Source organism: Hylobates moloch, unplaced genomic scaffold (genome assembly GCF_009828535.3).
Source record: "Hylobates moloch isolate HMO894 unplaced genomic scaffold, HMol_V3 SCAFFOLD_12, whole genome shotgun sequence".
Classification (NCBI taxonomy): Eukaryota; Metazoa; Chordata; class Mammalia; order Primates; family Hylobatidae; genus Hylobates; species Hylobates moloch.
In genome coordinates this window covers 5,278,100-5,350,188 of record NW_026652287.1, presented here as the reverse complement: position 1 = coordinate 5,350,188, position 72,089 = coordinate 5,278,100, and the positions used below count along the sequence as shown (strand labels likewise).

The 72,089-nt window shown below is 41.6% G+C and overlaps 1 protein-coding gene and 1 long non-coding RNA gene across 2 annotated transcripts; one reads left to right on the top strand and one right to left on the bottom strand.

Annotated features, from left to right (window-relative positions):
- Positions 1-20,735: 20,735 nt before the first annotated feature.
- On the bottom strand, positions 20,736-23,559 carry LOC116479365 (nascent polypeptide-associated complex subunit alpha, muscle-specific form-like). Its single transcript, XM_032171480.1, has 4 exons — positions 23,508-23,559; positions 23,147-23,250; positions 22,166-23,042; positions 20,736-21,646 (listed from the first exon to the last, which is right to left on the bottom strand). Exons 1-3 carry the CDS (start codon positions 23,557-23,559, stop codon positions 22,239-22,241), a joined length of 960 nt encoding a protein of 319 aa, XP_032027371.1. The 3' UTR covers positions 20,736-21,646; positions 22,166-22,238.
- An 11,894-nt stretch (positions 23,560-35,453) lies between these two features.
- Positions 35,454-63,054, top strand: LOC116477700 (uncharacterized). The gene is made up of 3 exons (XR_004250601.2): positions 35,454-35,895; positions 52,011-52,154; positions 62,552-63,054. It is a non-coding gene; the product is annotated as an uncharacterized LOC116477700 (long non-coding RNA).
- Positions 63,055-72,089: the final 9,035 nt, after the last annotated feature.

Genomic DNA, 72,089 nt, shown 5'->3' with positions numbered 1-72,089 from the left:
AGCACCAAACACAATATTCAGGTGGCTTTGGGACAAGGGTTTGTTTCTCACTGTGTGCTGTGTACTCAGTGTGGGGGAGCTGGGTGCTCTGTTCCTCTCTTCTTTATTCCTAGAATGATCACTATTGGGGAGAGTTCTGGAAAGCTCTGCACTGTTAAGCAAAAGCTCATCCATGAGAGGGACTCATCACCTTTCTGCTGAGAGCTCCGCCAACCACAAGGAGGCTGAAGTATTCACACCAAGGAGTTAATTGGGAACCCACTCCTCAAGGGTCTTCCATTGCCGCAGGTATCTAGTGTTTTAAAGAATTTAGTATATTGTAAAAAAAAAAAGTCTATCCTGGGAGAACCATATACAAAAGTAGTCTGTGAACCTTTTAGAAAACTCAGAGAAGAGTAAAGATAAAATTAGGACCCCCCCCACCCCCAAACACACACACACTTCCTTTCTTTGGTAAGAATTTTGATCCTCTAGGCAGAAACTTAGTGTTGCCAATTTCTCTTACTCCCTTTAGGAAGGACCACTGTGTCTTCTCCATCTGGGCAGAAAGTCAAATGATGTATTGTAGCCACTGAGTGCAAGCTTGTATGCCCACAAATGTTACCCTAAGTGGCAGGCTTGATTTTCATCAGCATTTTGTTTTGACTTCAATTTAGTTCCTTCAGCTGTCAACATTGTGTTTGCCATTTTCATTTTGTGATTCTCAACATTCTACGTTCTTCTTCTTCTCTCCCCTTAGCCCTGCCTTTCTCATCTTTCCACTAACCCCATTTATCTCCACCCTATTGTTCCCACTCCTAAAATGTGCAAAACTTTCTCCAAATTCCCTTCCAACATCCCCACCCGCAATGAGAAGTCTCTCTAGAATTCCCTTGAATCATCAATTTATTTTCTGGTGTGTTCTATTAAACCCAAGCTGTTCATTTTTTCTTTTTATACACAGGGCATCTTTCACTTTATTCAATATGTTTAACTCTTGGAAAGATAAAGTATATTTTAAGTTTCAATGAATGCAGTTCAGTGTAGACGTTTAAAAATAAAACTTCCAGGTCCTTTATTAGTTTCCCAGACTGATAAAGAATCATTGCATAGTCTAACATTTCACTTGTTATCCTAGAGATATTCTGCAGTTTCTTTCATGACTGATGTAAGCATTAACAAAGATATCACATCCTCTAGTACAAGAGAAATACAGGAAAAGAAATAGAACATCCTCAAATACAAGCAAGTAAACTGGAAGTTCAGTAAGATCACCCCGAATGGGCTGCTTTCTGTCTCCCTGCAACGCCCTACCAGCATGTTTTCTTAAGCGAGAGACAAACTTCTGCATGGCAGGAATGCCTTATCCCCTGAGCATTTTTACTTATCATGCCTTTGTCTTTCCTGTTGCCTACATGGGAAGGTTGAAACAGCTGAGTTACTGAGATTACTGAACTGTTCACTTCTTTGGAGTTTTTTTTCTGATTTCCCTCAAGATGTAATTGAGGGTACATGCTGCTGGCTCGAATACTCTATGGGCTGTGCTGGGTCCTTCAGATAGGATACTCATCTGGATCTAAGGGAAGCTGTTAATTTTGATAACCTGGTCAAGGAGGGTGTTCTCCAATTTCTCTTCTTATTACCACTATTCCGCTACCAATTAATAAGAAATATGAGAGCAGACACCTTATGACCAGGCAAATATCATACCCTTTATTAAAATTCTCCCTGGATTTCACATACATTGATCATTGTTGCCTGATATGATGCTACTCTGATGGTTGCAAAATGCTTACTTATCTAACTTGAGCACTTTCTGCACTTTTATCAGAAGGCCTTTGGCATTCTGCTGGAAGAAAGTGCCCCCTTCTCTCTCTCTCTCTCTCTCTCTATCTGTCTGTCTATCTATTATCTATCTTATCTTTCAAATCTATCTTCTGTCTTATCTATCAATCTAATCATCTATCTTATCTATCCATCCATTCATCCATCTATTCTTTTTATTTAATTTATATTTTATTTTACTTTAAGTTCTGGGACACATGTGCAGAACGTGCAGGTGTGTTACACAGGTATACATGTGCCATGGTGGTTTATGGCACCCATCAACCTGTCATCTAGGTTTTAAGCCCCGCGTGCATTAGGTATTTGTCCTAATGCTTTCCCTCCCATAGCCCCCAGCTCCTGACAGGCCCCAGTGTGTGATGTTCCCCTCCCTGTGTCCATGCGTTCTCATTGTTCAGCTCCCACTTATGAGTGAGAACATGTGGTGTTTGGTTTCCTGTTCCTGTGTTAGTTTGCTGAGAATGGTGGCTTCTGGCTTGTTCTGTTCTGTTCTGTTCTATTCTATTCTATTCTATTCTATTCTATTCTATTCTATTCTATGGTCTAATCTAATCTATCTATATCATTCTATCGTCATCTGTCTTATCTGTCTTCTATTTTATCTATCAATCTAATCATCTATTGTATCTATCTGTTCATCCATTCATCATTCCATTATATTCTATTCTCTATCTTCTACCTATCTAATCTATCATCGTCTATCTTATCTATCTTCTGTCAATCTTATATATCAATCTAATCATCTGTCTTATCTATTATCTATCATCTATCTATCTTTATCTTATTTATCTATCCTATCTAGACTGATTAAGTTCTTTGTCCTATATTTGGCCAGTAAGAGTCCCTTCAAGCTTGTTCCTGTTTTCTTGAGACATCCATCTGCCACTTTTTCCAGTACTTTTTTTTTATTATTGTACTTTAAGTTCTAGGGTACATGTGCACAACGTGCAGGTTTGTTACATATGTATACATGTGCCGTGTTGCTGTGCTGCACCCATTAACTCGTCATTTACACTCATCTGACAAAGGGCTAATATCCAGAATCTACAAAGAACACTCTCTTATGTTCAGGTACAGCATGTTATTCTGAGCTTATCTTATACCTACCCTGGCCCAGCCCTGTAATAAGCAACTTCTCTGAGGAAGTGTAATTCTTCTCAGAGGAGAATTATATTTGAGACCAAATGCAGAGTGTAAAGTGTAAGTATCGATACTGACATTGCTTTGCTTTTTAGGCCTTTTTGTGGACAGAGTGAGGAAATATATGTATCAATATACCTATTTATATCTATAGAGACATACATACAAATGAACATTCACACATATTTTACATACATACTTACACATGTGCTTATATACATGCAGATACATGTATATTTGGAAATTACAAGTTTATAGCAATATCCAAATTATAGTGTATTACCACAGGGTTCTTTCCCATGTTCATATCAGTGTGTTCTTCCTTCCATAGTGAAAATCCTGACTCCCAATGATAACAACAACATTCACTCCTCTGTTCAATTCTGTAACACTCCAAAATGTTCTTCAGAAGATTAGAACAAAAACAGCAACGTGAAACAAACCTATTAACCCTATTAAAGATTGTGAGTGGATAGTGAAACACGGTGTTCGTAAGTTATACTGATTAGTTTTGTTTTGGTTGATTCCCTTCAGTGTTGTTATAGCATTCGTATAAAATACATAGTCTGCTAATTTTATATTCAGTTTTATAATGTTTTTATCCCCCTCCCATCTTTATTAATTTTTTGTGCTTCCAAAAGTCAAAATTTATTCAAGAAAGTAAAAAACTGTCTCACTCTCTCTCATATTCCACCTGCCCACTCCAGCCTCACCTTTTCCAAGTAACCAATTTCATTTTGGTTGACTTATTTTCCTGTGCATATTTTTTTTTCTAGTAAAGATAAGCAGACACATGTATTGTTTTTTGTTTTCTATTCCTTCTTTACACAAAAGGTAGATGTTTTTACTTAACAGTATTTTCTGAAAATCATTGTTTATAAAAATCCTCCTCCTTGTTTACACTGGCAGTCCTATTGTGTGGCATGGAGAGGTTACACATCCACTTTCATATGCTTGATTTCATGGGCACCAGCCTCCAAGGTGGCCCCCCATGCTCACAGCCTCTTGGGTAGTCCTTTCCTGCCTTGTGCCAGAGGTGGTCTATGTGACCAATAGTAAAAGGCAGAAGTGATGACAGGGTGTCACTTCCAAAATGAGGTTGTATGAACCACATCTTCCATCCACTCTTTCTTGCCCACTCTCTGTCTTAGATCACTCACTCTGGAGATAGCCGACTGCCATGTTCAAGAACGTAGTGAGAACAGCACAACATAAGAAACACATTCAGGTAGTTTGGGACATGGGTTACTCATTACTTTTTTGGTTTTTTATGGCACGAAATCCTGCAATCATTTTATAATGGAGAGAGGCTGTCAATTTCAATGAGGACCATGAGGAATGAACCACGTGAAGATTTACAAGGTAAGCAGGTGCACCCATGAGGATGTTTGGCCTTCAAGTAATGTAATACAAAATTTTAAACACATTCTAAGCAACAAGATAAGTTATTATTTTTCATAACAAGAAGTCTGGAATAACATTTCCGAGACACAAGTATGATATATATTAATGGAATAAAGATACTGAATGGGGTTAGAATAAAACATTGACATTAATTCTCTATACTTCATGCTTCCCAATTTTGCAGCTATATATATATTTTGGGGGGGGGGCATAATTGTAGACTCATAAAATGTTGTAAGAAATAATGTTGAGAGACCCCATGTACCATTAACCAAATTTAATCCTATGATATGATCTTGCATAATTATAGTAAAATACCACCACCATGAAGTGAAAATTGATACAATTCATCGACATTATTCACATTTTGCCAGTTTTACATATACTCATTTGTGTGTCTTTGTGTATTTAGTTCTATGAGATTTTTTAAGTGTACATTTGTGTATTCGCCACCATAGTTAAGAAAAATCTCATCACCACAGTCAAGTAAAATTTAATTGCCATAAAAGGATGCCACCCTTTTGCAGCCATGCCCACCTTCTCCAACATGGTCACATTTAACCCCTGACAACCACTTCAAAAATGTCATATAAAAAGCATAATGCAGTATGGAAGCTTTTGGATTGGTTTTTTACATGCAACATAATTACCTAGAGATTTATCTCACTTTTGGTGTACATCAATAATTATTTCCTTTTTATTATTGAATAGTATTCCATAATATAGAAGACATTTGGGTTGTTGTCAGTTTCTGAATCTTATGAATAAAGCTGCTATTGATTTTCATATATAGGTTTCTGTGTGCATGTAGGCATTTACTTCCCTGGAATAAATTACCAAAAATGCAGTTGCTGGGTCATATGGTACCTTGTGTTACTTTTAAAATTGCACAGGTAAAGTAATTTTTTAAAAAAGATTTCAAATGCACAGAATGTATTAAAATGAGATACTACTTCAATCATTGGAATGATTGCATTCAGCTACAGGTCCCAAGACTTATAGATGCAAATGAAAATAACTACTTCGCCTCTTATTTAAGGAAAAAAGAAGAAAAGAATCATAGTACAGAAAAGATATTATTTCTCCAAGCCAGCCAACACCACAAATAGAGGAAAATTTTTCCAACTGATGAAATGACAACTTCAATCAATTCTCCCATGGGGAAAAATGCTTTTTATGAACACTGTTCCTTCCAATTAAGCTCCTTTTCACAGTGAATGATTGTCTTCTATTTTATTGTCACCAAAGCACCAGAAAAAACAAATAGAATAAAGACAATCATTATTAACAGGTAATAGATGTTTTTCTTGCAGTTTTAGTGGTAAATTAAACTTTAATGGCATCTATTCACAATGAAAAATGTAACCACCTTAGTGATAAATATGCTTTAATTTCAAACGTTGAATTATAACTTGTTTTCATTTAAATGTAAAATAAATTCACTTTCCATCATAAGGAAGAATTATTACCCACAGTGGAAAAAATACCCAGAGAGGTAGTCATTACCCAGCTCCCTAAAGCCCCGTGTAATAGAGAATTATGTCAGCTCTTCCCAGGAAAAATCCCAGAACTGCCACTTAAGAGTCTTTCAGGGATTGATGTTTAATCACAGAAGAGACCAAATCAACACGCCATCCCATATTCCCCATCCTCATGAAGTTCTCTGGCTTCACTGGAGTTCACAGAGAAAGAGGCCATCCTACAATCCCTCCCTGTGCCAAACAAAATTAACACCAAAGAAAGCCTCATAACTGTTTTACTTATAGACGTGAAAATTACAACCAGCCCTCTTCTCCCCACAACAGTTGACAATGGTGATCTTCTCTTGAGCCACAAGAAACAGTCCTCCACTGCACACCTGGGTCTCCTGCTATGTGTAAGTAAAAGAGTAGCCAACAGCAGGCCACTTTCTACCTTCAAGAAGAAAAATAATAGCAGCACCCCCAGCTGCATCACCCAAGGCAGACACAGCTCCCCGAAACGCTGCTCAGAGACTCCGTGTTCTCAGTGTGACTCTCGCAGCAAGGGAGGTCCTTCAAAATCTGAGGTGCTGATCAGCAGGTAACATAATCACTAACTCATAATTATACTTGGAAATCCAGATGTAGCCTACGCTAAGAAGAAACCAGACAGCCACATCTACCACTTGGCCTATGCGCAGAGTTTAGCAAATGGCAAAGTTTTGAGCCAGAAATCAAGTTATAGGGCATCACAGTCCCGCCTGGGATCATCCTACCTTCTGACATCAACTGTAAGTTTGGGGAGTTTTCAAAACCATCCCCAGATTCAGTAATTTGCTTGAAGGATTAGAAGCTCACTGAAGCTCTTCGACTCACAGTTACCATTTATTAAAGGGAAAGAATACGAATCAAAATCAGGTAAAGAAGAAGTGTGTAGAATGAAGTCTGGAAGGGTTCCCAGAAAGCTTCCACTGTGCTTTCCTGTGCAGTCAGGACATGTTACCCTCTTGCCATCAAGTGTGACAATATTCACAAGTATGGCCAACTAAGTAAGGGCACCTGAGCCTCAGTATTCGGGGTTTTTACTGGGGCTTCATCATGATTGATTGAACTCAATCTCCATGTTGCCCAACAGCTTATGACCCAAAGCACCACCCTAAATCACATGGCTGGTCTTTCTGTCTCACTCAGCCTCAATACCAGGACTTTCAAGTGTGGCAACTCCACCCTAAGCAGTATGTCTAGTTGCTACCCTGAATGAAGACACTCCTATCAGGCATGACATAAATCACCTTCCTGAAGCTGAGGACCAAGGTCAGACCTCTTTCTGGGGAGATTAAATGGTTAAATTCCTTACCACACCACCTACTCATAGGAATCATCCAGTGTCTAAGAATTGCCAAATGGAGACCAGGAGCCAACACACAGCCCCTCAATCTCCTTCATTACATCCACACAGCATCTGCCAAAACGTAAATTATAGTCACACAGAGATATGCGTTTGTATTGGTCGGAACTCCACTCCCTTTACAAGACAGACTTTGATTTTATGCATGATTATGAAAAAGGTACCATGGAAAAACACCCCTCCTCTGGTTCGACTCAGACGGGGAAAAGTCCCTCATCAGACTCTTGGTCCTTACTCCTAAACAGAATTCCTGGTTTATCTTTTTGAGAAGATTGTTTACTGAAGGCTTACTCTCTTGTGGTCTGGGCCTTTGTCAAAGCTACTGCTTAATTTATTGTTGCCTTTGATGCAGGTAAAATTAGAAGCCAAAGAGATTTCTGGGGGAAAAAAAAAACAAAATACGGCATGTGATTCTCTTTGAAGATCTATATTCATTTACCTAATTGGGTGTTTTCAGTTTTAAAACATCAGTTTTGCCTTCATAAATGAGGAAGAAATTAAAACCAAAAGCAACGTTCTGCATTTGGGTTCAAGTCTCTTCCAAGTCTTTAGGGTCGATTTCTGCTGAGGGAAGAAACCATTAAGAAGAACAACGCTTATTTTAGATTTCAAAAATTGAGAACCCGCGGTATTCGTTTTCCTGTCCCTAGTTTATTTCACTCAGTATAATGTCCTCTAGGTTTACCCATGTCACAAATGACAGAATTGCCCTCTTTTTAAAGGCTGAATAGTATTACATTGTGCAAACATACCAGTTTCTTAAATATTCATCTGCTGATGGACATATAAGTTGATTCTATAATTTGGCTACCACTGAACTCCTAAAAGGAAAACGGAATGTAGCGAAAAGGCTGGCAGGGAGTGGGGGACAGACTAGGGAGACAGTCAAAGGGCATAAAGTTTCAGTTAGACAGAATCTGCAGAATTAAAGATAAGTATTTGAGCTGATGAATATGTTAATTAGCTCCATTCCATCATTCCATATTGTATACATATATTACAACATCCGGCCAGGTGCGGTGGCTCACGCCTGTAATCCCAGCACTTTGGGAGGCCAAGGCAGGTGGATCCCTTGAGGTCAGGAGTTCAAGACCAGCCTAGACAACATGGTGAAACCCCATCTCTACTAAAAAATACAAAATTTAGCTGGGCATGGTGTCACGTGCCTGTAATTCCAGCTACTGCGGAGGCTGAGGCAAGAGAATTGCTTGAACCTGGGAGACAGAGGTCACAGTGAGCCGAGATCATGACACTGCATTCCAGGCTGGGTGACAGAGCGAGACTCCACCTCAAATAAGTAAATAAACAAATAAATAATAACATCGCATTGTGTCCCATAAATACATACAATAACGATTTGTCAATATGCAGTAATTTTTTTAAAAAGAACAAAGTTTACAGGGCTGGGTTGCTTTTTATTTTTCACTTCATTTAATCTTGCTGAACCTGCAACAAAACCTCCATTTTCTGAATCTCTTCCACAGAGGAGATATCAGAATCTTTTATCTCAGTAAATTCATACAACTGATGCGAGATGGAAGAGCCGCCACCGACTCCAGCTTTCTGCCTTCCAATCTCTGGCGACATCTCCCTCTGAAACAGCCCTTTTCCCCTAGATCTGAGTCAGTTCTTTTTAGATCATATTGGGCTGCTTCTGACACTGCCCAGTGGCAGGTGGGGGTTTCGGGGGACTCAGACACCTCAAAGGACCAGCAGATACCCTCACAGAGAGAGACAGATACACAGGTGTAACACACAAGTACATTTCCACAGACGAAAGACTCGGCAGGTTTGCAGTTAGATAGAAACTCTGTTAAAATCTAAGCACTTTTATCTGTTGATTACATTTTTCAGCACTTATTTTTTCTGTGTGTCACAGTGGTACCAAGGTTCATTTCTTTCTTTCTTTTTTTTTTTTTTGGAGATGGAGTCTCGCTCTGTCGCCCAGGCTGGAGTGCAGTGGTATGATCTCGGCTCATTCCAACCTCTGCCTCCCGGGTTTAAGTGATTCTCGTGCTTCAGCCTCCTGAGTGGCTGTGATTATAGGCATGCACCACCACACCCAGCTAATTTTTGTATTTTTTAGTACAGACGAGGTTTTGCCACATTGGCCAGGGTGGTCTTGAACTCCTGACCTCAGGTGATTTGCCCGCCTAGGCCTCCCACAGTGCTGAGATTACAGGCATAAGCCACTGCACCCAGCCCTAAGTTTCATTTCCCATAAGTGTTTTAAATTGTTTCTTTCAACATGAAAACTTTTGTTTGCATAATAATCTTATAAAAGTATTATCCCGTGTTATGCAAAAATGTGCTTTCTCATTTACCTTAAAGCAATATCACTCTGTCTATTTTCTCTCCACTTTTGGGACAGATGTGCATGATAGCAATATATACTCAGTGAATACTTAGGAACCACACTGTGCCAGACACTGTTGTGCTCACTGTACATATATGAAATAGTATAATAGTGTAATCGTGTGTGCATATGTGAAATAGTGTAATCTACCCAACCCTACCAGCTAATGCAATGGGCTGATAATGGCTTTAAAGGAGCCATCTGCATATCCTAATCCCAGGACTCTGTGCATGTGCCCTTCTTTGGAAATTGGGTCTTTGCAGATGTAATTAAGTGAAGGATCTCGAGATGGCGCTGATCTGGGGATTACTTAGGTGGATGCTAAATTCAGTAAGTGTCCTTATCATAAGAGGAGAAGGCCCTGAGAAGGTGGAGACAGAGATTGGAGAGGTGCAGCCACAGAGAATTTTGACAGAAACCAGAAAAGGCAAGGAAGGACCTTTCCCTAGAGCCTCTGGCAGAAATGTGGCCCTGTGGACATTTTGAGTTTGGACTTCTGACCTCTAGACTTCTGAAAATAGATTTAGTTTGTCTTAAGCCACCAAGTGTGTGGTAATTTGTACGGCAGCCTCAGGAAACTAACACAGGCCCTAGGAGACATCACATGCCTGCTTACAAGAAAGGGACAGAGGGAGATTGACGTGTAGAAGAGGTGGAGGCCATGCAGCCTCTGAGGCAGATTGGAGTGATGTGGCCACAAGCCAAGGAATGCCCACACGCTGGCAGAGGGAAGAGTGAAGAGCGGATTCTCCCCCAGAGCTTTCGGAGGGAGCGTGGTCCTGGTTACACCCTAATTTCAGTGCAGTGAAGCTGAGGTTGAACTTCTGGACTCCAGAACTAGGAGAGAAAGAATTACTGTTGGGTTTGTGTGTGTGTGTGTGTGTGTGTTTTAAAAACTTTTATTTTAAGTTCAGGGGTTCATGGGCAGGTTCGTTATACAGGTAAACTTGTGTCACAGGCTTTGTTATACAGACTATTTCATCATCCAGGTATTAAGCCTAGTATCCATTAGCTATTTTTCCTGATCCCCTCTCCCCTCTCACCCTCCACCTTTCAATAGTCCCCAGTGTGTGTCATTCTGCTCTATGTGGGTCCATGTGTTCTCATCATTTAGCTCCCACTTATATGTGAAAACATGCAGTATTTGGTTTTCTGTTCCTGTGTTAGTTTGCTAAGTAGAATGGCCTTCAGCTCCACCCATGTCTCTGCAAAAGACATGATCTCATTCTTTTAATGGCTGCATAGTAGTCCATGGGGAACTACTCTTGTTTTAAGCCACCAAGTTTGGGGCAAGTTGTTTTGGCAGCCACAAAAGAATAGTACACATTTGTACAATATTTTTCCTGTTTCAAAGATGAGAAACTTTGAGGCACAAGGAGTTTAAGTAATTTGTTTAAGGGCACATAGCTAATAATTGGTGAGATAAAAACACACCTATCCTATAAATTAAAAAAGCCAGCTGGGCGCAGTGGCTCAAGCCTGTAATCCCAGCATTTTGGGAGGCCGAAGCGGGTGGATCACGAGGTCAGGAGATCCAGACCACCCTGGCCAACGTGGTGAAACGCTGCCTCTACTAAAAAAAAATACAAAAATTAGCTGGGCGTGCTGGCGCATGCCTGTAATTTCAGCTATTCGGGAGGCTGAGGCAGGAGAATGGCTTGAACCAGGGAGTCGGAGGTTGCAGTGAGCCGAGATCTTGCCACTGCACTCCAGCCTGGTGACAAAGCGAGACTCCATCTAAAAATAATAATAATAATAATAATAATAAATAAAAAATAAAGCCACTGCATACCTAGTGATACATGCCAACTAACACCCAATTCCATTGTCAGGGAGACAGTAGTACATGTCAACTTCAGGAGTCATGGCCATTCACAAAGCCTTGCCCCATATGACAGATCTTCTCATTTTTCAAGTGTAGCCTGAAATTTGTACTTTTATCTTTTATTTCAAATCTCCTGATTTTTTTTTTTTTTTTTGAGATGGGGTCTCTCGATCTCTCTCTGTCACTTAGGCTAGAGTGCAGTGGCGCAATCATAGCTCACTGCAGCCTCAACCTCCTTAGCTCAAGTGATCTTCCCACCTCAGCCTCTCCAGCAGCTGAGACTACACGTGCACACCACCACACACCTGGCTTTTTTTTTTTTTTTTTGTAGAGACAGGGTCTTGCTATGTTGTCCAGGCTGGTCTTGAATTCCTAACCACAAATGATCCTCCCATCCCAGCCTCCCAAAGCATTGGGGTTACAGACATGAACCACCACATCCACCTCTGATTTTGTAATGTTAGTCCAAATTTAAAACAAAACAAAACAACAGCAATAACAACACTGGGCAGGTCTATCAAAATAGGTTCATGAGTTACCAATTTGCCACCTGGATAAAAGAGGCTCCAGTCTGACTAATGCTAGTGTGTTGTCCTGCTCCAGCTGCCGTAACAAAGTTCCACAGACCAACTGGCTGATACAATGGAAAGTTTTTTTTTTCCGGTTTTTGAGGCTACAATTCCAAAATCGAGGTGTCAGTGGGATTGATTGCTCTACAGCTCGCAGATGCTGTCTTCTCCCTATGTCATTGCCTGACTGTCCCTCTGTCTGTGTGAGTCTGCACCCTACTCTCCTCTTCTTATAAGTAGACCAACCCTATACTAGTTTTACCTTAATTACCTGATTATAGGCCCTGTTTGCAAATACAGTCCCATGCCGAGGTACTTGGTGTTAGGATTTCAGCTTAGGAAATTTAGGAAGACACAATTTGGCCCATAACAGTGAATCAGCAAATATTTATGTGTTTAAACAGCTCGGGAGACCTGGCCTGCTCTCGAAAGCAAAGACTTTCTCTGCTTTGCCCTTTTTATTCTCTTTATTAACTGGAACATAACAATTTGCCGTAGTGAGTTACTCAAAGTACACCAAATCCATCACCACTGTTTTTATTTTTTGCAAATGATTAAATATCACTTTCTTTCCATTTATAGCATCATCTAAGTGACAGCCTATCCATCAGCCTATCTGCTGATGTTTAACTACAGCATTTTGCATTCATTATTCCCTACTTATATCATTCTTTTAAAAAGAGGAATAACTTAATTCTGCCTCTTGACAGCAGGGAAATTAAATGGTGAGCCATAAAGATGAGTGTTTCTCTGAAAAACAAAACATGAACTGCAGATCTATAAAACCAAGCCAGCAGTATGTCACCCTACACTAAGATACACAAGGACAAGCTGCTGGAAAGTCCTCCCATTTCAGAACATTGAAAAACCTTCTAACCTCGAGTGCAATTTGCCAAATGGTACAAGCACGTCGAGGAGCGATTTGACGACACAGAAAGTTAAAGATACAAATGCCCACAGATGCGGGGAGTCTACTGCCAGGCACACACTCTGAAGCTTTGGCCTCCCATTTCAACTGCAACTTACACAATTCAGTAGATTCGGCATGGCTCTCAGAACACACACACAACCACACACACACACACAGACACACACACAATCTTTGCATCCATGTGGGATGGACAACAATGCCCACTTACATTCTTGTCTTGGAGCTAGGCCCACACTCCCCAGAGTCCACAGACCTCTTGCCTTCCTGTGCATCCCATTGAATATCACATGAATTCCTTCATTGATGATATCGTTCTGGTTGAACAAATTGAGTAACACAGGATGAGTGTACTGAAGACCTTAGGAAGGCCCCTGTGCACCAGAGAGTTCAGGGACTCAGGGCTTAGTGGTCACAGGCCTGCAAGACGTCCTCTGTGACTTGAACAGCAACTTGCTGTATCCAGTACCACAAGGAAGGAAGCGCAGTGTCTGGTGGGCTTCTTCAGGTTTTACACCCAATACTGCAGCAGCCCGCATACCATGTGATGTGCACGGCTGCCAGCTTTAAGGGGTGCAGACAACAGGAAAGAACACCGCAGTTAGCACAGGGGTTGGTGCCATCAGCCCTAATGCTTGAGCCAAACCACCAGGTGGACTCTGTAGTGTTGGAGGTGCTCGTGGGGGAAGTTCCCACGGCAGAGTCACAACACAGGCCCCTGGGGTTCGGGAGCAAGTCCACCCCACCCAAGCAGCATCCTGTCCATTTTTAAAGAAGGAGCTTGTATTGGGCCCCGGTAGACAGAACCCTTGACCAGCAGAAACAAGTGGCCATGTGTCCAGAAGTGTTCATGGTGGTTGGCTTCTGTCAGAACTAGTGTTCAGCTCTGAAGGGCCCAGCCTCTGTCCTTTGTAAGGAGTAAAAGGTACTTCTGGATCCGAGCTTGAGCGGGTCGGAGGGCACTGATGGGTGATTGCGGCATGTGGACTCAGCGCTTGTGGAGCCGGCATGTTTGTGTCAGTGCCTCACCTGCAGCTTGTTCCCATGCATTGTTCCCCCAGGAAACACAGGGAGAGTCTCAAGGACTATAAGGGAAGATGCCACCAGAGCACGTTGGGTCCTTTGTGTCCAGGGACCTGGAGTTAAGAAATTTTGCCATCACAGTACCATCATTGACCCTGATTGGCAGAAAGAGGTGAGGCTGCTTTTACAGACAGGCATAGGGAGAAGTCTGTGTGGGACCCAGTGGTGCATCTGAGTTGCCTCTTACTTCTCCCTTGTCCCACTTTAGCTAGGAATGAAAATGTGCAGTAACTTTGACGCTTCCGGAAGGAAGGTTCAAGTCCTGCCACCAGGTGGGCTGCTGAGATCTGGGAAGAGCACTAAGGGTGAGGGGCAGTTAGCATACATGGTGGGGGGTGAGAGGATGGGAACTCATCTGACTCTGAGGCCAATTGCAGGAACGCGGGATGTGGTTGTCCCACTCCCCTCTGTAGGAGAGTCCTACGAGAGCCGCGGCGGAGCTGCTTCCTGGACGTGCATGGAGAGGTGGACCCATGTGGCACAGCCGGTGAGCCGTGAAGGCCTGGAAATGCCCTGCTCAGCTGTGCGGCCATGAGCACCTCCTTGATTGAAGGCCACCCCCTCATAGCTGCAGAGACCATGCTTCCTGGACCTGCCCTTAGATCATGACTGACAATGGCCCCAGTGCTAAGGCAGGCCCCTTTCTGCAAGCTACAGACTCCTTTTGCAGGGACTTTGGCCTGAGGATTCCCTGTCCTTTTTGCTGAGTTGCTTTCCGTCCAGTCCCCTGGCCTGCCTCCCCACCTTTCATAGGAGTCAGCCCTGCATCACATTCTGAAGAGTCTCTGCACTTTCTCAGGTCCCTTCCATTTATCCTTCATAGATGTTTCTCCCAGTAGATCTCTGGTAGTTCAAATCCCTTCTTGGCTGCCACTTCTAGGGAGAACTTAAATTAATACACCTTGTATAAAACATAAAAGACTCACTCTGACATCTAAGTAAAATTATAATGCTGCTATGGAGTTTATACTCAAATCATCATGAATTTGCCTGAACAATGCTCAGACAAATAATAATAGTATTTTCCAAGATTTAATAAGCATTTACTCTGTGCCACATACTCTTTAATGCACTTTGCATCATCATTTCCTTTCATGCTTACGTCTACCTTATGAAATAGTAATAGTAGTATTCCTGTCTTAGAACTGAAGTAAATGAGGCTTAAAGATTTTAGTTATCTCGTGGCTCATGTCTGTAATTCCGCCACTTTGGGAGGCCAAGGTGGGCGGATCACTTGAGGCCAGGAGTTCGAGACCAGCCTGGCCAACATGGTGAAACCACATCTCTACTAAAAATATAAAAATGAGCCAGGCATGGTGGTGGGTGCCTATAATGCCAGCTACTTGGGAGGCTGAGGCAGGAGAATCGCTTGAACTCAAGAGGCGGAGGTTGCAGTGAGCAGAGATCACGTCACTGCACTCCAGCCTGGACGACAGAGCAAGACTCTGTCTCAAAAAAAAAAAAAAAAAAAAGAGTTTAGGTATCTCTCCCCATGTTCTACAGCTAATAAAAACATAGAAGTAAGAGCAAATCCTTCTTGTGGTTGTTTTTTAACATTATTACAACAAAATGAAGCCTATTTTATCCCGAACTCAATTACTGCCTTTTGAACTTTTAGCAACAACTGTGAGTGTCGTATTTGGCTATGTCCTGGCTTTTCATTATTGTTATTTTTCTGCAATCACCCCCAGTTCTTTTTGAACCAAAGAGTCTGACCACTTCTGACCTCTTTAATGATTTTCCATATCATCTGACCCATGAAATCTCACACGCGACCCCATGTTACAGCTCTTGATGGTATTTTAAAACACAGAACAACCCTGGTGCTTATTTACAAGCTAAAATGGCCCATCTATCAAAAGGCTGTGGCCTTTCCCTCAGGTCAGTGCACAGATAAAATTTCTAATGTTTTCTTCCCTGAGTCTGAATTCTTGGCAGTTGGCAACAAAATCAAATATTTCTTATTATTTTTTATTTTTTCCCCCTGAGATTCACATTCTTGCAATGCCAGCTGTCTCACAAAGATAGAGAGCTCCAGGAGCGAGGCATTTGGGCAGAGTTTTCTGCATTTATCTGAGATAGCTCCTGATGGAAAGCAAGGTCTTTAGCTGACATGCAGCACCTAAGCACATCCTTGACTCATCGTGATTATTTGTGCAGCCTGGTTGGTGTACTTGCTTTGCTGTTTTCTTGACATTGTGCTCCTGAAATTGATCAGGTGTCTCTAAACTCCATCTTACTCTTCAAGAGCATCCTGGGAATTCAGCTAAAATACAGCTGCATACGATGCCGTAATTTCATCCCCACCAAAAAAAAAAAAAAAAAAAATCCATTACATGTTTACCTTATTTCATTTAAAAGGCAGCATCTCCCTCCACATATTCCATTAGAGGGGCTTCACATTTTACTGAAATGTCATGTTTCTAAACTTTGATTATATGATGACAGTGGCTATTTGTACATTGTCAACTTGATTAATATGGGATCGTCTTTCCTGGAACTCCCTTCCCTGTAATTCCCAGGTTGGAATTGGCCAGAAGAGAAATCCAGGCACGATGAGTGAAACAGAGAGGAAGGATCAGTCTACTGGTCTCTAAAGTTCATTATGGCTAGAAGATGTGACAGACACACAGAGAAGTGGCAGTGGGTTCCAGCCTGACCTCACCATGAAATGCATACTTAGGTCTCCACCCCATGGCCAGCCCCACTGACCAACAGCCCCAGACTCAGCACTGGCAGCTGAGCTGCACACCTGCAGAAGAAGTCACTGCAGAGAAGTGGCCGTTCTTCAGGTGTTTCCACCACCTCCCCTTCCTTGTCTCACTCCAGCAGCTGGGTGTGTGTGGCTTCCTGGATGCCCACCAGCCTCCAACACATCCACCTGGAAGTTCCTTTGTCCCAGTGCACAGCCCAATCGTTCCAGAGGCCTTGCTAGTGAACGTTCTTTGATCTTCCAATGACCTATTGCATTCCCTTACCTTTTTGCTTCACTCACCATTGTAAAAGACTATACCTGTAATAATTATTTTATTCTATAATATTCATAGCTGCTCTGCTGATTCAACTTAACTGATACAACGGTATTACCTTCCATCTAATAAGTTATGTACCTTCAATGCATTTTGTACAGGGAAGGTGGACAAAGAATACCAATGCATCCACTCATCAACCATATTCTTAATCCAGTTGCCTGTGCTTTATTGCTTTTGTTTTTGTTTTTTTTTTTTGAGATGGAGACTCACTTTGTCACCCAGACTAGAGTGCAGTGGCATAATCTCGGCTTGCTGCAACCTCTGCCTCCCAGGTTCCATCAATTCTTGTGCCTCAGCCTCCCAAGTAGCTGGGATTACAGGCTCCCGCCATCACGCCCGGCTAATTTTTGTATTTTTAGTACAGATGGGGGTTTCGTCATGTTGGCAAGGCTGGTCTCAAACTCCTGACCTCAGGTGATCTACCTACCTCAACCTCCCAAAGTGCTGGGATTACAGGCTTAAGACACCTTGCCTGGCCTATTGTTTTGAACTGTACTGGGAAGTGATCGTCATCACAAAGACCAAAGCACATCCTCCTGGGCCTCTTTAAGAATTATTCTAAAGTGAACCACTGTTTATTGAAAGTATATTGAAGGAGGGCCACCCCAGGAGGTATCATAGCTTTTAATCCATTTAAATCAGTGGCAAAGAGACAAAAAATAATCAAATATTTCTTCATAAAGAACAAAATCTTAATAATTGCGGAATTCAGTACCAGTCACTTCAATTTGCATGCAACTTTGGCTTAGAACCTCATCTTCAGATGAGGAAATGTGAGCCACTTTCTTTCTCTTCATTTTCAGAAGTAAATGCCAATCCATGACACCAGAGGCACTGTTTATTAATAGAGAACTCATGTTCCCACTGTGATTCAATTACAGGGGAGAGCTATTCAACATATAAATTACAAAAAAAGTCATTGCATCATTCCAAGTGCAAAAATGATACAATTTTGGCACACTTTGTTTGTATCTCATTTTTTAAAAAAATCAACCATCACTCAATATTAAGGAGGTGCAGGAAGCCATGGATCTAGCTGTGTAGGTTCTTTAGCGACCTGAGCCTGAGATGAGGGGTGGAGGGGATATTCATCTGTTCTTGCATTGCATAAAGAACTATCTGAGACTGGGTAATTTATAAATTAAAGAGGTTTAATTGGCTCATGGTTCTGCAGGTTGTAAAGGAAGCATGGCTGGGGAGGCCTCAGGAAACTTACAATCATGGCCGAAGGCGAAGGGGAACCAGGCACGTCCTGCATGTCTGGAGCAGGAGGAAGAGCGAGAGAAGGGGGAAGTGCTGCACACTTTTAAACAACCAGATCTCATGAGAACTCACTCATTATCGTGAGAACAGCAAGGAGGAAGTCTACCACCGTGATCCAATTACCACCCACCAGGTCCTTCCTCCAACATTGGAGATTATAATTCAACATGAGATTTGGGGGTGGAGGAACAGAGAGCCAAACCACATCAGGGGAAATGACTACTCACAGGTGTGTTAGTTTCCTCTTGCTGCTGTAACAAATAATTATAAACTTTGTGGCTTAAAACAATGCAAATTCATGATTGTAGAGTTCTGAATGTCAGAAGTGCAAAATGCAGCTCACCAGACTAAAATCAAGGTATTAGAAGAACTGTGCCCTTCTGGAGGCCACAGGGGACATTCCATTTTCTTACTTCTTCCAGCTTCTGGAGGCTGCCCCTACTTCCTGACCCATCTCTCCCTTCCATCTTTAAAGCCATCACTTGCATCTCTCTTACCTCTGCTTCTGTGCTGGCATCTTCACTGGCTCTGATCCTTCTGGCTCCTTCTTATAATGACATTTGTGATTACATTGGGTCCACTCAGATAATTCAGAATCATCTCCACAGCTCAAGATTCTTTACTTGATCACAATGACAAAGTCCCCTTTGCCATACTGGTTAACATGTTCACTGGTTCTAGTGATTAGAATGTGGACATCTTTAGGGTTCTTTATTATATCTAGTATAACATGCAAAAATCATCAGTGTCTTTCCTTCTTCTGTAACTAGCCATGTAGTTAAATATTCATAAATAATGTCATGTCTTAAATGCCTGTCTGTTCCTCCAGGAGAGACATCTAAAAGGCAGAATAATATTAAAAATTAAGAGCTGTGTCATACTTCACATGACAGGCATTGGAATTGCATTAATTCTTATTATAAATTCAAAATTCAATTTCTAATGAGCTCAAGAGCACTAAACTTTAGAAAGCTGAGTGTTTTCTCTTCTGTATGCTTGCAGACCAATGGCAAAGGTTTTGATATTTGGGAAATCTGATTATTTCTTTGCCTGGTGGTTCATTGATTGACTGGGTGAAAGAATTTTTACTTCTGTGATCTCTCAGGTTTTTTTTCCATTTTCCATAAATTTGCTATGCATCACCATTTTCTTATCTTCCTCGTTTCCACCATTAAAACCTTCCCATCACTGAAGCTTTGAATGAAAAATTACTTTCAAAAATAAACTTTTTTTCATCATTTCAGTAATATTTATTATGTGTCTGATATGTGCCATGAACATGCCCGATTCTGGGGGTGTAGCAGGAAGTAAGATAATGTCCTTGCCCTTCATTGCATAGGATGGTCAGGGGAGACCTCACTGTGACGGTCACATCTAAACTAAAGGGAAGATGATAAGAACAGCATTCCTGAAACGCAGAACAACAAGTGCAAAGGCCATGAGACAGAATTGAACTTGGCTTGTTTAAGGAATGGAAATGTAACCAGAGTCAATATAGAGCACTAGGTGGGAGGAGATATGGCCACCCTTCTCTTCTCTGGACTCTGACAGCTTCCAGTCTGTGCCCTCGTCTGAAATGTATCCCAGCTATGTGTGCAGGTCCCTGACCTCCTTTATTACATGTACCTCACCCAGTGCTTACTTATAATAATCACCCAGAAACTACTTATTCAAGTATGACTACTCCATTGAAATGAGAAGTATATTACTCCAATATTTAGTAATCAACTTACAGGAAATCCTAGATAATCTTCAGGAAGCCAAGGTAGATAAGTGAGTATAATGAAATCTGAGTCCTGAAGTGTATCAGTTTATATATTATAGACACACCAAATCCCTGGTGCATTATATTATAATAACAAATATTCTCTCCCCAAACTTCAGTGGGTTAAAGCAAATGAAAAAAAGTGTTTTCATTTTGTTTTTTCTCCTTTTACTGCCTTATGTTCATTGTTGGCATACAGAGGGCCTCTGCTCCACAACGTCACTCAGGGACATAGCATAGTGTGATGCAGCAGCCACTATCTTCAACATGTGAAAAAGAAAAAAAGACATCTATGCGTGTTTTATAATTACTCAATAGTGGTATAGAATGGGGAGGTGTGAGGAGGGAAGGCAGAAGGGAATGGTGCTTGTCCCACCCACTCCCTCACTCCTAATATCAGCCAGGCTGCTATAGCTTTGTTTATTCAGTCGACGAAATTCTAGTCCAGGGCCTTCATTTGCCTCTGCAGCTGAGAGCGCACTCTTCTCTGTTAAGAGGAATGACGGGGAAGTGGAATGACAGTTGGAATTTATGAGCTTTTAAAGAGGACAGAGAGCAAAAGTTGGAGGACACATTTTGGGTGAAAATTTTTATTTGTATTCCCTGATCAGAGGAGTGGAGGGTGAAGCAGTCTCTGGCTCATCAGCCAGAAATAATAAGACATGTTACCATTCTCAGTCAACTCAGAAATTAAACACAGTTAAAGTGCATTTATTCTCTGGTCACAATGGGGCTTCACAAAATAGAAGAAAACACCCCTGTCACTTTAGGAGGCTATAACCCAGTGAGAGTTTATTTTATGACTGTTTCTTAAAGCCAGGTTTACACTAGCCAAATGAAGAACTGGGCAATTATGAATAGAGTTCATTTCCAGAAACAAAATAATTCTATGAAGTTGCTGCAGTCCAGCCTATCAGAACCAACAATTCTGTTATTTTTTAGCTTGGCCAGTTTTCCCAGGGGTGTTTCCCCACTGTGGTAATTGAAGCTGGCTGAGAAAACCAGTGGGCTGCCCGCAGAGCCTGCATCTCCAGCCCCAGGGAGCTGGAAGAAGCTCTCTCTAGCTGCGGAGAGCTCTTCAAATTGACTTCCAACCCCCTTAGGCTCGGTTCATGTTTCTCTAGTGTCTCTAGGCTTGTGGGGGAGGGATGGGGGGTGGGAGTGAATGAAGGATTTATAATTTTTTTCTGGATCGTTCTCTATTGTTTATTTTTGTTTAATCTTTTTTGTGTGTGTTTTAATGCACTGGGGCTCAGGCCGTCCTCTGGAGTTCTCTGGTAAGGAGGAATGTTGGTGACAAATAAAGTCAGGCTTCCTTTCTGATGTTGGCCAGACACTGAGGGTGGGAGCAGGACCTGCTTGGGCCCTGTGGGCGGGATGGGAAGAGGTGGGGGGACTGCCAGGCACTGCTGGCTTGGAGAAGGGGTTGCAGCTGGACTCTGAGACTTTCCTTGTGAGGTTTCTGATTTCCCAAGAGTTGGCTTTTGATCTGCAGCAGTCTGGAAAGAGGATCAGAATCCTGCCCTCAGGAGTCCCAGACCCTCCCAGGGCCTATGAGACCCCTGCATCAGTAACCTGAACAGGTGCCACTGGAAGGACAGAAGAGAAGACAGCGCTTTAAAAATCAGTGGGAAAGGACGAGGGGGCGGGGCAGAGGAGTACAGGACCCCTCTGCCTGCTTCTGCACAGAAAGGACTACAAGGGCAGGGATAAGTCTGGGGCACCCAAGTTTGCTTTCCTGAGTCCCCCCAGACTTGCACACAAGTGCATTGAGGAAAGAAATCAGACAGCGCAGGAAAAGCATGGATTGAAACATAAAATGTTCCTCTATCCCTATGTCCCATTCCTTTTCCCTTTCCCGAGGTCATCACTGTTAAGTTTCTGGTGTGGCATATGTATCTCTCCCCGCTTTTTGTACATCTTGTTACCGCGCCCCCACCCCCACCCCATGTACAAATGTCACTATAGATCTTTCTATGCTAAGCCACATGGGCCCCTTAACCTCACACGTATCTCTCCCCACTTTTTTGCATCTGGGGACCACGCCCCCCACCCCAGCCCCATGTGCAAATAGATCTTTCTATACTAAGCCGCATGGGCCTCTTTACCTCAGGTGTTCCCAGCAATCAAGATCAGAGCAGGGTGTGCCCCATAGGCTGGGGGTTGGAGATTGCTGGCCCCTCATCGCCCCGCAGGGCCTCGGGAGGATGAAGGGGCCAACTCGGTCTCTGCTCCCTGGGGATCTGGCCGGAATTCCGGAATTCTTGCCGCCCAGCGCCAAGAAAGCGGGTGGCCACATCGAAGTTTCTCAACGGGAGGAGCGGATTCGTCTGGAGACGCCGCCTTCTCCCCGCGCCTCTTCTTCCAGCACCGCCACACGGGCCCTGGAAGGATCCCGCACCCTCCGCTCAGTCCCCGCTTAGTCTCTGCTCCGGGCTGGGGGCTTTCTCCACCTGCCCGGGCCGGGGCGCCAGAGGGGACGAGGGGGGACTGCAGGGAAAGGGGCGGGTTCGGGGGCACTGCGCGGGGCAGGAGGTGGTGGAGCCGGTGGTTGGCATCGCTGGAGGCAGAGGGGACCAGGAGCGGGAGAAACCGGGGCCGGAAAGGCGAGGCGGGGCTGGGGCTGGGGCTGGGGCGGCTGCGGGGCGGGGAGGGGGATGCCGAGGGGCCGGGCTGGGGCAAGGTCTGCAGGTGCGGCGGGCGGATCAGCTGCACCCGCTGCAGACGCGGTCGGTGAAACGTCGTCCCGGCCCCAGCGCGAGCAGCGGCTCCGGGTGGACCTCGCAGGGATGAGGAGCGGCCGGATCCTGCCGACTCCACTGCTCGGGGCCGCCCCAGGGTGTGGGCGGCCGGCAGGGACCGCGGGTGAGCGTTGGGCAGGTCTCGGGACTCTCTCCGGACGTGCAGTCCGGGGCCGCGCCGGGTGCTGGGCGCGCTACACAGCCAAGGTGAGGCAGCAGCGGCGTCTGCGGTGCTGGCGCTCGGCTTTTAGGAAGCTCCCCCACTCCGCCCCCCACCGCGGTCTCTGGGGGTCCAGGCGGAGGGAGCTGACCCTGGAGTCTGGAGATCTTGAGGGTGCGCAGGTGCACCTGGAGCGCAGGTGCAGGGCTCCTGGGCTCAGATGGGCGGGTCCTGCTGGGAGTCGTGGCGCCTTTGGGGCCAGCTGGGGGCTCCAGCCTCTCCAGGGTGTTGTCTGAGAGTGGATAAGAGGGTGTGGGTAAGAGAAAGGTTCTGAGGATCCACAGTGTCCCACTTCCTATCCCTATGTCAGCCAAACTGTGGTACTAGCCCGGTGTCTGGTTCATTTTGGCTCCAACCGTTGAGTACCCACCCTGCCTCAGCTCAGATCACCTGCGCGAATAGAAAATGGCAGCAACCTTTGCGTAGCATCCCTATAGCCATTCCCCACCAGACACAGGTGCCCGTCAGGGTCTCAGAGTGGGGAATCACATCCTCCTTTCCTGGAACCCTTTCCACCTGAGAGCTCTTCAAGCCGAGCCATCAACGCGAGGGACTGAACATTGCTGAGAGAAACGGAAAAGTTGCTTTTGCTTTCCTAGATGCCTCACGCACAGCCTCGAGTTCCCTGGAAACCCATGGCCTTTGAAGCTGATGGCTCCCAACTAGACCCAGATTTTCACACACATGCCCTCTATGGTTTAGAAAGAGTGTCCTATTTCTCCCTGGAGCTCCAAGTATACAAACATGATTTGAGAGGGGGGAATTGATAGGGGTCAGGATAATTTTCCTTTCCTGTAATTTTTGTTTGTTTGTTTTTTTGTTTTTGTGACTGAGTCTGGCTCTGTCACCCAGGTTGGCGTGCCAGATCTCAGTGGCGAGATCTTGGCTCACTGCAACCTTTGACTCTAGGGTTCAAGCGATTCTTCCATCTCATCCTGCTGAGTAGCTGGGAATACAGGCACGTGCCACCATGCCTGGCTTTTTTTTTTTTTTGTATTTTTAGTAGAGATGGGGTTTCAACAAGTTGGCCAGGCTGGTTTCAAACTCCTGACCTTAAGTGATCCGCCTGCCTCGGGTTCCCAATGTGCTCGGATTACAGGCCTGAGCCACCAAACCCGGCCTCTTTTCCAAATACATATGCTGAGACAGCATCTTGTTCTGCTGTCCAGGCTGTAGTGCAGTGGCAGGATCTTGGCTCACTGCAACCTCCACCTCCCAGGTTCAAGCAGTTCTCTTGCCTCAGCCTCCTGAGTAGCTGGGATTACAGGCTCCCACCATCATGCCTGGCTAATTTTTGTATTTTTAGTAGAGATGGGGTTTCACCATGTTGGCCTGGCTGGTCTCGAACTCCTGACCTCAAGTGATCTGCCCACCTTGGCCTCTCAGAGTGCTGGAATGACAGGCCTGAGCCACCGTGCCTGGGCTCTTTTCTGTAATTTTTAAAAAGGTAAAATGCATCTTTAGGAGCAGGGTTCAGACTAAAGCTTGGTGAGTGAATAGGGAGTGACCTGGAGCTATTTTGAGTGAGTTGCTCTGAAGGTTTCCTTGAGAAGGCTGACTTTGGAGCAGAGGCTTGAATGAAGAGAGGAAGGAGAGCTGTGAATACTTAGGAGAAGCTGTCCAGGCAGGAGAGGGCGAGTGAAACTGGAATAAGCTTTGTGTGCTGGAGAAACAACAGGATGGCCAGGGGCGGAAGCAGAGGGAGAGCAGTTGGAAGAAAGTGATCGGGGCAGACCCGCGTGGACCCTGATAGGACATGTGTGGCTGATGCTGAAGTTTCCCTACCTCAGTATCTGTTCTCCACTCTCTTTGTCAGCATAGAAGTCTCTGTTTTTAGCTTGACAGAATAATGACTATATTTTCCAGCTTATTTTTTTACTCCTCATAAGGCAGGTATCCCTGTGATTAACACTTGATATGGCTGAGAGTGGTGCCTGAAATTTCCTTGATTTTTTTTTTTAACTTTTTAGATTCAGGAGGGACACATGCAGGTTTATAATATGGGTGTGTTGTGTGATGCTGAGGTTTGAGGTATGACTGGCCCACCACCCCAGTAATGAGCACAGCAGCCAATAGATAGTTTTTGGACCCTTGTTCCCTTCCCACCTTCCCCGTTTCATAGTCCCCAGTGTCTGTTGTTCCCGTCTTTAAGTCCATGTGCACCCAATGTTTAGCTCCCACTTAGAAGTGAGACCATGCAGCGTTTGTTTTGAAATGTTCTTAATGGAAGGAAACATGTCCCTCCGACATCCTGGTGGCTAGAATGTGGGTGTCATGACTGGATTACCAGCATCTATTTGGGGCCACACAATGAGCTTAGGAATGGAAGTTTGGCACAGTGAAGCCACAAGAGAAGAGAATCTGGGTCTCTGGGACTAGACTTGGGCTGATTGCCTCTAGGCTACAGTGGCATGAGAGAGAAATGAAACTCCTCTCTTGTTTAAGACACTGCATTTTTGGAACCTTCTGTGACTCACAGCTCAGTCTAATCCTGTTTGATATACCAAGGTAAGAACTTCAAATTTTATTCTAATCCCAAGGAAATATTTGGAGAATTTTGTGCCAGGGAGGGACGTAACGTGTTCAACAAAGGCTCACTCTGGCTTCTAGGAGAGATCAGGCACCAAGGCCCAAGAGTAGAAGTAGGTCAACTGGTTGAGGGCTCTTGCAGTTATCCAGGTAGAAGGTGATGGTTGAATTAGACTATGGTGGAAGTGCGGTAGGTGGTGGTAAGTGGTCGTATTTGAAGTGGATTTATGTACTGTGTATTTTTGGTTTATCAAATGTATTTTTTTTTTAAATCTGGGGATATCATTTATATGCATTAAAACACACCCATTTTCAGTGCACAGTTAATACATTTTGGCAACTACATACATCTGTTCAAACACCATCACAATCAACATACAGAATACTCCATCCTGAAAGTTTCCTCATTCCCTTTCACAGTCAGTACTCCCACAGACTCCAGACCCAGCAAACACCAATTTGCTTTCTGTCACTATACATTAGATCTGCCTTTTCTGGACTATCATGTAAGTAGATTCATACAGCATATTGTTTCTAGCTTCTTTCACTTCACAAATGTTTATGAGATTCATCCTGTTGTTATGTGAATCGGTGACTCACTTCATTTTTAGTGCAGAGTAGTGTTTGTTGCTGGGAGTTGATTTACCGCCATTTGTTTACTTTCTCATGTGTTCATGAACATTGCATTGTTTCTAGGAGTTGCTGTTATGAACAAAACTACTACAAACATTCATGGATAAATCTTTGTGTGGTCATATGCTTTAATTTGTCTCTGGCAAATGCTAAGAGCAGAATAATTGGGCAATATTATAAGTGTAAATTTAAGCATGTAAGAAACTGTCAACCTTTTCTCTAACTGATGTATTAGGTTGGTGCAGAAGTAATTGTGTGTGTGTGTTTTTGTCATAAAAGGAATGGCAAAAACTGCAATTACTTTTGCACCAACCTAATGATTCCCAGTTGCTCCTCACTCTCACCAAATCTTTGTATTGCCAGTTTAAACAATTCTATCCTTTACTTGCAGAACTCTGCTGCTAATGTGCCCAGCTAAAAAGAAAATAAAACAAACCGACAAACACAAAATGCTGTATTTCCCAGCAGTGCAGTCAGCTGACAAGGTCTGGCCAATGAGAGGCCAGTGGAAGTTCCTGGGCGGGACTTCCGGCAATTCCCATAAACTGGGCTGAGTTTCCACTCTCCAGGATGGTGGCCCAGGAAACTTAATACCTGGGAGAGTTCTTGTCTTATCCCCAGGGCTTGTGAGCAGGCTTGGCTCTCAGCTGGAGCTGGTCTGCTTCTGGTGGATTGTGGCCCTGTATGGGCAACTGAGGCAGCTCTTGGTCCTTGATCTCCTCACCTTGTTGCGTTAGCAAAGTGGTTCCATCTTAGCAAAAGATTTCACTCCTTGCACCCTCATCTGGACGTATGGGGAATCATACTTTTCGGGGCTGTGGCTAACCTTGCCCAAAGCTTTTCTGTATTTGGGTTTTGGTGGATCCTGGGTCTACAGCCAAAGGGATGCAAGGCCTGAGTGGGGCAGAGATTCAGGTTCCTTGGCTGGTTTACCCAAGGATGGGGAAGGGAACATGAGAATTTAAATGAGAGAAGTGTGGGTCTTGGGTCAGGGCTGTGCACGGAAAGCAAAGCCTGAATGAGAGAGGAGGAAGTAAAAGGCCATTTAAGTAAACTACACGTTCCATCATTCAGACAGACAACACCTTCAACTCATGCTTAACTTGGCAAATTGTCATTAGATACAGATAATAATCGATGGATCTTGTAGCGTCATTTACTGGCAGTTCCCAGAAGGAAGATGACATTTCAAACCAAATGGAGTTCAAAATTTCTGCTGCTCATTCGTGAACTGCTTCTGGCCTAACTCAGTTCCCAAGAGTCCTGTTAGTAATTCTGCCTTTGTCTTTTTCTTTCCTTTTACTTTAGCATTGGAGCCCCAAGGGCTCACCATCAGAATAGACTCTTCTCACCAATACCTTACCTACCTGGGATCTGTTGTATGAGAAATTCAGAAACCCCCTTTTTCCATAAGGAAACCATCAGGAACTAAATCATTTTTTACATACAAAGCTAAGTGGTTTTCAATATTACATGTTAACTACAGACCTTTATCATGGAAAATGTTGTGCCTCTGGACTTATGGCAACCTCAAAATATTTAGGACAAACCATTAAGTTTACTTGTAAATGAAAGCTAAAAGCCTACATTTTCCAGGTGAGAAAATCTACCTGAGCTGACCCAAAGTGCAGTTTTATTTTACATTATGGAAGGAATTATCACAGCACCATGAAAAAAATAACCATGCTCTTAGCAGACCCCTGAGAGGTGAGAATGCAGCTGCTGGCTTCAGGGGATCTTGCCCTGTGTGTCTCAGAACTGGAGCTTGTGGGAAGGTCTTGGTGGCTCACACCTGTAATCTCAGCGCTTTGGGAGACCCAAGCAGGAGGATCACTTGAGGTCAGGAGTTCGAGACCAGCCTGGGCAACATGGCGAAACCCTGTCTCTACTGAAAATACAGAAATTAGCCGGGCATGATGGCACGTGCCAGTAGTCTCAACTGCTTGAATCCACAGAGGTTGCAGTGAGCCAAGATCCTGCCACTGCACTCCAGCCTAGGTGACAGAGTGAGACTCTGACTCAAAAACAACAATAACAAAAGAACTGGAGCTTCTGTTCAGATAGTTCATTTTCTGATGGGATTGCTGGGATGAAAGTCAATGGACCAGTCAGAAGGGACCTACAAGGGGCTCTATTATGCTATTTGGCAAGAAAATGAGAAAGTAGAGGACAGGCTGGATGAATAGGGTGCCATTGGCTTTTAATGGGCTCACGAAAATTCTTAGCTCAGTGAATTCTGGTTGGATGTAGTGTTGTCATCTGGCAGCCTTCCAAACCAGTCAAACAAGGAGGTATTGTCAATGCTGATGTGACCTCACCTGCAGTTCTATCATTTTTTCTTCATCCTGAGTTACTTACCTGCATAGTCAACTACTGGTATGAGAGCATGAGGTGGGTGAGACCCTGCTTGGTGTTTTGAAGATGTGTATTTAAGAAGAGACAAAGCATTTCCAACCGCAGGGAGACAGTCATGTGGATGCACATATACACAAGCAAGTCCCTCTAAATTCTGTCCTAATAGAAAAGGGTTGGCCAGCAATTGAACCAAAAAAAAAAAGATGAAAGCAACATAATGTGTTAGTTTCCCACTGCTGCTCTAACACATAACTACACACTTCCTGCTTTAAAACAATGTAAGTTTATTCTTTACAATTCTGGAGGTCAGAAGTGTGAAATGCATCTCACAAGGTTAAAACCAAGATGTTGGCAAGACTGGTTCCTTTTGAAGGCTTTAGGAGATGTTTCCTTTTCTTGCCTTGTCCAGCTTCTAGAGTTTACTTTTTCTTTTTAATTGCTTTACTCATGTTCTCTTTAAAGCCAGCAGCCTCACATCTTCACATCTGTCTTCACTTTGCTTGTCACATCCCCTGTGACAATGTCCCGTATATAGACCCCTGTAATTATATATAAATCTATAGAGATTTTCTGCTTCTCACTTTTTATAGAAAGCAATTACTGCATCCAGATTTGGGTAAAATCCAGAACCAGCTGCTGTAAATAAGGTCATAAAGGAAGAAAGATAAATCAATGACTTCAGGATGTCAGAACAAGACAGTGGATAGGATCTCTCACAGATAAAAGGAGGCAGTAGAGTGTTAGTTCATTGAATGGACTTTGTTTAGAACCAGGTGTTTGAAATTGTGTCCCCATCACTTACTAGCCTTGTATTTTAAACAAGTGACTTAACTCTTTTTACCTCAGTCTCCTTTTCTGTAAAATAGTATCTACTTTGCAGGATTCTTTAAGGATGAATTGAATTAATAAATGCAAAGTGTTTCCACAACGCCTAGCATATAATAAATAATTCTTAGTTATTGCAATGACATTTCACTTATTGGATTCTGCTGATGATACATTCATGATAATCTCCAGACAATATTGATCTCTTCTTTTCTCTGAACTCTGGCAATGTGTAAAACTTTATTCAAACAGTTTAATTTGGATTTTCTTTTACTGTTTGTTAGTTTATATTTCATCTATCTATCTATATATATTTCCAACAATAACTTTTTCTTTTTCTAAATCATAAGTCCCTCAAGGCCATGGCTATGTTTGTCTTTCACTTTTTTGTTGTTGTTGTTTTTTCCCAACCTTGACTTTTGATTGCCTTGATAAGTTAATTCACATAGAGACCTACACTTAAGTTTGTGCTTTGTAAGAAAGTTATGTTTGTACATTGAAGAAAAGCGTTGACCAAGCAATTTAGTCGTGTAAGCATAAATGCTGAAGGGATGTTGATGGTACTTGAAATTGTGCTGTTTGGGCATTTGAGAAATACCTATTCACATGCATGCCATTGATATGACCATGATAACATACTTTCAATGAATCATGAAAGCATGTTCTCTAGGAATATGTCACATCACCAGGCACCATGTGTTTCATCTTCCTTCATGTGCTTGAAAACAATGGTCTGCATTGGGAAAAGGATGCGCAATATTCCATACATGATGTTGACCCCCTCAGTCTAGTTAGGATTACTGGTATGTTACTATTTACAGAGGAAGAAAGGTCAGGTCTGGGGCTATAAACTGATCCTGGTTCTGCTCAAGTGAACTATGAGGAACCCACATCTATTTCCCAGCCCTACTTTTTTCAGTGTTGGTCACATCTAAGGCAAACTCCTCAGTATGATGAGAGGGCTAGAACAGGATATAAATGAGGGAAGTGGGCTGGGCCAGGGGAAGAGGTGGACAACAGGGAATGGTGGGAACTGTGGGGAACCTTAGAATGTAGGCACCCACCAAAGATAACAGTGACCACGCAGATCCAGCTGCATGTCTGGGTGGACATGCATGCCAGCTAAGTGGAGGGAGCTGGGGCAGGGGCAGGGCCATATTCCTGGTTGGGTAACTTATGGATACTTCCTACAATATCCCTGTCTTACGGACGTCATTGATGAAGACTCAGTATCTAAAGTAAGCATATTGGACATTCAATGTGTAACCAAAAAGCAGGTCAGTTGCTTGTCGCATGCAGAGTCCAATTAACCAGAGTGAGGTCTGGTATAAAAAAAGTAAATTTATTCTGAAGCTAGCTTGGGGGAAGGGGCACAAAGCATCTTTAAGGATGAAATGAGTTAATGTGCCGTTTCCCTTTTGGAGCAGAAAGCAAACACTTCCATAAGGCAGTGAGGGTAAGTGAGCAAGGGACAGGTTCCTCCTGCTATCTCAGTGCCTTATCTACCTGACAGTTGAGTTGGCACCTTCCTGGGCAGAAGTAAGATGTAAAAGTGGTTAAGCAGGCATACTTTTGATATACCCTCCCGGAGGCTGGAAGTTCCCAGGCAACCCCTGGAAGTGAATATTCCATAGCGGGAATGATTGGGTCTGTAAATCGATTGTTAGCTCTTCAGGAATTAGATGATACTTCTTGCCCTCTAAGAAGTATCTGGTGAAGGAAGAGGTAAAAGGCTGTATTTTCATTTCTGAAGGACTAAATGGGAAGCAGCAAGTGGGAAAAGGGGAAAGGAGAAAAAGAAGAGAAAATAATTTAAAAATAATTAAACTATTACGAAAATAGGGGTACTCGATTGCAATTGGGCATTGATTTATTGTGGATACTGAGCTCAAACTCTCCATCTTATGATTCGAAAATATCCTGTTGAATCCCAACTGTAAGTTTTTTCTCTGAGGCAATTACCTTTGTGCCTGTACCATCAAGGGTATACTCTTGGTGTTTCTTTTTCAACATCAACAGTTTTATCAGGTTGTAAATAGGATTGCCATTGAATAATTATATTTTTAGATGTATTTTGTTGCTTTGAGCAATGCATTGAGTAGGCATTTATGTTGGTTTTGATCTCTCTACCTAATATCGCTTGCTCTCCGGTAACAAAAATACTGATGAGTACTTTGGGGGATCCACTTCTCACCCAGCCTGTGGATCGGGGAAAACTGATATACTTCAGGTGCCCAGGGTGGGTTACATGACCATGGCTGGGCTCATCAGCAAATTCTATTCTCCTAATTAAAGTGATTGGTTTAAAGATGGGCACATAACCCATCTGATGATAAAAGGAGATTCCCAAAATTCTTCTTTGGGTACTTCTTGGAAATCAGTTCTTACTAGTTCTTGCTGAACTTGAAGGAAATCAAACATGAAATGGAAGGCTCTTTTTCTTCCCATGAAAAGGAGATTGAATAAGGATCTGACACCATCGAAATCAGAGTTGCGAGTTGAGTAAAAATGTCTAAAAGACATTTTCTGAACTTTGATTTTCAGCTGTGATTGGAAGTCACTCTATCCCTAGACATTCCATTTATGACTGTCATTAACTTTTGTTTAAGCTCATTTGAATTGAATTTTTTGTTTCATCACAATGGGAAGAATCCTTGTAGATGGATGGAAAGAGTGAGTGAATGAAGGCCAATTTGAATTCGAATCCCTAAGTAAATGAACTCGAATGTGACATTTATCTGAGCTGACTCATATGTTTATGGGGCACACAATTGAGTTACTTCATGGTGTTCCTGGTGGATATTAGGAAGTAGATCCCATGTGACGGGGGGGAATTGAATTTCAGAGAGATGAAGTGATTTGTCTCACTAGATAATATGAGTTGATGACAGACTTAGATTTCCAACATGGATTTTTTTTTTTTTTGGTCTCTGTTATAAGCCTCAGCTGCCCCTAATCAGTTAATAACAGAGTTTCCTGAATTATTAGCACATTTCTGATATTATTTAAACAATCTCTGAAATGTCCACTTTGGAATAAATATAAATGGAAATTGGAACAAGGTGTACACAATTTTCTACTGCTCAACAGCTGGTATTGCCTATAAATGATTAAAATTCCTATTAGATTAAGGTCTAATTTTTCTACTTAATATTTTTAGCAATGCATGCTAGTTTCACGTCTGGATGCTTGTGGGCGTCTAACACATAGACTTCAAAGCCCTTCACTCTGGTTTCACGTTACGCCTTTTCATCTCCACTTAGCCCATGAAACTGCAATGTTGATTAAGAAAGAGCTATGTGATTTATTTCAACTTTTTATCAGGTTGATAAAAAGTTACCAATTAAAAACTGTGTTGAGTAAGTAATTCTTGCTGCCGTAACACATGAACCTCAGCGTTTCAGTGGCTTTCCATGTTCAAAGTTGTATTTCTTACACACACAATGATCTAACATCACTGATGATGGTTGGCATGTGGTTTACTTCCCTGTCTTTATTTCTGCCATGGTCTAGGGCCTTGAAATTATCTTCTCCAGCCGATGGAGGGAAAGAGAGAGATGTGTAGACACATCTAAACCACTTAACTTGAAAGCGATATTCTTTTCTTTTGCTCACATCCCATTGGTTACAACTAGAACCACATCTGGAAGCAAAGCTAGGGAAGCTGTGAAACAGTCCCTATAGACCGTGGCCCTAACTGCCCCTCTTAATAATTTGCAGAAACATACATGGTAATTGGGTGTACAGCAAACTATTTCTGCCACAAAAACAATGCCTCACTCTGCCATTTCACCACATTTCTAATCGCAACCTGCTGTCTGGTGATACATTTACCTGCGTGGCTACTTTTTATATTTATAGAGCTGAACTCTACTCAGTTTAAAGAAGTCTCCTCTCCTCCTGAGATATAAATTAGAAACAAATTATTGGCTTTCAATGTTTGATGTCTGGAATAACAAGCCTGAAGGAGATCCCTCTAGTGTCTGGGACATTTGTCTGACCCCAAAAGAGAAAGCCAGGTTCATTGTCCTTACTTTATTTGTGTTTCTGGAGGAGTTCTAAGACAGAAGGAAGAGGCACGTGATGACATACTGGGCAGGTACTGGGGGTAACTGTACATCTGAAACAAATATCAGAGCGTGGACACCAACTGAGGAGCGAGCAAGAGAAGAGAGTGCTGGTGGCTTCCAGGTGGATCTGTTATTATTATTTATAAGCTGGCCTCAACCTATTTCCTACCCAAGTTTATAGCTGATGCCACCTCCTTCAAATTTCCTGTCAGATACTCAATGTCTGTGCCTCATGGCCTTTTACATTTGTGTGCTTTTGTCAGACTGGCCCAAGTTTTCTGCAACGTCTTCTGCCTGTCCTCGCTCTGACTGGCAAACTCTTCCTTAATCCTCAAGATTCAGTGCAAATGTTATCTCTTCCATGAAGTGCTCCCTAAAAATTCTCTAGGTCGGCCGGGCGCAGTGGCTCACGCTTGTAATCCCAGCACTTTGGGAGGCCGAGGCGGGCGGATCACGAGGTCAGGAGATCGAGACCACGGTGAAACCCCGTCTCTACTAAAAATACAAAAAAATTAGCCGGGCGTGGTGGCGGGCGCCTGTAGTCCCAGCTACTTGGAGAGGCTGAGACAGGAGAATGGCGTGAACCCGGGAGGCGGAGCTTGCAGTGAGCCAAGATTGCGCCACTGCACTCCAGCCTGGGCGACAGAGCGAGACTCTTGTCTCAAAAAAAAAAAAAAAAAAAAAAAATTCTCTAGGTCATTAGTTGATCCAGCTGGTTGCTTTCATAACACTTGGAATTATTTTATTATAGCGCTTAATCACATTGCATTTCAATCTCATTAAAGAACTGCTTTCTAAGGGACATCTTGGATCTCTCTGCAGGGGCTTGTGACTTTTGTCATTGTGTAGAGGCTGAAGGTGTTAGTTCTTAAGGTGAGCATCTTGGCTATCCTCTTCACTTTTCATAATTCAAATATATTGATTGCTTAAAATATAGATATAGAATGCAAGTTTGTATATAACAAAAAATAGTTTTTCTACTGTTGTTAAAGTGAAATACACATACAGTAAAAATAGAGCAGGAAGAATGAGTTCAAGAGAAGTCTTGTACAACATGGTGACCATAGTTAATAACGATGTATTCTCAAAAATTGCTGAGAGTTGGTTTCGAGTCTTCTCACTACAAAAAATGAAATGTGAGGTGATGCATAGGTTAATTGGCTCTATTTGGCCATTCCATAAGATACATATATATATATGTATATAATTAAACATTATTTTATATATAGTTATGCTTAACTATAGTTAAAACATATATATGTATATAGTTAAAACATTATTCTGTACACAATAATAATTCTGTACACAATACATTATTCTGTACACAATACATAGTTAAAACATATATATATAAAACATATATATGTATATAGTACACAACAGAATATTCTGTACACAATACATAGTTAAAACATATATATGTATATAGTTAAAACATTATTCTGTACACAATAAATCTATTTAATTTTTATCTGTCAATTACAAAATAAATAAATTCAGATGACATATATATGTATAATATTATGTATTATGTATATATTATAATATATGTATAATATATATTATATATATAAATTCAGATGACATATATGCATATATATATAAAACATATATATGTACATAGTACACAACACAATATTCTGTACACAATACATATTTAAAACATACATATACATATATAGTTAACACATTATTCTGTACACAATAAATATATTTAATTTTTATCTGTCAATTACAAAATAAATAAATTCAGATGACATATATACATATATATAAAACGTATATATGTACATAGTACACAACACAATATTCTGTACACAATACATAGTTAAAACATATATATGTATGTAGTTAACACATTATTCTGTACACAATAAATGTATTTAATTTTTATCTGTCAATTACACAATAAATACATTCAGATGACATATATGTATAATATTATGTATTATATATATTATAATATATGTATAATATATATAATAATATATATATAAATTCAGATGACATATATACATATATATAAAGCATATATATGTACATAGTACACAACACAATATTCTGTACACAATACCTAGTTAAAACATATATATGTATATAGTTAACACATTATTCTGTACACAATACATATATTTAATTTTTATCTGCCAATTACACAATAAATACATTCAGATGACCATCAGTCCCTCTCTACACTTTGCTCCCTGCCCAGAGGCGGGCACATCTAACCTCTCCTGCTTTTATTTATTTTTGTAATTCCTTCTGTAACACCAAATAATGTTAACACATCTATGTCTTCTTTAAATATATTTATAGAAGCTAAGGATTTAGCATACTTTTTCTGCCTCTTACTTTCCAGTATATCATTGAGAATTGTCTTGAGCTGCAAGTAACAGAAAACTTCTCTACAGTTGCTTAGCTACACAGAGATTTGTTTAATTCTCGACATAATGAAGAATCCAGAGGTGAGTGCTCCAGGGCTGTTCAAGAGAGCCATCAAGGATCTAGGTCCTTTCTGGCTTTGTACGCCACCTTGCTGAATGTGTAACTTCGGGTCACAATGATTGCAGAATTCCTGCTCCACCTCCATTTCTTCTCAAGATGCCAGCATCAGCAACGACACTGGAAAGCTTGGCATTTGGAGGTTAGCTAAATTTATTTAGGGAAGATTCCTTTGCTTTCTTTTCCACTGACGTAAATACAAAGCATTCTAACTTCTACTCAGTGAGGGGAAGTAGGGAAATGGAGATGAATATTCCATACACAAAATGTTAATCAGTTTTCTTGCATTCAACTGCACTTTTCTGTCCCATCTACCACTATATCTGCCAACGCGGAATCAAGGGCGCCTGTGGGATTCCAAAGAGGATCCTCTTGGCATCTTCACTATACTCCAGACTGTGGTGTCTTTTGTTTCTGTTCCATCTTACACTTTAACAGTTTTATCCACTCTCCATCTTCCACTGTTTTAGATAAACACTTTCTCTTGCTGATGGTTTGCACCTTACACTGTTTGCTGAAAAGTATTTGTTTTGATACTTCAGTGGTATTTAGTGTGGGGTATCTGTGGACATGTGAGCTGAATGCATGGATTCATGGCCATGGATTCTTCAGAAAAGAGAACGTCTGATATTTTAAGTCACATATTATGTAACTTTTGTGTTTGTAAATGCATTAAAATATAACCAAAGACAGTCATCATCATACTGTTCACACTCATATCTGTGATCAAAATCTAAATTTATTGTTGGCAGAAGCAGCTTAACCAAAAGTTCTACAGTTAATTTTTAAGAAGAAGGAATTTTATCATCAATAAAATGGTGATAAAGAAGGTTGTTGAGAAGACAATAATACTCCCATATAATAAAATATATTGTAAGACTACACGAATCAAACTGTCTTGGTACTAGCACTTAGAGGCGCAAATCAATGCAACAGAATACACCACTCAAAAGCAGACACTAGTATTTATAAAATCTAATATGATTTAAAGAGAAAGCAACAGGTTATTTGAACATGGTATGGAGAAAATAACTGGCAATTTGGGAAAACACTGTTAGGGTCACTCCTTAGGCCAGTATGATAATTGAGTGAAATCTGGGTTTAAAATGGAGATTGAGAGATGCATGTTAATTAGACTGCAACTGCTCTGCCAAAAACTAAATATTTCAATTTAATTTTGAAAATTTTTACAGGAAGGAATCATTCCTCTGCTTGTTGAATTTAGAAAAAATTCAGCAGATGTCAGTCTGTGATTTATGATCATGTTCCCATTTCACATCATATGCCAAAATAAATTTTAAAGGAATTCCAGAGCTAAATTTAAAATCTGCAGCTAGCTAGACATACACACAAAGAGATAGCACTAGAAGAATATATTATATATGTATACATTTTTCACATATGTGAATGTGAATATCTGATCTTTATTAGAATTATCCAGAGAAACAGAGCCAATAATTTGAGCCATCTCCTTATTTTATATATAATATATACAATGTTACGCAATTTTATGTGTGTATATATATACACACATACATAAAATGCATATATATGTATTTTCATGTATAAATATATATTCATATATAAATATATATTCTTATATATGAATATATATTTTGAGTATGTTCATATATATATTCATATATGAATATAAATATATACTATAAATATTTGTATATATTATTACTATATATTATATATATTATTATTATATATTGTATATATATTATTACATACACAATATATAATATTTGTATATATATTATATACACAATATATAATATTTGTATATATATTATATACACAATATCTATTTATATACAATATAAATTTTATATCTATTTATATACAATATAATTTAGTATCTATTTATACAATATAATTTTGTATAATTTGTATATATTATATATAATATACAAATATATATATTCATATATAAAAATATAAACATATATTCATATATATATATATATGACAAAGACATTGGCTCATATGGTTATGAAGACTGAGAAGTCCCAAGATCTACCGTCAACAAACTGGAGACCCAGGAGAGTCGATGTGTAGTTTCAGTCCAAGTTCAAAGGCCTGATAAATAGGAGAGTTGATAGTATAAATTTCAGTCTGAATGTTGGCAGCCCTGAAAACCAAGAAGAGTTGAGGTTTCAGTCCAAAACTGAAGCCCAGAAAAGGCCAATATCTCATCTCAGTCAGGCCGAGAGAGTTGCTTCTTATTCAACATTTTTATTCTTTTCAGCTCTTCAACTGATTGGAGCATGTCCACTCACATTGGAGAGGGCAATCTGCTTTTCTCAAAGTTCAGCCACTCAAATGTTCATTCATCCGGAAATGCCCTTGAAGACACACCCAATATAACATCTGGCCAAATATCTGGGTACCCTGTAACCCAGTCAAACTGACACATAAAATTAAACCTCACTATCTTGCCTAGGGGAAGGATTTTCTCGTCATAAATGCCATTGTAGAAATCATGAAAGAAATGATTAGTACTCCCTACTGTGTCTTAAGGTTTGTGCTTTTGCCTTCACTATAGAATACGCATGTACATAGAAGCTTGTCAGAAATATATAATCTCAAACTATGCTTCTTAACTCTTATTAAGAATTCAGCTGCTCTTAGGAAGAGGTTTTGCCACAAAATAATGTTCTTAAGGGTAGGAATTAGAGTCAACCTTGCACATTTGTGAGTTCTGCATTTTGGTAATACTGTATTTTCCACCTGCAGTTGGTTGAATCCATGGATGCAGAACCCAAGGATATGATGGGCCAACTGTACAATCTATTCTCTATAGTCATGTTCTAGGTTCTCTCTCTGTGAAGTCTTACCATCCAGCAGCAATTGGCTTCTCTGGAACTACACTACTTTGTTCCCTGTGGAATCGCTTTTATTGGAATGCCCTTTTGTGGTGTACCCTCCTCCCTTTCTTTTAAAAGTTGGGTAGGAAGCATCTGGATAAAGTTCATCTTGTCTGTGTGTGTAAATGCCTTTGTGTCTCTAAAGATTTTCTTCTGAGACACCCATTAGCATAATTTCTCTTAGTCCCTGTAGCCATGAAAAACTATTGTCATTCGTCTTATAGAAAGTACCAGTCTCATATCATATTGTGATTTGAGAGCTGAACGTTTCAGAGGCAAACTCGGTGTTCTTTAGGCTTTGCTTAGAGTATTAGATATTGATTTTTGCTAACCTTTTCCCTGTCTGCATAGCACAGTGGCTAAGAACATGGACTCTAGAGCCAGGTGGCTGGAGTCAAACCCAAGCTTTATTACTCACCAGCTCCATGCTCTTGGGAAAGGCACTTCACTTGGAGGGTTGCTTTGGTACATATACTTGTGTGGGGGCTTCTATTTAATAGGCCTTTTGTGCACTCAATAGAGTAAGAACCATCTGACTTCTCTCCAGACGGCTGAGCCAGTCCATGTTCAAGTCAACAACAAATGTGGGTGCCGAAATCCACCCATCCCTGGAAATACTTGACATTATTCGTCTTCGTAAGTTGTCCTAATTAAAAATTGTCATATAACAGGCCCTGGTGTGTGATGTTCCCCTTCCTCTGTCCATGTGTTCTCATTGTTTAATTCCCACCTATGAGTGAGAACATGCAGTGTTTGGTTTTTTGTCCTTGCGATAGTTTGCTGAGAATGATGGCTTCCAGCTTCATCCATGTCCCTACAAAGGACATGAAATCATCATTTTTTATGGCTGCATAGTATTCCATGGTGTATATGTGCCACATTTTCTTAATCCAGTCTATCATTGTTGGACATTTGGGTTGGTTCCAAGTCTTTGCTATTGTGAATAGTGCCGCAATAAACATACGTGTGCATGTGTCTTGCCTGTTGTGGGGTGGGGGGAGGGGGGAGGGATAGCATTAGGAGATATACCTAATGTTAAATGAAGAGTTAATGGGTGCAGCACACCAATGTGGCACATGTATACATATGTAACAAACCTGTACATTGTGCACATGTACCCTAAAACTTAAAGTATAATAAAAACAAAAACAAAAACAAAAAACAAACAAAAATTGTCGTATAATATCTTGTTTTTTTATAATTTATACTTTATAAATACTGATGAGTTTGAAAACCTTGTCATGGGGGTGTTAGCTTTATATGTTTCCTCTTCTGCAATTGCTTACTCATATTCACTGGATGTTTTGTTTAAGTGTTCCTTCTTTCACTCAATGATTAGCAGAAATTCTTTAATTATTGTATAGAGTAATTCCTAGTTATAGACATTGTATACATAAGATACTAAATTTACATCTCTGTCCAGAGATCTTGTTACCATTTTCAGTCTTGTCTGCATCTTCCCCTCTACCGTCTTTCATTTCTCCAGCCTAAGTTTGATGAAGCACTTACCATGTGCCAGACATGGTTTTTTTGTTTGTTTGTTTTGTTTTGTTTTGTTTTGAGACAGAGTCTCGCTCTATTGCCCAGGCTGCAGTGCAGTGGCACAATCTTGGCTCACTGCAAGCTTCGCCTCTGGGGTTCACGCCATGCTCCTGCCTCAGGCCCCCAAGTAGCTGGGACTACAGGCGCCCACCACCACGCCTGGCTAATTTTTTGTTTTTTTTTTGTTTTTTTTTGTTTTTTTTTTTTTAGTAGAGATGGGGTTTCACTGTGTTAGCCAGGATGGTCTCGATCTCCTGACTTTGTGATCTGCCCACCTCAGCCTCCCAAAGTGCTGGGATTACAGGCGTGAGCCACTGTGCCCGGCCATGCCAGGCATTGTTAGATGGTATGAATGGAGTGAGTCAGCTGTAGTCTCTGCCCTTATGGAAGTCACTTCTGGTCATTAAGACAAGCATTAAACACAAAAATTTGAATGGGCTTCACGTTTCTAAGACAGGGAGTATTCAAGAAGGCCGTAGTAGCTGTGATGGGTAATACTGAGTGTCAACTTGATTGGATTGAAGGATGCAAACTATTGATCCTGATGCAAAATATTGGTGTGTCTGTGAGGGTGTTGCCAAAGGAGGTTAATGCTTGAGTCAGTGGGCTGGGAAAGGCAGACCCACCCTTAATCTGGAAGGGACCATCTAATCAGCTGCCAGCATGGCTAGAATATAAGGCAGACAGCAAAACATGAAAAGACGAGACTGGCCCGGCCTCCCAGCCTGCATCTTTCTCCCATGCTGGATGCATCCTGCCCTTGAACATCACACTCCAAGTTCTTCAGTTTTGGGACTCGGACTGGCTCTCCTTGCTCCTCAGCTTGCAGACAACCTATTGTGGGACCTTGTGATCATGTGAATTAATACTTAATAAACTTCCCTTTATCCTATTAGTTCCCTGTAACCTATTAGTTCTGTCCCTGTAGAGAACCCTGACTAATACAGTAGCCTTGTCTGAAAGGTGTAGAAGGCTTCTTCAGGGAGGTGACACATGAGCTAAGAGCAGGAGGACTGGACGGAGCCAACCAGTGAAAGGGTGACAGGTGGGTGGGGGTGGAAAAAAGGGGGAAAGTACGGCTGGATGCAGAGAACAAAGGGGAGTGTTGCAGGAGATTGGAAGGGTGGGAGTGGCTGGAGGAGCTGAGGCCTCAGAGGCCTTGTTAAATAGTTTGACCTTTGCCCTAACAGCAATGAAAAGTTACATCAAGGACACCAGTCTTTAGTTTTAGAAAGTGATGAGTTGACTGGCAGATCCCAGAGTGGCCTCTAGAAGACTGAGGACGAGGTGCTTGATTTGACCCAGGAGTGAGGCAATGGCTCTGGGGAACTCAGGAGAGAGTTTTAGGTGACGAAGGTGGCAAACGTAAGGCTCTTCCTTGTGAGTCTGAAAGAATTCCTCTTTGTACTTCACGGATTTCCAAGAAACCCTTGAATAGCCGCCTCCTTTTCTCATCACTTTGTGTGGATTTTATAGCTGTGTGTGTGTATGTGTGACAGTGTGTAAAATGTATCTGCTGTGTGTCAGTGGATTATGGGGAACTGGCTCAATTTGCCTCTTTAATATTTTGTAATTGCTTTATAATGAGTTGTGTTATAAATGGTTTTCAGGAAATTCGAAGAGACGGGGCTAAACAGAGAGGCAGGGGACGCATTGTCATATTACTTTCCTGTCTGGAGGGCATTGATCTAAGACTATTTCATCGAATCTATTCCGAATGTAGAACATGCCATGTATTTCCATGTAAGATCTATTAGGAAAAAAAAGTTCTGCCTCTATTGTGTTTTAAAATGACTATCACTGTCATTTATTATAGATGAAGGATTTTAAAACTTCCTTAGCAAGAAGCAGGAAGATGATGAGTTATGGAATGGTGTCATTTGTACACTCTAAAATTGCAAACTTAGGTATACTCTCTTTTCTATTTATACAAAATTGGGATCCTTTCTATCTCAGTTTTCTAAATCCACAATTCTCTTTGCAGAGAATTAATAACTTTTCTTTTTTTGTTCTTATTTTATGTAAATTTCTAGTCTAGCCCTTAAGCCAATATATTACACCTCACACGTGCATGCCCCTCTCTCCCATGGTGAGCTCTCTGCAGACAGGATTCTGACATGGGACTGTCTGTGTCCACAGCACCTAGCACAGGACTGTCAGCTTGTAAGCACTCGTTAAGTGTCTGTTGACTTGAAGTAAGTTTGTAACACAGTATAAGAAAATTTGCCAGCCACCTCCAGAGTCTCTAGCTATGATTTTTGTTCCCCCGTGGCAATGCGGTTGCATGTGCTACTTAATAAATGTATCTGAGCGTTTTATCCAAATAGAAAATCACACCTTTACACAGTAATTGTGCTTTATTGGGTTTTGACAGAGGAGCTTCCTTCCTGCCCTGAGGTTTGAATGTCAGGATCAATATTAGAAGCACTTTATCCAGAGGTGAAAAGTTAAACGATCAGCCAGTGAAACTGGTCATTTTAGATTTCTTGGGTTTGGAAATTGGTGATGATTTATAGATGCTATTTATAGCTTTCATTGAGTAAAAATATAGAAAGCCACTATTTTTCTCTGAAAATTTGCAGAAATTTTGCCTGTGAATTAAAGCACCTGCTCTTTCTATGAGTAAAATGTCAAGCTGAATACTCCCAAAGACAAGAATTTCTTCCAAACCATCGCCTCCTCTTCTTCCCTCCTCCTAGGCCTTTATCCCTTCTCACTGTTTTACAGTCACAAGGGACTTCTGTTGGCTTCTTGAAAAACCGGACTTACTTCCATATCACCACTGTTTTCTTTGTGCTATCAGGCTTTAAGCCTCTTTCTTCCAATATTTCATGGCTGGCCTCTCCTCATCGCTTAATTTTATTTTTCTTTCTTTTTTACTTTTCTTTTTTGAGACAGGGTCCCACTCTGTCGCCCAGGCTGGAGCGCAGTGGAGTGATCTCAACTCACTGCAACCTCCCCCTCCTGGGCTCAGGTGATCCTCCCACCTCAACCTCCCAAGTAGCTGGGACTAGAGGTGTGCACCACCAGGCATGGCTGATTTTTATATATCTATATCTATATCTATATCTATATCTATATCTATATCTATATCTATATCTATCTATATTTTTTTTTATAGAGGTAGGGTTTCGCCATATTGCCCAATCAGGTCTCAAACTCCTGAGCCCAAGCCATCCACCCACTTGGGCCTCCCAAAGTGCTGGGATTACAGGCGTGAGCCACCACACCCTGCAGCTTCTCCTTTTTCCTCGGGTCTCAACTTAAGCACTTCCTTTCCTGGGACCATTTCCCTCATCATTCTGAGAACATCCCACCTCAGCTCCTTTTTGAGTCGTTATCCATTGTTATCGTCTTCAGAGCACTATTGTTTGTCTGAAATAATCTCAGTTGTGTTTATTTTTTAAATTTACTTATGCATCTATTAGCTGAGGTCCCTGTTAGACTATCAGCATCAGGAGAACAAAGAACAGGCCAGAGAAGGCACCCCGGGATTCTTAGCACCCAGGACAGTGCTTGTGGTGTTGTCGAATGATCGTACCTTTAGAGGCTCGATCCAACGGTGAATTCATGGATCAAGGGTATAGGCTGATACCCTGTTTTAGGAAGCAATAACAGGCTATTTTATACATGTGATGGCATAAGCCTAGGGGGGTGACCATCAGTGACTCCTGCCTCCTTTTCATGCCTTTAAATAATATTATCCCTGAGTGGGTGTGGGGCTTGGGAGTTATTAATTTCTCTAACTAATATAATATGGCAAAGATGATGGGTTACTACTTTTATGATATCACACACATACATATGTCACTTATGTAGAGAGAAATCTATATTTATATCTATCCATCCCTACAATGCATATAAGCATGTCATTATATATTACATATGTACATTTATATAATCATACACACACACGTATATACATAAGCAGACCCACTCCCCTGCTGGTCTTGAGGAAGCATGCTGCTGTGTTTGCTGTATTGTGAACTGCCTGTAGAGGAAGCCACGTGATGGGGAACTGTCCGCATCCTCTAGGAGCTGAGAGCCTCAGTCCTGCAATCACAGGAACTAAGTTCTGCCTACAGCCATATGAGCGTGGAGGGTCACCTTGAGCCTCAAATGAAAATGCAGTCCTGCAACTTTGACTGCAATCCAGCAAGACCCTGAGCTGAGGATCCAGTTAATCCAGACCCAGACTCCTGACCAACAGAAACTCTGAGATGTTAAGTGTGTGTTGCTTTGAGGCATTCATTGCTTGGTAATTTTTTATGAAGCAACAGATGACCATTACAACTTGTATCTCTTCGTTCAGAAGTTTCTTGTTAATTCTAAGGTCAGAATCCCTCATCCCCCTCCTTCTTTTTATGACATTTATGTGTGTGGATACACAGATAGATACAGAGATATTTGATCACTAATTGGAAGATTTCAAAAGGTCAGAATAATTTACTAAAATATGTTCAATTGATGGTTCCAGTTCTTATCAGTCTTGTGCCCCCTGCCCTTTCATTTCAGCCTGGACTTTTCCCTGCTTGCCAAGTATGTGAAATTGTGCTATCTATAATTTTTCGGTGCTCAATAATTTATTATAATTATGGGCTGCTAAAGATAGCAAGAAAAGAAAAAAGAAAGAATTGTATCTGAAATTATAAATGAAAATGAGTTGTTATGTTTAATGTTTTCCAGTGGAAGAATCTTATTTTACAATGGCTTCATGTTTCAGAAAAAAACCAGGGGTTAAATTACAATATGTAGCATGGTTTAAAATTCAGGGTAGCAGATGAGACATTTCTCTCATGGAACAGATTAATACAAGACCTAATAGAATTTTCTGACCCTAAAAATCACCAAGACAAGATTTCATTTATTTCTCTTCTGTATATAAATTTTACATATTATAAAAATTATTTCAGAAATGTTATTGCCAACAAAAAGCATAAAATATATTATGAACTAAGATAAAATGGCAGAATACCATTTGCATATGATTAATCTAGCCTGACATGCTTTTTAAAAAGGCCAACAACTAGGTTTCATCTTCAGAATTTGCTGTCCAATCCCAGTGAGCTTGCTCAGTTATGAATGCAACATCCAAGACTGCTGGTTTCACCTCCAACATGTGAATCATTTAAAAGTCACCACTCCCATTCATAAAACAAGAAAGGAGCTCAACAAACTGAAAACCCACAACTTTTATTACGCACATCAGAAGCTTTAGGTCACTGCATAGTTACCCCCAAATCTGGAGAGACAGGGAAATAAAGATAATCACAATTAATGTCCAATGTGACTACGTGGGGCAGAAGCATCTGGAGCCACAAAGCCAGGAAGCAAGAGTAGCCACACAATGCCCAGGAAGAACAAAGTGAGGTGACTGATGCTGCTGGCATTGTGAAGCCCAAGTCATGTAGACTGTGTGGTGCTGGAGGAAGAAAAGACAAATGGACGGATGGAACAGAAGAGGGACTCAGCAATAGACTCTCATAAATATAATCAACTGACTTTTGATAGAGGAACAAATGCAGAAGAGTCATTTCAACAAATGGTACTGGAACAATTCTATGCATAAAAGAAAGTGGTGTGGGGGCTGGAGAAAAGAATTCAGACGCACACAGTACTTATCACTGTCACAAAAAATAATGTACAGCGGGTCTTAGCTCTAATACAAAATAGAGTACCATAAAACTTCTAAAAGATAACATAGGAAAAAGTCTAGACAAACTTTCCTTTGATGATGAGTTTTTAGATAACATTTCAAAAGCATGATTCATAAAAAAAAGATAAGTTTGGCTTTATTAAAAATCAAAACTTCTGCTTTCAGAAAGTTAACAGAATTTTTTAAAAGTCAAATACTGGGAGAAAATATTTGCAAACACATCTGGTAAAGGATTTGTATCCAAACATACAGAAAGAAACTCTTACAACTCAACAAGAAACAACCAAATTAAAAAATGGCAGGGATCTGGCCGGGCGTGGTGACTCACTTCTGTAATCCCAGCACTTTGGGAGGCCGATGTGGGTTGATCGCTTGAGCTCACAAGTTTGAGGCCAGCCTGAGCAACATGGCGAAACCCTGTCTCTACAAAAATACAAAAATTAGCTGGGTGTGGTGGTTAACACTTGTAGTCTCAGCTACTCAGGAGGCTGAGGTGGGAGGATCACTTGAACCTGGCAGGCAGAGGTTGCAGTGAGTCAAGGTCATTCCACTACACTTCAACCTGGGTGACAGAGCGAGACCCTGCCTCTAAAAAAGGATACATATTAAACGACAACAACAATAGAAACTCCGTGGCAGCTCTACTAGTAGAAAAACTGAAATAATTATTTCATACAATAATATTAAATTGATATTTATGTATGTATATATACACATATGTACATACACACATCAATAATATTAAATTGATATGTATGTATGTATATATACACACACATATATACATATACACTCACACATACATATACCTTTGACAGAAAAACCGTATAAATTAAAATTATATATTTATTATATTTTCTATTACATCTAAAAATTTAACATTATATATATATCATATATATAATGTTATATATATATATCTCAAGGTACAAATTTGCTTAGAGTTCAGCTTTCTTAGAAGAAAAAAAAGGCAAGTGAATGAACAAGGAAAGGGCAAGAAATCTCAGAGATGTCACCGTGCGTTCATTTGGAAAAGTTCACAGGTACACAGTTTCTCTTTCATAGGTTGAATATTCAAAATTAAAATGAGTACTTTATCACACGTCTTCCTAGTGGATATGCTTTTCTAGCATTAATTATTTTTAAGATGATTCTAGTTCACTTCATCCTTCAGAAACCAAAATTAGGCATCTCCAAGAGCCAGGTGCTTGTGTAATTAGAAAAGGGGGCTACCTTGACAGTGTGAGATGTGGAGACATCCCCTTTGTTCTGCAGGTGTGCAGGTGAGTCCGGCGCCGTGGGCCTCCTGTCCTCTGGGTGGCTCTCTGGAACCTTCCCCCACGCTGTGCGTCTTGTTCTGGAATAAGCTTTCTGTGAAGAGTGCTTTGCCAGCCTCTTGGATCCCTGGGGGGAGTTGCATGCCTCTCTCTCCCTGTGATTAATTTATCACAGAGAATGCGGTTTGCTGAAGAATCCAAATTAAAAGTGTCTCTCCTGGTGTCATTAATCACATCCTGAAAGTGCTTCACTTCCCGGGGCTGGGGCTGTCTCAGAATGCCTGCTGAATTTCAGATGCTGTTTTGTCTTAGTCTCCTTGGCAAAATGCGATTTTATGGACTGTGTCTGGTGAAGGGCTTGGTCCCGAGTAGAATTTCTTTAGGAGTAGTCTGAAGGCCTGTTCAGACTACCCACTGAGGAGCTGTTGATTTATATATTAATACCAATTCTGGGGCCCTGTCCCAGAAAATCTGAATCAGAATCTTGGGGAAATTGAGTCCAGAAATCTGTATGATTGACCAGTGTGATGGTTAATACTGAGTGTCAACTTGATAGGATTGAAGGATGTAAAGTATTGATCCTGGATGTGTCTGTGAGGGTGTTGCCAAACAGGGTTAACATTAGAGTCAGTCACCTGGGAAAGGAAAACACACCCTCCATCTGGGTGGCCACCATCCAATCAGCTGCCAGCATGGCTAGAATATAAAACAGCCAGAAAAACGTGAAAAGGCTAGACTGGCCTGGCCTCCCAGCCCGTGCTGTATGCCTCCCACCCTCAAACACTGGACTCCAAGTTCTTCAGTTTTGGAACTTGGACTTGCTCTCCTTGCTCCTCGGGTTGCAAACAGCCTGTTGTGGGACCCTGGGACTGTTAATACTTAATAAATGTGTCTATATATCACTTGCATTATATATATATAACATATATTATATATAAAATATATGTTATATATAAATATGTTATATATTATATAGAAAATATATGTTATATATAAATTTATATATATGTAATATATATGTTATATATATGTTATATATATTTATATATAATAGGATATATATAATAGGATATAATTATATATTATATATATGATAATGAGGAGAGAGGCCATTTCTCTTACTATCCTCTGTCTCCAAAGAGAAGGAGGAAGTAAAAGCTGAAAAACAACAGACTGATTGGCACCACTGGCCAGGCCTGTAGGTTAAAGATTAACCCCCACCCTAATCGCTTATGCTATCTATAGATCACAGACAATGGTATGCAGAAGTACTTGCATTGCTTATCCCCACTGCTAATGTATGTGGACATAGTCATGTACCCCATGCTTGCTCACTCTATCACAACCCTTTCACGTGGACCCCTCAGGGTTGTAAGCTTTTAAAAGGGCCAGGAATTCTTTCTTCAGGGAGCTCAGTTCTTGAGACGCAAGTCTGCTGACCTCCCGGCTGAATAAAGCCTCTTCCTTCTTTAACCTGGTATCTGAGGGGTTTTGTCTGCAGCTCATTCTGCTACATTTCTTGGTTTCCTGACTGAGAAGTGAGGTGGTTGATGGACGGTTGAGGCAGCCCCTTAGGTGGCTTAAGCCTGCCCTGCAGAACATCCCTGCGGAGAACTCTGGCTAGCTTGAGTGACACAGATCCTAAGAGCGCTCAGTATTTTCTGCTTTTTTAGTTTCTTTTCAGCCATTCTAATGGATATGTGTCTGTTTGATTTTTATACTATTGAGTGGTGAGTGATGAAATAATGCTGCATTTTATTAAAAAATAACTTGATGTTGAGATTTGCTGGAATGGATTAATAATAATAAGAAAACATAGAAAAGTTATTTTTCAAAAAATCCAAAAGTGGGTCAGTGCTGCGGTAGCTGATGAATGACTCTCCCGCGTAGACGTGGGCTCCTTGGTACACACGAAGGTCTGTCCGCGCTGTGCTCTTTCCAAATGATGTTCCTATCACGTCACTCTTTGGGAGGAATTTGTCCTTGGAATTCTAGATGCAACCAGCCACAAGGAAAAAGGGTCTGATTTCTGGAGTGTCCCTCTTTCCTGGAAAATTTACCCAGCCAAAGTGTCAGAATTCCACATGTTCCAAGTTGCTACGGCAGCCAATTTTTCTTCCTGAGATTCATCTGTCTCTTGCCTTGCAGTTTCCTGGGGCAGGGAGGGGTGACTGTTCTCTAGGAAAGCGTAAGAAGCAGAAAGGTTTGTTGTGAAGATGGAAGAAAAGAGCAGTTGTGCTTGAGCTTTTAGCTCTAAGTAAAGTGCTAGGGTTTGTGTTGAGGGGTGGGTGTTAAAGGTGGGGATGGAGAACAAGAGCCAGTGAAGTTTCAGGAGAGAAAAGCAAGATGCCCCAGGAAGGCAAGCCCCCGGGTGGCTGCTGGGAGGGACTTTCATTTGGGATCTAGGAAGAGTGAAGAGGCAGATGCAGAATTGAGACTTGAGCAGCAGATAGCTGGAAGGCATGATGTGGACAACAACCCTGCCAAGAAAAATCACCTAGAAATCATCCTGGGCTGTCCCCCACCTCTACTCAAATGCAGCAACCTCCCTCAGGTGACAGCCCGGAAGCGCACGTGGACGATCTGATGGTTCTCCAGACACATCCACAGCACTGGGGCAGGTCCTCAGGCTGCCCGTGGAATCCCCACAGTAACCAGAACCCTCTGTCGTAACCCAGGGGCCATATTTTTAGAATCAGGTACTAAGTGCCATGTGTACAGACTTTGAGTTCTGGCAGAGTCACTTCTTTATGGCACGTGGACGATGGGTGGCAGCTGCTGCCCCAGGTGCCCTGCCGTGTCATCCAATCATCTCCCATCTCCTTGTGGGGCTCCACTTCTGGGATACCTGCACCCAACTCTGCAAGACCATCAGCAGAAGTGTCAGTGGCTAGCACAGCAGGTAGATCTAGAACCAGCTCTCAGCTCTGTGCCTGCCATGCCATTTGTTAAATACTTTGAAAATCATCCCTAGGTGGAAACTTTCTACCTTTGCAAGCTCCAAAGAACATTTCACCCATCTCAGTGCTCTCTGTGTGGATTTGAAAAATACAGCACAGAAGGGCAGCTTGTAGGGAGGCATCGCCACCTGCCTTCAGTGGACTCTGTCTGCAAGTACACAGAGAATGATGCTATTATATTTTGGTAGTAAAAGGAACAAAATAATAATTAAAATAAATGCAGAGGTGCCCAGAGCCTCACAGGACATTTCTCACTGGTACACAGGCCTCTGGGAAGCAGAAGGGAATTGATCACCTTCACAGCCAAAACCACGCCGACCTCTGTGGTTTTTATTTATGTCCCTGAAAGTCCAGGCATGTCACTGGGGTATGACTTCCATGTAATTAAGGCACAGCAAGCTGTGGGCGCTCCATGGCCCTGCCATCATCCTGATGGTTCTCCAGACACGTTCACAGCATTGGGGCAGGTCCTCAGGCTGCCCATGGAATCCCCGCAGTAACTAGGAGGTCTCTGTCATAACCCAGGGGCCATATTTTTAGAATCAGGTACTAAGTGCCACGTGCACAGACTTTGAGCTCTGGCAGTGTCACTTTTTATGGCAGAAGGACCTGCCTTCTTGGCTCTTCCTCACAGGAGGGAGGTCTGCATACTTTATACCCGAGCATCAACTGTCCACATTATCCCACAACGCTGTTTGTGTTTCTTTCAAGTGTATGGTCACCATCATCTTCCTTACCTGTGTGCTCAGCATGTGCCCGCTTCCTCTGACTGTCATAGTCCCTGAACTGACAAAGCATGTGCGGCGTCCCCAGCTCTGCCTTGCAGCACCCAGGGACTCCCCACCGGGGCTCAAGTCACACCAATGCATCCTCGATGAGTTGAGTTTGAGTTTTATGTCACGCCGGAGCCTCTGAAGCAGAAAGTGATCTTCCCAATCAATATTTGTAAATAGAAAATTCATGGCCTTGGAAAAATGATGGGGCTACAAGATGCTTTTTAAAGGAAAAGCACTGACAAAATCCTTACCACAACTCCCCAAAGGGAAGGGTAGCGGTTTGTATCTTTTTCCTTGGGGACTGGCTCAACGGTGCATACACTCTCTCTATCTCATTTCATATATATATATACTATATATGTATATATATATATGTGTGTGTGTGTGTATATATATACACATATTATATACATATGTGTATATATATACACATATTATATACATATGTGTATATATATACACATATATACATATGTGTATATATATACACATATATACATATATACATATTATATATACACACATATACATATTATATATGTATAGATGCGTACGTAATATATATACATATATACGTATATATACATATATACGTATATATACGTATATAAACGTATATATACGTATATATAATATATAAACTATATAATATACGTATATATACGTATATATAATATATAAAATATATAAAATGTGTGTGCATGTGTGTGTGCACATACACACATATATACATACATATATGCATACGTATACAAACAAATATAAAAATATTTGTATTACCTATTTGTATGTATGTATGTCCATGTGGCCTCATATGTATGTGTGTATGGTGTGTGTATGTGTATATATACATTTTTATATATGATGCTATAATATTTTGAGAGTAGAAGGAACAAAATAAAAATGAAAGTAAACTCAGAGGTGTGTGTGTATATATATATACATACACCCGTACATATATATATACGTGTGTGTGTATTTTTCCATCCAACAGAATTATGGCAGCAGCAAGTAAGAAGATAATGATCCTGAGAATCAGCACCCAAGACCAGTGGTCAGTCCAGCAGGAAAGAGATGAAGGTGGCATGGGACAAGTGCCACCCTCACCTCTGGGGACCGTCACACAGACACCAAGCAGGTGAGCAGGAAGAGCCTCAGGTGCTGGGAGTGGGTGTGGGATGCAAGATCCCTGTCAACACCAGGTGTCTGTTCTGGGAAATCGGTGCTTCTGGTGTAATATAGAGATGCAGGCCCTCTGCTCTTGGGCAAGCTTCAGCCACACAGCTTCTTCCTATGCACGACCAGTATTATTATGGCATTATATTGCTTTCTATTTTCCACAGGAAACAGCTGAGAGTTAACATGAGGAAAAACAGAAATGCTGTAAAAGGCAGGAGAAAGTCTCATATTTATGTATATATATATCAGTTATATGTAATATCTAATTACATAGATATTATTCATATATAGGTTTTATATAATATATATTTACATAGATGTTATATATTAATATATATTAAATATAATATCTACATAGATATTATATATTATATACAACTTATTGATACAATTAGAGACCTACAAATGTTGTCAGAATAGTACAAATAATTCTGTTTCTCTTCACCCATATTCCACAAATGTAACTCTTTTATTACAATCAAATCTCCCCTTCTCTCTCTCTGTTTACACACACACAACCACCACCACCCCCGACATGCACACAGAATGTTATTCCGCCTTTAAGAAGAAGAAAATCCTGCCATTTATAAAGCATGGAAGCTGCAGGACATTTTGCTAAGTGAGATAAGTCAGAAACAGAAAGACACTGTGTGAGCTCACTTATAGGTGGCGCCTATGAAAGTCTAACTCATAGTAGGAGTAGAATGATTGCTACTAGGACAAGTGCAGGGAAGAACTGGGTCGATTTGGCTAAAGGATGAAAAATTTCAAGTCTGTATGATGAATACATTCTAGAGATCTAATGTACCGTATGGCAACTATGTATAGGTAGTTATACTCTATTTGCAAACTTGAAATTTGCTAAAAGAGTACATCTTAAATGTTCTCACAACTAAGAAAAAATGGTAACTTCATAAGGCAATGAATATGTCAATATGTCATTTAGTTTGAATAGAGTAATTCACAACGTGTGTGTGTGTGTGTGTGTGTGTGTGTAAACATTACATTGTTCAAGTTAAATAAATGTAATTTTTATTAAAAAAATCAAACAAAAATTGGGTACCATCCATACTAGGGGGTAGTATACAGCCACTAGAAAGAATGAAGTAGCTCTGCATTTGCTGAGATACAGCAATCTCCAAGGAACAATTATTTAGCAATAATTAAGGTGTATTGCCAAGTTAAAAAAGCGAAGTAAGACTGGGCATTGTGGCTCATGCCTGCAATCCCAGCACTTTGGGAGGCAAAGGTGAGAGGATCACTGGAGCCCAGGAGTTTGAGGCCAGCCTGGGTAACACAGGGAGACCCCATCTCTACTCAAGGCCAAGGCTGGAGGATCACTGCTATGGTGGTGTGCACCTGTAGTCCCAGCTACTTGGGAGGCTGAGGTGGGAGGATCACTTGAGCCCAGGAGATGAAGGCTGCAATGAGCTATGATTGTGCCACTGCACTCCAGCCTGGGTGACAGAGTGAGACCCTGTCTCAAAAAAAAAACAGTGAAGTATAAAACAATGCTTACAGTATTTTTCCATTTGTGAATGCTGTAAACAGTCCCGTCTCCAGAGATGTTCACCTTGGTCATTTGGTTAAGGCAGTGAGTGCAGGTTTATCCACTATCAGGTTAGCATGTATTCTTTGTCATCAGTGTGTATCTTTTGAGGAAATGCTTTCAGACCATTTCAACATCCATGGCCAAGCATAGTGGCTCATACCTGTAATCCTAGCACTTTGGGATGCCAAGATGGGAGGATTGCTTGATCCCAGGAGTTTGAGACCAGCTTGGGCAACATGGTGAGAGCCTATCTCTATAAAAATCTACAAATTGTCCAATGGGGGGCACATGCCTGTGGCCCCAGCTACTTGGGTGGCTGAGGTGAGAGGATCCCTGGAGCCCAGGAGGTTGAAACTGGAGTGAGCCATGGTCACACCACTGCACTCCAGCCTGGGTGACACAGAATGAGACCCTGTTCCCAAACAAAAAAATAAATATCCTGTGAAGAGTCACAAGAGTGAATTTGAATGTTAAATCATTTTCAAATCCACAGCTGAATCTTTTGGACCGAATTTTAATGCTCAATACATGGTGAACTTCTAACTCCACCATTGCTTCAGCATTCATCAGAATAATGTTACTTGATTTCTACAACAGGGAAAATCTTTCCCTTCTCTCCATGTATTTATTTACCGTTTATCTCTCTATAATGGGATGAATGTTTCTGTTCCTCCCAAATTCGTATGTTGGAGGCCTCATGCCCAGTGCAATGGTATTTGGAGTTGGGGCCTTTAAAAGGCTGTCAGGTTTAGAGGAGGTCCTGAGGACAGAGCCCTCGTGAGGGGATCAATGTCCTTATAAGAAGAAACACCAGAAAGATTGCTCCTTCTGTCTGCCTTGTGAGGGCACAGTGAGAAGCTGGCCTTCTGCAGGACAGGGAGTGGGACTTCACCTGAAAGTGATCAGCTGCCCCCTTAATCTAGGACTTCCCATCTCCAGAACCATGAGAAATAAGGGTTTGTTGTTAAACAACTTAGTCTATAGCAGTCCGGGCTGACTAAGACATCGTTAGTCGATCCATTGATATCAGGATGGACTCATAGATTCTTGCTCTATTCGGCAGGTTATATTCCTTGATTATCATTATTTTATGCTTAACTGGTTCTGCATTTGCCCATTGGCGGTGCCCTCAAGCTGGCTTTCGTGTCCTATTGACAAATCTCCATCATTTTTTAGTCTTTCCCTACTTTTTTATTCCCCTGAAAGTTTTCAGGCTCATCTTGCTCTTTTCCTCTGCCAGCCCTCCTCAGCCGTTCCTAGGTGGACGTGCTTTTTAATGTGTCAAACCAGGGCCTGGGTAGCTATTGAGTTATGGCCCCTTAGTACTTGCTTGCAATTGTTTTGTAAATACCACAGCTGAGGTATAGATTATGGATAAGGTGGAACACATCTCATATATCACAGTATTAAGCCCAATGAGCTTTGTATGTCTGGCAAGCAGTCTACATTTCTCCAGCTTGGAAGCCACTTAGAATTTTGGGGGTTGAACTTCTGTGGGAAGCGGAGAGGGTTCATTTTGAGTAGTCTTCCATGAAGACATGCAACTTGCAGAAGGAACCCTCCTTCCTATGGCAACAGCCCGATCTAGACAGTCTCTGCTTCTCTTCCCTCTTCTTACCCACTGTCACCTTTCCTTTGAGTGGCATGTATCTTGCATGGGGCTGTTTAAGGGGTCTGTATAATGCACAACTCCAGACGTGTCCCTCCCTTGCTTTTGGGAAAGCTGTCAGATTTAAAATACTCACTCTGTCAAACTCGGACAAAATGGAGCCAGGGAAAACCATGAGAGGAGTCCCTCATACATATTTGCCTGATAATGAGAACCATCTCAGGAGACCACCAGAAACCACAGCCCTGCACCAAGGCCACTGCAACCTTGCACACAACGAACTTCTGCAGGGACATCTGCCCAGCAGCCTCAGGCTGTCGCCACCCTTGTGATTAATTCTTGTAGCCAAGGATGATTATTTTTAAACAACTTATGTAATCCTCCTCATTTTACTTTTAAAATCCCTTGTCACCCTTTGCCTTCCTGAATGCACCCATGGTTGCCTTGCCAGGCATGTTTTGCATTGCAAGGCCCTGCTATTCCTGATTAAACTCAAAATCTTCAGTGCCTCTCTTTGTTTGTTATTTAGATTGACACCTTATAGCTGTCCATGAGACCCAAACTTAGCTTTCCTTCTGAGGCCCTTTGGGGACTAGTACTGATCACCTTGTGTTTTTATCACCTGTTCTCTTTTTCTTCTTTACTTCTTTAAGAAGTTGAGCTTTACAGTGTTAGGCACAAAGCCTCTGTCTAATGAAAGTATAAGTGAGTGAGTGAGAGCAGGTAGGTTGGGTTGGAACTTCCTTTTGCAATGGAATTGGACAGGGAGGGCCACATTTTTGGTGACCCCAGAAAATCTTGTCTGGAATTGTTTTCTGCCCACTTTTGAAGATCTCTTCCAATGGATATAAAGTTACTGTGGTTGAATGGTCAAAACCTTCTAGGCAGACAGGAGTTGATGAAGGTACGAAACTAGGTAATTCCAATCTCATTCTCTTGGTTACACTCCATCACAGCTACCAGAAAGGATTTCTTGAGGTGACTTTTTATCCCCACGGAGCTTTTGGAAACCTGCATACACTTGCTAAGCATCCTCTAAATCTCAGTTGCAAATACATGGAGAGGATGTGAGATTTGTGTGTTATTTAGAATGATTTCAATTGCAGTTAGTGGAATATTATGTAAAAGTGGCTGAGATTACAGGAGTTTATTGTATTGCATAACAAACATTTCAAAAGTGGTCATCTCCAGGTTCTTTCTAATTCATTGACACACCAGCATTACTCCAGTGTTTCTATCTTTCCCTTCCATTATGCCCAGTGCATTGGCTGTCATAGTTCAGCTTGTTTCCTCATGGTCACAATATAGCTGCAGCTCTTGCAGACATCACAAACGCACCCATTTATATCCAAAGGCAAGAAAAGGCATGTATCTCCTCATTTATGGCATTTTACCAAAGAATAAAACCTTTCCACAAATCCTGTCGCCAGTCTTCTCTTTAGATCCCACTGGTACACAGTGGGTCCTAGATTGAGAGACTCTGGGGATGTGCATATTTGACATTATTAAGCTGCATAGATGGGAGCAGGTCCTGCAGTTAAAGAAGAGGCGTGAGAGAATGACTGATTGGCAGGCAGCCGCGAGTCAGGCCTTCTCTTTGCAGGTGGCATCTGTTGGATTCTCTGCATTGTGTGGGGCCCTGTGTGTTTGCACCCCTAGTGGGAGACTTCTTCTTGGTTGCTGGGCTTATCGGGTGGCTTTCTCCGATTGATGTAATTAGGTGCCGCACTAATGAAGTTCCTCATGCACGTAGAGAAGTTCAGGGGTGGCCCGGTACTAGGAATCTGGGGTCAGGTGCTCAGGCAGTGTTTTTAACATCCTGTCTCCCTGTCCTGGCTCTTTCTCAGGCACGCCTTTCCCTCCTGGAGGCAAGATAGCCCTGCTAGCAGCTCCCAGCATCCATCTACTGACTTGGCCACTGCAGGGAGAAAGCTGCTCTCCCCAGACAGGCCCAGCACAAGTCCCAGGGTGGGTGATCACTGCCTTTGTGTGGCATAACTTGGATTACGCATCCACCCTGAACCAATCACTGTAGCTAGACCCAGAACCAGGGTTCAGACCAGGGCCGCCTGAATGGCTTGGGTAGATAGTGGGAGAGAGGTTCTAGGTGGGCAGCGAATGCGGATGCGGACAGGAACTGGAGAGGGCACCAGTCCGGTTACCATAGTCTCACGGGTCCTGCTATTGTGCCATAGGAGTCTGAAGGAGATTTTCCAGCTCCCTGCCCTCAGAAATCACTGTCTGGGTACATCACAGTAATATCTGTGGATTTGGCATGGGGCACATCTTTTCTTAAACTATTTGGTCAATGGTTGCTGTTTTCGAGTTGACAAACCAACACAGATGGTGGTTATCACCTTTGTTTTGTAAGAATAACTTCCACATTATTTTTAGAATGTACAAGAGAGATTGCTTAAGAAAAAGTAATTATGGGCCAGGTGTGGTGGCTCACACCTGTAATCCCAGCACTTTGGGAGGCTGAGGCAGGCAGATTGCCTGAACTCAGGAGGTCGAGACCAGCGTGGGCAACACAGTGAAACCCTGTCTCTACTAAAATACAAAAAATTAGCAGAGCATGGCGGTGTGCGCCTGTACTCCCAGCTATTTGGGAGGCCGAGGCAGGAGAATTGCTTAAACCTGGGAGGCAGAGGTTGCACTGAGCCAAGATCACGCCACTGCACTCCAGCCTGGGTGGCAGAGCAAAACTCCATCTCAAAAAATAAAAATATAAAAAAAAGTAAAAGTAATTATATAATCAGGATTACATAATTAGGAGAAGTTCTCATATTCCCACTGCCTCTTTCTCCTTGCCTCTATTCCTGCCCTTTTCCTATTTGACCTTGATTATGGTGTTAGAGGTGCAGAAAGCTTTGCCTTGGTGTGGCGGTGTGTGCCTATCTAATATGCCTGTAAAAATCCATTCCATAATATAAATACATAGCGTTTCTTTTTATCCTTTTTGTTGAATTATGCTATCAAATGAGATGTTAAATGCAGGCTCATGGGGTGTGTTTGACAGCTAACAAAGTGAATATATGAATATATTTCTAACAAAACATCGCACAGAGCTGTAATCTCTGAATTGTGACAACCTTGGGTGGAATCATTTTACTAGAATATAATGTACAAAAGGCCTGAAATATTGTGATAAGAATTTTAAAAGCTGATGCATGCAAAGACCCAATGCACTGGGTGAGAAAGGCAGAGAAGGTCTTAATGTAAAATATTTTAGCGAACGCTCATTGTGAGGAAGTGTGAGGACTGAAGGTGAGAATCACGTGGTTATAAGAAGGAAAGAAGACACTGGAAAAGAAGCAAGCTTGGAAGTGTCCGTACAGCTAATGCCAAGCCACAGGAAACAGAAGTTAGCTGAGCGACCCCTTGCATGGGAACTGGATACACCCACATAGCTCAGCGCTCAGGCTCTTTCCTAAGTGGACATTGTCAGACATGTTTTCTTATGTGCACTTAAATATACCTAGGAATAAAATTACTGGGTCAATGTGTACGTGCGTCTTCAGCATGGTTAAACATTGCCAAGTGCTTCTTATAAGTGATTCAGCAAAGTGACAAAGTGGAGAATTTTCAGTTCCTTTTTTTTTTTTTTTTTGAGGCAGAGTCTCTCTGTTGCCCCGGCTGGTGTGCAGTAGTGCCATCTCGGCTCATTGCAACTTCCAGCTCCTGGAGTCTCCTGCATCAGCCTCCCGAGTAGCTGGACTACAGGCACACACCACCACCCCTGGTCAATTTTTGTATTTTTAGTAGAGACAGGGTTTCACCATGTTGGCCAGGCTGTTCTCGAACTCCTGACCTCAAGTGATCTGCCCACTTCTGCCTCCCAAAGGCTGGATTACAGGTGTGAGTCACCTCGCCTGGCCAAACTTTCAGCAGTTATGCTCTCATCCTCAATTCCTGATTTCAGCCTTGGTTATTTTGAACAATCTGATAGGCATGGAATGCAATCTCATTTAAATTTGTGTTTATCTGACTACTGGTGACATTGGGAATTGTCTTACACGTTTACTGGCCATTTTGTGTTTTCTGTGAATAACACATTGAAAAGAAAGCCATTCCCCATTTTTCACATGACTGTGACCCACCCAAATATAGGAGAGCCTTGACCTGTAGGACCTGCTGGACAGGTGGGGCCCGCAGGAGACTCTGGGAGAGATATGAGAGTGCATCTGCAGAGGGGAACCCAGAACGCTGAGATCTTTGGCCCATATCCTGCTTATTAGTCATGAAATGAGTGATGGTGAATATTTCTCCAATTCCCACTTACATGCCTCTGTATAAGGTGATGACGTTGATTGAAATGAGTGATGACCAGGAAGCTACACTGCATTATTTTAATTTACCTAGGCCGAAGGTTATCTATCCCTGCAGAATTTTCTAAACTTTTAGGTTGATGATATCTGCATGATTTTTATTTTAACTCGACCTAATCTGCTTCACTTTTTTATTTATTATGTCAGCATGTGAATCCCAACCTGCTCATTGGCAAAGTTTAATTTCTAGGAAGTCTGACTGGCACAATTCAGCCAAGAGAAAGTTATGGGAAGGGAAGTGATGGGATTTCCAGGGAGCGGGGAGATAACAGCTCAAGGGTCTGCTCAGCGTCCAGAGCTCCCTCCTGCCCATACATAGAATATGATGTAAAAGTGGCTGGGATTGTAGGAGCTTATCATATTGCGTAACAAGCATTTCAGAGGTGATTGGCTCCAGGTCTTGTCTTGTTTTGTTTTAATTGAGTGACACACCCGTGTTATTCCAACGTTTCTATCTTTATCCAGTGTTTCTGTCCAGTACTGTGCTGGAGCTGACATCTGAAATGATGCTTCTCCCCTTTACGGGAGAAGGACTCCGCGGGGACAAGACGGCCATTACAGGTGTTTCTGCCAAGGTGGCCACCACCTTTTCTGTTGGGGTCATTCGGCCCCACTTCACTCTGTTTGTTTTGGAACCAGTAACTGCTACTGAGGCTTCTCCTGGCCTATGCATAATTTGGAAAAAAATAAATAAGTATTTAGAGTAGAATGGATATATTGTCTCCATTTAGATGAAATGAACGGCTAAGCACGAGAAAAAAAAAGCATAGCATTTCCCCACAGCTCCACTCTTACATGTAATTCAAAACAAAAAAACAATCAGAACACTAACATAAACCTCAGAGTCATATAAATTCTGATTTTCCCTTCATAATATATATTTTATATTGAAGATTGAAAAGTTAAATTTCAACTTTTCCCCTTTTTTTGTTTCCTTTCTTTCTTCTAACTTTTCTCTCCTTTTCTTCTCTCTCTTCCTTCATATCCTTCCCTTCCTCCCTCCCTCCCTTCCTTCCTTCCCTCCTTCCTTCCCTTCCTTCCTTCCTTCATTTCCTTTCTTTCTTCCTTCCTTCCTTCATTTCCTTTCTTCCTTCCTTCCTTCATTTCCTTCCTTCCTTCCCTCCTTCCTTCTTTCCTTCCTTTCCTTCCTTCCTTCCTTCCTTCCTTCCTTCTTCCTTCCTTTCCTTTCTTCCTTCTTCCTTCCTTCCTTCCTTCTTCCTTCCTTTCCTTTCTTCCTTCTTCCTTCCTTCCTTCCTTCCCTCCCTCCCCAGGTAATGATGGGGGCCCTCTCCACTAATGCCTCAAATATGTGCTTAGCAAGCTTATTAGCAACATATTACATGTGTAGTGAATGTTTCAACCTATTGAGTCATGCAGACTTGCTGTTTTTTTTTTTTTTTTAAAGAATGTCGTGGTGTTACAGGTGGCCTGTGATGGTACATACATTTGTTCAGTCTGTGGCTAAGAATCCATGGTAGCTTGCAGAAGTAAAGAGGCCCAGGATAGAAATAGGAGTGAGTATCACTGTTGGGCAGCATTGATCAACAGCACAGGTTGAGCCGTGTGGTAGACTTTATTACAGTTCCAGACTGTTTGCTCCCTCTCTCTGTAAGAGGAGTCTGTGTCCCTTCCAGTGTCCTGTGATGATGCTCTGTGTGCCAGTGAGAGAAGTATCCATGCCTGGACTTCTTATTGTGCCTGGCACAGAGTAAGGGCTCTCTAAGTGCTAACTATTATAGTCATATTTTTTAAATGTAACTTCAAAAGGGAGGCCAAAAGAGACATGCATTTAAAAAATGAGAGAACGCTTTTGTGTGTGTGCTTGGAGACGAAGAATATCTGTGCATGATTACTCTGCAAACACAGGGTCTCCATCCTGCCACAAACACTTTAAGACACCTCGCGCAACATGCCGGAGTACAAACTAGAGTTGAGGGTGGGGAGGAACGTGATGGCAAATGTGAGCGGACCAATCCATTAGCACTCCAACTTCAACAGAGGACAGAAAGCAGCTTGCAGCAGTTACTATTTGATTTAACCATAAATAACAGGAGAAGAAGATGTAGGGTGAAGGATCACTTTATGGTTAAAAAAAAAACTTGTCAAAGAAAAAAAACAAGCAAACATGCAAGGAAATTGATTTTATGTGGGGAAGTGCACTAGAGACAGCATCCCTCGTCCAAAGATCAGAGCCCTTAGCAGATTGGTTTTGCCTTAGCCTTTTGTAGGGAAGCGGAGATAAGCTACAAAGAGAGTGACTAACAGCTGAGAATATTTTCCAATCATGGCAAGTCTCAGCCATTTAGCTGAAGAGGCAACGTTTACCTCGGTGTCTACCTAGTTTTAGAGTTTCAGGGAAACAATTCTGGTCTCAGCCAGTCACTCAGGAAATGAGAGAGACATTGGACGGTTTGTGTTTGGCCCTGTCACAGGTAAATAAAAGAGTCACCATGGCCAGGCGCAGTGGCTCATGCCTGTAATCCCAGCACTTTGGGAGGCTGAGGCGGGCGGATCACGAGGTCTACTAAAAATACAAAAAATAAAAAATAAAAATTAGCCGGGAGTGGTGGCAGGCACCTGCAGTCGTAGTCCCAGCTACTTAGGAGGCTGAGGCAGAAGAATGGTGTGAATCCAGGAGGCGGAGCTTTCAGTGAGCTGAGATTGCACCACTGCACTCCAGCCTGGGTGACAGAGCGAGACTCCATCTCAAAAAAAAAAAAAAAGTATCACCTGTGAGTCTTATGGGAGCCATGAGAAAACATAGAGATTATTAAGCTTTTTTTTTTTTTTTTTTTTTTTCCTATCAGTAAGCAAAAGGATAAGGACGGAAGAATTCAGTAAACAATGTTTTTTTTTTTTTTTTTCAGGAAGACGAAGCTCAGGTCACGTTCATTATGGCTGAACTCCAGGTAGTCACCTGTGGTGCAGAGAAAGTGGCTGGCTCAGATGTCCAGGCCTGTGAGTGGGAACAATGAGGGGACTTTCTCTGAAGCTTGCATTGCACTTATCCGCAGCGGGGAAGGGGTTGTGGAATGACCTCTCTCCTTGTGAACTCCAGCAGAGCAGTTTTGTTGTGTGTCCGTTTTCTATTTTTCTTGTTATTGTTTTGTTTTCTAATTTTACAAATTGAAAATGGTATATGACCAAGTTTACTCTTCTCTCCTTGGAGACTGAATCATTTTTCAAATCTTGACTGACGATCTTCTCTTTCTCGTGGAGCAATCGTCCCTTCCTGTGTTTAGAAGTGCAGTGCTGTGTTGAGCAGACGGACATGACTGTGAGTCCCTGGCCGTCTTCCGTTTCTCATGGAGCAATCGTCCCTTCCTGTGTTTGAAAGTGCAGTGCTGTGTTGAGCAGACAGACATGGCTGTGAGTCTCTAGCTGTCTTCCATTTCTCGTGGAGGAATTGTCTCTCTCTGTGTTTAGAAGTGCAGTGCTGTGTTGAGCAGACGGACATGGCTGTGAGTCTCTGGGCTTGTGCCCCGGCCCAGTCATTGCCTAGGCAACTCCCTCCCCACGGGCACCTGGCCTCTCTCCGCTTTACTTTCTGAACCTGTAAAATGGGTAGGAGGATGGTAGGGCCTACCTCATAGAGCTCGCGAGAGGATTGGTACAGATAAAAGCACTGAGAACACTGGCTGGAATATCATAGGTCCTCATCCAATGTTCATTACCATTATAATTTATAAGCATCTTTTTAAAGTATTTGTCATAATAACTTTTTATGTGGATGAAAAGGGTGATATAAATTTTCAACATCATGATGTGAACAGACCCTGGAGCACGCTTGGGTGGAGCCTGGAACTTTGGGTTATTGAAGAGCCTGCTAGAACTAGTTCTAACAGCTGAGATATAGAATCAGCCCAGGTGTCCAATAATACATGAATGGATGAAGTATCCAGGGAGATACAGGAATTGAAAATGTATATACACAAACTCTTTAAAATTTGTGTATACACAATGGAATACTATTCAGCCATAAAAAGAATGAAATCCTGTCATTCACGGCAGAATGGTTGGAACTGGAGGACGCTGTGTTCGGTAAAACGAGCCAGGAACACGAAGTTAAATGCCTCATGTTCTCACTTATTTGTGGAAGCTTAAAAATGCTGATCTCATAGAAGTGAAAGGTAGAACAGAAGATCCTAGAGGCTGGGAAGGATGGAGAAAGGGAGAGATAGGGAGAGATTTGTTTAAGAATACAAAATTACAGCTAGACAGGAGGAATAATTTCTAGTGTTTCTATACCACTGTAGGATGACTACAGTTGACAATAATATATAGTTTTAAATAGCTAGAGGGAGGATATTGACAAGGAAATAATAAATATTTGAGATGATAGAGATGCGAATCGCCCTGATCTGATCACTGTAAAACATATGTATTAAAATATCCCTGTTTACCCCCATGAAGGTGTACAATTATTATGTGTCCATGAAACATAAATAAAGTAAATTTTTAAGACTCCAACAAATGCTGAAGTAGGAAATCTATATGTTTCATGAGGTAATTGACATCAGGCCTCAGGAGAAGCACGAACGCTCAGCATGGTGGGCAGGGACCCTCACAGTTACAGTGTCCTCATCACTCACGCTGCCCTGTTAGTGCCTGTGCGGTAGCTTCTCTTAACTGGTCATCCCAGGAGCAGGCCAGACCCAGCAGAAAGCACTGCCTGTTCTTGCTCATGGGTTTGCCTACCGCACATGGCTGGGGAGAGCTGAGTGCAGCTCTTAAGTGAGTCCATCTTCTTGGGTCACAAGGACATTTCAGCTCCAGCTCAGAGCACCCACCAAGTGGGTGCTAAGAATGCGGGCTTTAAGATCAGAAAGTGCAGGAATCATTATGAGATGGTGATAAGAAATGTAATTTTGATCTGACTTCTGAAATAAAATAACTAGAACATTTCAATGAAGTCCCTGCAACTGTTCTTTCTGGCCTCACTGGTTCATTGTGAGCCACCGTATAAATAAGCAGTAAAAGATGTGTGGGCAAAACTACAGACAGGAATATGTGGTTGCTGAATCATCCCAACTTTCCCTGGTGATCAGATCGCGAAGCAAAGGTCCTCTCTGTGTCAGCAAACATGTGCCAGCAGCAAGCTTGTTATGTCAATTATTTAAAGTTTTTTTTTTCCATATAGTCATTTTCAGTAAAGAAATGTTAATAGAAAACATCTTGCTTTGAATGTAGGAGAGAAAATATTTTGGTCAGAGAGAAATGTGCTTATTTACATCTTATGAAAACATACATAAAAGAGGCAGAAACCATCTCATTCTGTTGTGATTGTGTTAAACTTCTCAGTTCATTCATTTTACAGTTTGCATTTGTGATCGTAGCTCCTTTTCTGTAATGCGTACATGTGGGCATGCAAACACACACACACACACACACACACACACACACACACACACACACACACCACTCACATTTGCCTCTTCTCACCCATCTGAATATGGCACCCTTTCTCTAAAATGCAGCCTCACTTCCTTTGAGAAGGTTTCTGACAGGTTAGATTACGTTGAAATATTCAAGCATTTCCTCTTCTGTTCTATTATATCTGTATGGGAGGAGACATATTCTCACTCTGTTAATGTTGGGTTTGTTCATCTGTCTATGTTTCATCATCTGATGGGTGAAGAATACTTCTTTGAGTTTAGCCATATCACTTGTGTTGGCTAATTGGATTTGCAAACATGGTGGATAGAGGGATGAAATATTGTCCGATTGGCTTTTTCTTTTACTATTCCAGGTAAGGTGCTTGTTACAGAGTAAGGAGATAGATAACATAGAGCTGCCCCACAGATGCATAGACCTGCAGCCTAAAAAGCTGCCCTGACTGGTGTGAATGCCAGTGAGACTGACAGCAGTTGCTTAGTATGGATGCCCTCCATGCTGGGGTGATTTGTTATTCAGCAGTAGCTGACTGATGCATTGCCCGTGGTGATCTCTACCTCCTCTTACATCACCTTACCCTTCATTAAGTGTACAGCATGGTTTAGAAACAGTTTATATATCATCTCAAAATATTCTCTAGCTTCATTTGGTGTATTATTTCAGATGGCAAGTGAAAAAAGCCCAAGTAAAATTTCTTAATACACAAGGAAAATTTATCAGCTCACATGACAAGCAGTCCACATGGTTCCAGAGGTTGAAATAGTACTGTTATGATGCCTACATGCCCAGATACCTGGGTTTATTATTTTTCCTTGCTGCAGCAAGTTAGGCCCCTAGAAGCTCCAGGATGCCAATCAACTTGTTCCATATACTCAGCAAAAACAGCTCTTCTTTTAAAATATAACTATGAAAGTATAAGCTTTAGTTTCACTGGCCCCGTTGAGTTCTTTGTCTCTCTTTTCACTGAGATTATGGAATGGGATGCACTGACTAGCTCGTCCTGAATTTCAAGTCTATGCCTGGGGCTGGCAGTGGTATCATCCCCATTTCAGAGAATGTCCGCCCCCATGGACAGAGAATGAAGATGAGGTTATTTGCCACAGGAAAATCAGTGCACTTTTATTAGAAGAAGAGAAAGTAGATACCAGGTTGGCTAAAACAAGAGATGTTCATCGACTTAAATCATCACCTAAATTAGAAGTGCTAGGTTCGATTCGATAAATGACTATGTTTAATCAGGAGCCTTAAATTCCTAAACAGATATGCAATCACGTATTCTCTTGTCGATTATTCATTCAGTTTGTTTAACGAGTATCTCTGTGCACCATACCCTCTACTGAGTTATAGTGTGTATTGCTGAGCAAATTCAGGTATTGTTCTTGTGTTCAAGACATTATAATTCCAGCAGCAAATATTGTTCTTAAGGACATAAGTAATTAATTACAATTATGATAAGAAGACATCCTTCTAGCCAGAATGGAGTAATATGGACAGAATTTAGCCTTCACTTGAAGCACACAGAAACAAAATATATAAAAAACAGTAATTTCCAAGACACTGGACATCAGTTAATATATTATAGTAATCCCTAAGGAAAGGGAAACAGGACAAGTGAGTCCTACGATGGTCCCAGATTATTGCCTATAGGGAGTTTCAAGATCCCAGTTTATAGAGGGGAAAGCCAGTGGATGCCGTGAATTGAAGAGATACAGATGGAGTCAGGACAAAAAGGACTATAGTTCGCAGAGTATGGGAGAGAAGATTAGGGAGAAATCTCCAGAGATATGTAGCAGGACCCCCTGATTATTCAGCAGTGGGGACCAATGCAAAGATGTGAGAAAGCCACCAGGCAATACAGAAATTACTACCGGAAAGGACTAGTGAGTACAGAGGTGACACTCACACGTGGCTGAGAATAGTCCCTGTTCCCGCCAGATACCATGGAAACCCTAAGGAGTCACGGAGACTGAATAGTGATACAGAAATGTCTTGTCCCGGCACTGGGGAATAATTAGTTCTAGGCTGAGCATCACACCAACTGCCAGCAACTGCCTAATAAGTATAAAAACCAGACATAAAATAATAAAACTATTTCAAAGTAACTCAACTTTTTGCAAAACAATCCCCAGGAACATTTGTAGAAATAAAAAAAATTATCACCCAGCAAGATAAAATACACAATGTTTGGCATTCGTTGAAAAATTACCAGACATGCAAAGAAGCAAGAAAATACAACCTGACATGCTGAGAAAAAGTGGCCAATCAACTCAAAGCCAAAATGGACACAGAACTTTAGAATCAGCAGACAATGATTATATTGTTACTTATTACTGTTATTAGTATATTATTACTTATTACTATTACTTATTACTATTAAAATAGTTATAAGTGTATTCCAAATATTTGAAAGCTAATAAAGCCATAGAAGATATTTTAAAAGTCTCCATTCAAATGTCTAAAAATGAAAATTACAATGGGATGAAAATATACTTGTAGAGGTTAATGGTAGCTTAGATATGGCAGAATTAAAGATTAGTAAACCTGAACACAAAGCAATGGAAATGATCCAAAATAAAATTATATATAAATATATATATAAACATGCACATATATACTATTTGCATGTATGTATATACACACATATGTGCATATGATTATATGATTGTGTATATATATGATATATATGATTAGCACTTAAATGAATTGTATAAAATCTTCAATAATGCAATTAGAATGAAAGAGAGTGTGGGTAATTGAAGAAATAATGGCCAAAATTTTCCCAAACCTAATAAGAACTATAAACTCACAGATCCAAGAAGCTCGATGAGCTTCAAGCACAAGAAATGTGAAGAAAATCACTGGAAGACACATAGTGATCCGATTGTTGAAACCAATGATAAAAACAATCACTAAGGTAACCAGAGAACAAGGACACATTAGAATCAGAGAAACAAAGACAAGGAAGGCAACTGATTTCTTGTTGGGAACATTGCATGTGAGAAGGCAGGGAACATTATCCTTACAGCACTGAAGGTTAAAAGGCTTAAAAAACAAACGAAATAAACTGTCAACTTAGAATTCTACCCAGTGAACGTCTTTCAATAATTATGACAACATAAGCTGTTTTTCAGGCATACAAACCCTGAATAAATTTATCATCAGGAGAAATGCACTACAAGAGATTGTAAAGGTCATCTTTCAGTGAGAAGAAAAGTGGTATGGACTTGCACAAAAAAATGAAGGGAGGCAGAAATGATAACTCCAAGGGTGGTTGTACACACACACACACACACATTATATTGTAATAAAATCCAGATTCATATGTAAGATATATATAATAAATTTGTAATAAGATCTAGATTCAGTCGAGCACAGTGGCTCACTTCTGTATTCCCATCACTTTGGGAGGCCAAGGCAGGTGGATCACCTGAGGTCAGGAGTTTAAGACCAACCGGGCCAACATGGTGAACCCCATCTCTACCAAAAAATACAAAAATTAGCAGGGATGGTGGTGTGTTACTGTATTCCCAGCTATTCAGGGGGCTGAGGGATGAGAATCGCTTGATCCTGGGAGGCGGAGGTTGCAGCGAGCTGAGATCGCGCCACTGCCCTCCAGCCTGGGCAACAGAGTGAGAGCCTGACTCAAAAAAAAAAAAATTATTATATATATTTTACATATGAATCTGGATCTCTTTATTTATTTATTTATTTTCTAGATGGAGTCTTCCTCTGTCACCCAGGCTAGAGTATAGTGGCATGATCTCTGCTCACTGCAACCTCCGCCTCCCGGGTTCAAGCAATTCTCCTGCCTCAGCCTCCTGAGTAGCTGGGATTACAGGTGCCCGCCACCACACCAGCTAATTTTTGTATTTTTAGTGGAGACAGGGTTTCACCATATTGGCCAGGCTGGTCTCGAACTCCTGACCTTGTGATCCTCCAGCCTTGGCCTCCCAAAGTGCTTGGATTATAGGAGTGAGCCACTGCACCTGGTCGAATCTGAATCTCTTTAAAAGATAAATCATTTATTCTGTAATATATTGCCATAGTCTCAAATATCCCCCAACACATGTATTAATTTGCAAAGGGAAAAACAGTGACTTTGGAGTGGAGAGAACATGAAGCTAGACCCTTAAGCAAAGGAACAAAAATAGCACCAGCATTAATAAGTCGTACTGAAAGCAGGTACCTCCTGATGCAATGCACCAATGCACTGAACAGGAAACAGGATCACCTTGATGACCTTCCCGCCAACAACGCAGAACCCTAATCTAATCACGGTGGAACATCAGCTAAACCAAACTGAAGAGATGTTTTATAAAATAACTGCAAAGTTCTCTTGAGTTATGCTGAAGTCATGGAAGATGACAAAATGAGGAACTGTCACAGATTAGAGAGGATTTAGGAAACACAGCCACTGGATGTGGTATGGGACCCTGGATTGAGTTCTGGGACAGGCTAAGGACTTTAGTCAGAACAACTGGTGATAATCAATTAAGGTTGATAATTTATAGTAATGTGCCAATGTAATTTTCTGGTTTTGATCATTGTACCGTGGTTGTGTATGAGGTTAACTTTAATGGAGAACTGGATGAGGAATATAGGGACATGTGCTATTTTTTCACAGCTTTTCTACAAGTAAAAAATTATTTTAAAATAAAACATTGGCTGGGTGCAGTGGCTCACACCTGTAATCCCAGCACTTTGAGAGGCCGAGGTGGGCGGATCACTTGAGATCAGGAGTCCATGACCAGCCTGGCCAACATGGTGAAACCCCGTCTCTGCTAAAAATACCAAAATTAGCTGGGTAGTGGGTGCCTGTAATTCCAGCTGTTCGGGAGACTGAGGCAGGAGAATCTCTTGAACTCAGGAGACAGGTTACGGTCAGCCAAGATCACGTCACTGCACTCCATCCTGGGGGACAGAGCGAGACTCCGTCTCAAAAACATAAAATAAAAACTAAACTAAACTAAAATAACATTGAATTATGATAAGGGCTGAGAAGTGTAACAAAAGATTATTCCAGAATGTAAAACAGAAAAACATGATGTAGTATGGGAAGATGTCAACCATTTCCCTGAATAGCTGATACACCTCAGAACTGAAGTACCAGCAAGGATCACCCTGTAAAGCATGTATAAATGAGGGAGACAGAGCATCATCTCTGTGTGTTCATGGAGCTCAGAATGGACGTTGACACAGCTATGAGCGTATATTAACTTTAGCACCATTCCAGGAAGTGAAGAAACTAGATGACCCTAGAGAACTCCCTAAATATGGTTTTCACTGAGAAAACTATGCTTTCCTTCTCTGCAAGAAGGGCTTGCACGTCTCACTGTTAGCAGCCAGTCTTCTGTGCATCAGGCTTCCAATGATGGTGGTGATTCCTTTTGTGGAGCCATCTAAGTCTTCTTGCACAAGGCTCAGAGTTCCATTTTAATGAACTAACTAGCCAGGGTTAAGAAAAGAATTGGTGTTGCAGAATTGAGTTGTCTTCTGCAAAGCTAAATGCTCCTGGTAGAGACAGCAGTTTTAAACCTTGTTCTCAGGTGTGTCATGCTAGACGTGTCTTAAAGATAGTAAAGTAAGAATTTAGCTTTTAAATACCAAGTATAGCGAAAAGTAACTGAGCTATTGTTATGAGCTAAATACAGCTTCCATCCGACAGCTCCTCCAATCATCTCGGGACCTAGAATGGTTGCCACATTTCTCTTGGGTAACAAGTAGGTTTTTGTTAGTGGATGAATTTTCAATGCATATTTATAATCTGCCAAAATTCATGATACTGACAAGATAACTCACAATATATTCTGAGCTGTTACATCCCCTCATCAATATTATCGTAATAGAAATAGATGGTAATGGGATGTGTTTACAGTACGATGGGCATTTCAGAATCACATTCCTCTCACTTTTTAAAGATAAAGACACTCGATTGTTTATACATATTCCCTTCTTCTATCTGAGCACTTTTCATATTTATTTATGAAAACAGTTTCCTCTGTACGTAATTGTGATTGCCTAGTCTTGAGAAACCTTAACTGTGCATTCACAGGAAAATTAGTAACTGAGAAAGTCCACTTCCATGTAGGCAGGGTCACTGAAGTCTCAACTGCTCCTTTGTGGAAAAGGAGATTCTGAGTCATGACCTTCCTTAAGCTTTCCTTTGCTGGGAGAAATCTAATTAGAAGGGGGGTGGTGAATGCAGGGCTATTTATATCGTTCTTCTTTCCTCCCAGATAAATACTCTTAAAACCCATTCATTGAGAATTTGTTCCAATGTTAATGGTAAAATATATCTATCAGAAACTGGCTGAACTCCTTCTACTCACAAAAATCATCTTCACCAGGACACAGGACATCAGAAAGCCTTGGGCAGAAGCAAGACCAGAGTTGGCCTTGAAGTTGTTTTTTTGACCAGTCTAGAAAGTCAAACATCATCTAGATCCTTGGCCAGTCACCTACCTCTTTAACCTCTAACTCGGCAGAAGGCTAGATTTGACTTCCCTTGTGCGTGCCATAGCTAGTTTAAATATTGAAATAAATTACTCTTTCACGCTCTCAGATACCATATTTTGTGATATCACTGTGGTTCTGAGCCGATATTTTCAGTTTTTGTGATACTCATATTTAGTAAGCTCTGCAGTGAGGAACTTGGAGTCCCAGTGTTTCTCACAGAGTTGGTATGTAAGAGTTGCTTAGTCACTGTTTGTTGATTTCATGGCATTGTTTTTTCTTTGTTTGTTTTCTTTCTTCCCTTCCCTTCCCTTCCCTTCCCTTCACCTTCCTTCCTTTCTTTACTTTTCTTTTTAAGAGATGGTGTCTTGCTCTGTAGCCCAGGCTAGAGTGCACTGGTACAATCATAGCTCACTACACCCTTAAACTCCTAAGCTTCAGCTATTCTCCTGCCCCACCCTCCCAAGTAGCTGGGACTACACGCATGCACCACCAAGCCCAGCTAATTTTTTAGTTTTTGGAGAGCTGGGGGTCTCACTATGTTGCCCAGGCTGCTCT

Coding starts and splice junctions, on each gene's coding strand:
- LOC116479365 (XM_032171480.1), bottom strand. CDS start 23,559: ATGGCTCGGCTTGAAGAGCTCTCAGGTGGAAAGGGTTCCAGGAAAGGA. Junction 23,251..23,507: donor GGGTTCCAGGAAAGGAGGAT/GTGATTCCCCAC, acceptor ATCCACTCTCAG/ACAACACCCTGGAGAGGCTG. Junction 23,043..23,146: donor GCCCTGCACCTGCGCTCCAG/GTGCACCTGCGC, acceptor GCTTCCTAAAAG/CCGAGCGCCAGCACCGCAGA.